Source organism: Camellia sinensis, chromosome 10 (genome assembly GCF_055761805.1).
Source record: "Camellia sinensis isolate YWXY chromosome 10, ASM5576180v1, whole genome shotgun sequence".
NCBI classification, from domain to species: Eukaryota; Viridiplantae; Streptophyta; class Magnoliopsida; order Ericales; family Theaceae; genus Camellia; species Camellia sinensis.
In genome coordinates, this window is record NC_138970.1 from 51,240,999 (window position 1) to 51,313,087 (window position 72,089).

The following is a 72,089-nucleotide window of genomic DNA, read 5'->3' on the forward strand; positions in this document are numbered from 1 at the left end:
GAACACTTCGATGTTAGAGGTTAAGAACTCCAAGACCTCTAATCTCTCAGTGCTGGACAATGACGAACCGAGCAAAAAGAACTTATCCGGGTTCCTTTCATCTATTTTTATCTCTACCAAGTCCTCCACTGCTTTTTGATCTGCCGCCTTGCCGACATCTGCAAATAGCTCATTACTCTCAGGTTCTTCCACTGAATGAACGTATCCTTTGGCAGCGCGGCTGCCATTCACCGTGACGAAGCATTGTTTCGACATGATCTGATCTCCATAAACTTCTTCAATTACTCCGGTGTCGTTGGGAAACCGCATCACTTGGTGGTAGGATGACGCCACCGATCACATGGCATGCAGCCATGTTCTGCCCAAGATGATGTTGTAAGTGGAGGGGACCTTCAATACCCAGAACTCCACTTGTTTCGTCACGCTTCCTGCTCTAACTGGAAGAATTATTTTTCCGACGGGCCATTCTGGCATAGAGTTGAATCCAATTAGGGGTGATACAGCAGACGCCAAGTCTTTGTCTTGTAGCTTTAGTTGTTTAAATGTTTCGTAGTACATGATTTCACATGAACTACCCTGGTCAATCAGAATCCGCTTGACGTCAAAATCCTTGACTCGGAGAGTGACGACCAGGGCATCATTGTGAGGGCAATATATCCGTTCTAAGTCTTTGTCTGAAAAAGACATGACGTTTGTTGCTTCTGTCTTCCCCTTCTTGGTGGCAGGTTGGGCACTTAGCACCTCTCTTAAGTGTTCAGCCTTTTTGATTGATCCTCTGAGCTCGCATACACGCTCAGGTTCAAAGACTCCATGTATCACATTGATAACGCCTTGGGGTGGGGCGTCGACTGGCATCCCGTTGGGGTTATTGTGATCCTGGGGGGCTGGTTGCGTCCCTCCTTCAATGTACTTATCCAAGTGGCCTGCTGCCACCAACTCCTCCAGGTGTTGTTTCAATGGTGTACAATTCTCAGTGCGGTGTCCCTTTTCTTTATGGAAGGTGCACCGTGATCTTTCGTCATAGTCCTTCTGTGCTTCCTCTAGTTTGGCTGGCCACTTGATGAAAGGTTCATCTCTTATTTCGCTCAGAATCCGGTATATCGGTTTTTTGAACGACGTGGTTATGGCAGTGCGGATTCTCAACCATCTTTTATCCGGGTCTTCTCCATTATCTCGTCTGCCACGTCCGTTTCTGTTACTTCGATCTACTGTGTTGACCTTTGCTGAGGTCTTCTTTTCTGGTACTGTGGTTGCCCCAAATTTTGCTTTGGCACGTGCGCCATCCTCTTCTACCCTGATGTGCTGATGCACTCTTTCCATCAGGGCTTCCAGGGTGAGGGGTGGCGTCATGGTGATTGAGTCCCTTAGTCTGTTTCCGACTAGAAGGCCTCTTTTATATTGCGCAATGGCGAGATTAGTGGGGCTGTCCCCAATCTGATTGAATGTCTCCCAGTAGCGACTATTGTAAGATCTTAGGGTCTCTTTATCGCCCATGTCGATGGAGAGTAGCTGGTCGATCTCCACTGGGGTTTTAGTGTTTGTTCGGAACCTTGTTACGAACGCTTCTGCTAATTACGCCCAGGAGGCTATGCTGCCCTCAGGAAGTTTCTCGAACCAAGTCAGGCGTAGGTCGTCAAGGCTAGACGGGAAGAGTATGCACATTAAGGCCTTGTTTCACCTGTAAACGGCCATGACTTGGCGAAAGTGGCTTAAGTGTGAGTACGGGTCCATCTTTCCTTCATATGTAGTGAATTTCGGCTGAAGGAAGCCTGATGGTAGGGGTGCGTTTTTAATCGCCGGAATAAACGGCGAAGTCTGCAGCTTTGCTAGTGCTTTGTCCGTTGGTTCGTAGGCAGGGCGCGACATTGGCATTCCAACCTCGACGCTTCCATGCGTCCGAGGAGCCAACCGCTGTAAGGCAGAAATTCTGTGTGGATCCCGTGCCCTAGCATCCTCCTTGCATCGTGCTTTTTCTTCGAGCACGGTTCGTAAGTCGGATGATCTGGGTAACTCTATTTGTCTGGATCTGGTTTGATGCGAATGTGAGGGCCAATATGTGCTTCCTTCAGTGTATGACCTTTCAGATCTCGTCCTCTCAGACCTGGAGTGACGAGTTCTGGAAGACCAGGATTGAGTATCGCCTGTCCTGAGGCTTCTGCTCTCTCCTTGCGAGGGTGTGGTATTTCTGCTACGATTTTCTGAGTGGCGAGGGGGCGTCTTGTTTTTGCGCCCTTCTCCTGTCGCCACTTCTTTTTTCTTCATCTGGCGTTTCAAGGCCTCCATGTCCGCCGCCATCTTTCTTATCAATTCGTCTTGCTCTTTCACGCGATCTTCCAGAGCTTGAGGATCAACCCTCCGCCTTTGCCTGTCAGGACTTTGAGAATGGGAGTGACGGGGGCTGTTAGTCCGCCTCCCCCTAGCATCTCTCCTGGAGTTATGTCATTGGGGCTCCAAGTCTGCCATGAGAGGGATAGAAGGTAATCCTTCTTGCCTTGTGCCTCCATCTGGAGTTAGCCCGTCGATGGCGGACTGCGGCAATTCTTCAATGTGTGCCATTGATTGTAAAGGGGAGAAGCTCTAATCAAGAGGTTTTGTTCTGTCTGTTATTCCCACAGACGACGCCAATTGTACGGGAAAGAAATATACCTTCTCGTATAATCCTGTTGACTAAGTCTGTGCTCCTCCGTACGACGTCGCTTTGTCACCTGAAAACACAAACGTGAGCTAGCCGGCGGGTGTGTGCCGGAAACCCCTCTGATGCCTAAGTCAGCAAACTTGGCAAATAGACAAAGCTCTGTCTATTCAGAAAGCAAAGTTGTGTGTTACCTCTCCAAAGATATTATTTGTGAGCTTTTATAGGTTTCGTGTGGCACAATCCTAGTAGGACTTCTACTCCTCCATGTAGAGTCCTCCTAGGATTCATACTCCAGTAGGATAATGCTTATCCTTTAATACCCCCCACTGCTTAAACCAAGTGGGATGGTTTTTACTATGGCCGAACTACCATACGACCGGAATAACACTACCATACTATACAGGCAGGTATGGCCGATCTGACTACTAGTTCGGCTCTTCCCTTCCTTGCTTCTATCCCGGCTGCGAATGCTAAGACCGAGCTATCCATAGAAGTGTCAAGCCGAACTAACTCAAACTTCCCTGAAGTTCTCTTACTCTGGTTAGAGGAGATGACCGGGCTAATCCGTAATATGCTGCAACCGAGCTACCCCCAAGCCAAATCTGACAACCGAACTAACCGTAGTACTTCTTTTGACCGGTGTATCCACTGTCTTTCGTATTTGGACCTATCTCGGCCCAACACCCAACTCGGCCCAATTTATATACATAAATTACCCTCTCATTATTCATAAAAGAATTATATCAATTTGATAATTAATAACGAGATTTCATTTTATTTGCCTCAGAAAAATAAAATAGTAAGTAAAAATTTTAAAAATAGACTTATTTTTTTGAATACAAAAATGGTAAATTTATGTAGCTTTGTTTGTTTGTTTTTTTTTTTTTTTTTTGATACATCGAAAATTTATAGCAAGAACTATCGATTCATCTCATTTTGGTGTGTATGAATGTTTTATACATATAGGGGTAGAGGCATGTTGGACCAAGAGGGTCGCGTCACGGCCCCTCTCAATTTTTAAAAATTACACTTTTACTTTTATTTGAAAAATAATTAATTTCTAAAATTCAAAATATGTCACAATTCTTTGTATCTCATCTACTATTTTTGTTTTATTTATTTATTATTTTTGACAAAATCTTTGCAAAACCAATAGGGTTAATCTATTAGTGAGAATTTTTGCATTTTCATTATAAGGTTATGAGAGGGTAATTTTTGGGAAAAATTGGGCCGAGCTGCGAGTTGGGCATTGAGGCCCAAAACGCGAAGGACTAAGTAAGAAGGCCGCAATAGATACTCCGGCCCAGAAGGGCAAAGTTACTCCGGCCTTGGGAAGACAAGGTTACTTCGGCCCAAGGAGGTAAAATTACTTCGGCTCACGAAGGGTAGAGTTACTTCGGTTAGAAGATTGTAAATGAACTTCGGTTTGGGAGCAACTTGAAGTTATACCGGCCTTAGAGGCATACCGGTTTGAGAGTTATACCGGTCGAGTCGTTGGTTCGGTCCGAACACACCACGGTTCGTGTATGAGAGAACCGAGATATGGTGTAGCATGAAGAAGAACCGAACAACTGTTAGTACGGCCTACTTTGTGGCTCGGCATGGCCATTTTTACTTCGGTCAAATGGAAGTTCGGCCATAAAGAGAACCATCCCACTTGGTTTAAGCAGTGGGGGAGGGTGTGAAAGGATAAGCATTATCCTTAAGAGTATGAATCCTAGGAGGACTCTGCATGAAGAAATACAAGTCCTACTAGGATTGAGCCATATGAAACTTATAAAAGCTCACAAGCATCACCTTGGAGGAGGTAATTGAACACAATCTTTCTGAGAATTTAGAGCTTTGTCTATTTGTCAAGTTTTCTGACTTAGGCATCGGAGAGGTTTCCGGCACACACCCGCCGGCTAGCTCACGTTTGTGTTTTCAGGTGACAAAGCGACGTCGTACGGAGGAGCGTGGACTTGGTCAACAGGATTATACGAGGAGAATTATTTCCTCCCCGTACAATTGGCGCCGTCTGTGGGAAGAACAGACAAGAACAAAAACCTCTTGACTAAGCTTCTCCTTTTTTCACAAACCAATGGCACACATTGAAGACCTACCGCAGTCCGCCGTCGACGGGCTAACTCCAGACGGGGGCGCAAGGCGAGAAGGATTACCCTCTGTCCCTCCTATGGCAGATCTGGAGTCCCAACAACATAACTCCAGGAGGAGTGGCAGGGGAAGGCGGAATAGCAGCCCTCGTCACTCTCAAAGTCCTGACAGGCAAAGGAGGAGGATTGATCCTCAAGCCCTGGAAGATCGCGTGAAAGAACAAGATGAACTAATCCGGAAGATGGCGGCGGACATGGAGGCTTTGAAACGCCAGATGAAGACTAAAGAGGTGGCGACAGGAGAGGGGCGCAAGCACAAGACGCCCCCTCGCCACTCAGAGAATCGTAGTAGGAATACGACACCCTCCCAAGGAGAGAGCAGAAGCCTCAGGACGGGCGACACTCACTCCTTGACCTCCAGGACTCGTCACTCCAGGTCTGAGAGGACGAGATCCGAAAAATCATATACTGAAGGAAGCACGTATTGGCCTTCCCATTCACACCAAACCAGATCTAGACAAACAGAACTGCCCAGGTCATCCGACTTACGAACCGTGCTCGAAGAAAAAGCACGATGCAAGGAGGATGCCAGGGCAAGGGATCCACACCGAGTTTCGGCCTTACAACGGTTGGCTCCTCGGACGCATGGAAGCGTCGAGGTTGGAATGCCAATACCGCGACCGGCCTACGAACCAACGGACAAGGCATTGGCGAGATTACAGACTTCGCCGTTTATCCCAGCAATCGAAAACGCGCCCCTACCATCAGGCTTCCTTCAGCCGAAATTCACCACATATGAAGGGAAGACGGACCCATATTCACACTTGAGCCACTTTCGCCAAGTCATGGCTGTGTACAGACGAAACGAGGCCTTGATGTGCATACTCTTCCCGTCAAGTCTTGGCGACCTAGGCTTGACTTGGTTCGAAAAACTCCCAGAGGGCAGCATAGCCTCCTGGGCCCAATTGGCAGAAGCGTTCGTAACAAGGTTTCGAACAAACACTAAAACACCGGTGGAGATAGACCAGTTACTCTCTATCGACATGGGTGAAAAAGAGACCCTCAGATCTTACAACAGTCGCTACTGGGAGACTTTCAACCAGATTGGAGACTGCCCCACCAATCTAGCCATTGCGCAATACAAAAGAGGCCTACCAGTAGGGAACAGACTAAGGGATTCGATTACCATGACGCCACCCCTCACCATGGAGGCCCTGATGGAAAGAGTGCATCAGCACATCAGGGTAGAAGAGGATGGCGCACGGGCAAAAGCAAAATCCAGTGCAAACACGGTACCAGAAAAGAAGGCCTCAGCAAAGGTCAATACAGTAGATAGGCAGAATAAGAACGGGCGTGGCAAACGAGATAACGGAGAAGACCCAGACAAAAGATGGTTGAGAATCCGCACTGCCATAACAACGGTGTTAAAAAAACCAATATATCGGATTCTGAGCGAAATAAAAGACGAGCCATTTGTCAAGTGGCCAGCCAAGCTAGGGGAGGCTCAGAAGAATTACGACGACAGATCACGGTGCACCTTCCACAAAGAAAAGGGGCACCGAACTGAGAATTGCACGCCACTGAGACAGCACTTGGAAGAATTGGTGGCAGCAGGCCACTTGGACAAATACATTGAAGGAGGAGCGCAACCGGCCCCCCAAGATCATAATGACCATCCCAATAGAATGCCAATCGATGCACCACCTCAAGGCATTATCAATGTAATTCATGGAGTCTTTGAACCTGAGCGCGTATGCGAGCTCAGAGGTTCAATCAAGAAGGCTGAGCACTTTAGGGAAGTATTAAGTGCCCAACCTGCCATCAAGAAGGGGAGGACAGAGGCAACAAACGTCATGTCCTTTTCGGATAAGGACTTGGAACGAATTTACTGTCCCCATAATGATGCCCTGGTTGTCACTCTCCGAGTCAAGGATTTTGACGTCAAGCGGATTCTGATTGACCAGGGTAGTTCATGTGAGATCATGTATTACAACACATTCAAGCAACTAAAGCTGCAAGACAAAGACTTGGCACCTGCAGTTTCTCCCCTGATTGGATTCAACTCCATGCCAGAGTGGCCTGTCGGCAAAATAATCCTTCCAGTCAGAGCAGGAAGTGTAACAAAACAAGTGGAGTTCTGGGTATTGAAGGTCCCCTCCACCTACAACATCATCCTGGGCAGAACATGGCTGCATGCCATGCGTTCGGTAGCGTCATCATACCATCAGGTAATGCGGTTCCCCAATGACGCCGGTATAATTGAAGAAGTCTATGGCGATCAGATCATGTCGAAACAGTGCTTCGCCACAGCGAATGGAAGCCGAGCTGCCAAAGGATACGTTCATTCGGTGGAAGAGCCAGAAAGTAATGAACTATTCGCGGACGTCGGCAAAGAGGCTGATCAGAAAGCGGTGGAGGACTTGGTGGAGGTAAAAATATATGAGAAGAACCCGGATAAGTTCTTCTTGCTTGGCTCATCGTTGTCCAGTGCTGAGAGATTAGAGGTCTTGGAATTCCTGACCTCTAATATCGAAGTGTTTGCCTGGACACCTTACGACATGCCAGGCATTGATCCAAACTTCATCAGTCACCAACTCAATGTCCACCCATCCGCCAGACCAGTCATTCAACGCACACGCAGATCGGCACTCCACCACGCCGAAATAGTGGCAGAAGAGGTAGGCAACCTGCTGGAGGCAGGAGCAATAAGGGAAGTGCACTACCCAAGATGGATCTCCAACACAGTCGTAGTGCCGAAAAAAAATGGTAAATGGCGTGTCTGCGTCGACTACAAAACAGTCAACAAGGCGTGCCCAAAAGATAGCTTTCCTCTACCAAGGATAGATCAACTGGTGGACCTGACGGCAGGGCATAACCGACTTAGCTTTCTGGATGCATACAGAGGCTACCACCAGATCGCCATGCATGAACCAGACCAAGAGGTCACATCCTTCACAACACCAAGGGGGTTATATTGCTACAAGGTCATGCCCTTTGGCCTAAAAAACGCTGGGGCGACATTCCAGAGGATGGTCACCAAGATGTTCGAACCATTGTTAGGAAGAACAATGGAGGCTTACATCGATGACATGGTGGTCAAAAGCAAGGATGAGAATGACCATCTTAAAGACCTAGGCGAGATGTTCCAGATCCTGAAGAAACACAAGCTACGCCTCAATGCGTCCAAATGCGCATTCGGAGTTGGATCTGGCAAATTCTTGGGCTTCCTGGTGACCAACCGAGGTATAGAAGCAGACCCCTCTCAGATCAAAGCAATCCAGGAGTTGGAGAGACCAAACTCAGTCAAAGAAGTGCAGCATCTCACTGGTATGGCGGCTGCACTCAACCGGTTCATAAGCAGATCGTCGGACAGACTACGACCGTTCTTCCAAGCTCTAAAAGCCAAGTTTGAGTGGGATGAAGAATGCGACCGAGCTCTGGAAAGCTTGAAGGAGTACATGTCTTCCCCACCACTACTTGTTACTCCAGTACCTGGTGAAGAACTCTTTTTGTACCTGGCAGTTTCTCAGCACGCAGTTAGCGCAGTGTTGGTTCGTGCAGAAGGAATACAACACCTGCCCATCTTTTATGTCAGCAAGACATTGTTGCGAGCCGAAACAAGGTACTTGCCCTTGGAGAAACTAGCATTAGCGTTAATGATGGCATCCAGAAAATTGGCGCACTACTTTCATGCCCACACCATAGTCGTCCTCACAGCCTTTCCATTAAAAGCTCTGTTTGAAAGGGCGAACTTTAGTGGGCGAATTTTGAAGTGGGTAGTAGAATTGGGACAATTCGACATCAAGTTCCAACCCAAGACCGCAGTAAAAGCCCAATCCTTGGCAGACTTCATCGCAGAGTTTACTCCTGGAAGTCATCATATCTGCCCAGTCGACCTAACTGACACAACCGATCTAGGGACGGAAGTTGACGCCGGAATAGCGCAACCCCTAGTAGAAGGTAGTCAATCAAGCACCAAGGCAGACCATACTAAGGACAAGGAAAAGGCAAACAAAGGCTCACCAACAGTTCAAACAAAGGACGAAGGACAGACAGCCAACATGGACTTTGAAGAAAACACCATCCTTGACCCCATGGCATCATCTGATCATTCCACTTGCTGGAAACTATTCGTTGGAGAGATGTGGAAGCTCTTTGTGGATGGAGCATCCAACCGACATGGTGCAGGGCTTGGCATAGTCCTCATATCTCCAGACGGCCTGGTTATAGAACAAGCAATCAACCTTGGCTTCCCAGCATCCAACAATGAAGCGGAATATGAGGCGCTTCTCGCAGGACTCAAGTCAGCACACTTCATGAAAGCAACCGAAATAATGGTATACAGTGACTCTCTGCTGGTGGTAAACCAAATTTCTGGCGAATACGAAGCAAAGGACGACAGAATGGCCAAGTACCAAGAGTTAGTCAGAACGGAGATCAAGAAGTTTGATGCGGTAAGGATAGAACAAATTGGCAGGGAGGAAAACAGCCGAGCGGACGAGCTAGCAGGCCTTGCCTCAATGGCAGATACATCAATCCCTCATCCATTACTCATCGACTTCTTACCAAGACCAAGCATAGAAGACCCCGAAGCAGAAGAAGTATGTTGCACAGAATTAGGCCCTTCTTGGATGGATCCCATCATCTTGTTCCTCAAAGACGGCATCCTACCAGAAGAGAAAAAAGAAGCCAACAAAATAAGGGCAAAGTCGCAGCGATTTTGGCTATCTCCATCTTTGGCATTATACAAGAAGTCATTCTCTGGGCCTTACCTCAAATGCGTTCATCCCAGCAAAGTAGAAGCATTCTTGTTCGAAATACACGAAGGGGTATGTGGAAGTCATCAAGGGGGAAGGTCGCTCGCTTACAGGGCTATTTCGCAAGGATATTGGTGGCCATATATGCAAGCAGACTCAGAGAAATATGTGAAAAAGTGTGAAAAATGCCAGAAATTCGCACACCAAATACATCAGCCAGCAAGAGAACTCCTACCCTTAACTAGCCCATGGCCTTTCGCAATGTGGGGCTTGGACATAGTAGGACCACTTCCAACAGCACCCGGGGGCAGAAAATTCTTTCTCGCAGCAACAGACTACTTCACAAAGTGGGTGGAAGCAGAAGCATTGGCGTCAATCAAAAAAAAAGATGTGAAGAAGTTTGTCTGGCAGAATATTATCACCCGGTTTGGCATACCAAAAGCACTGATCTCAGACAATGGAACTCAGTTCGACGGCAGAATCTTTAGAAGCTTTTGTGAAGAATACAAGATAGAGTTCTACAATTCCACACCGGCATATCCTCAAGCAAATGGGCAGGCTGAAGCATCAAATAAAGTCGTCTTGGATGGACTAAAGAAAAGGCTAGAGAAGGCAAAAGGCAAGTGGGCGGATGAACTCCCTCATGTTTTATGGGCTTACCGCACCACACCTCGGCGATCAACAGGAGAAACACCATTCTCCTTAGCCTACGGAATGGAAGCAGTAATCCCACTAGAAGTCGGCCTCCCCACAATCCGAAGCGAAAATTTTGATCCAGACCTAAATGGAGAAGCCATAGCCTTAGAACTCAACCTTGCAGAAGAAAGAAGAGAAAGAGCGCTAGTCCACATCGCCCCATACCAACGAGAGTTAATCAGAAAATACAGCAAAAAGGTGCATCCAAGACAATTCAAGATTGGGGATTGGGTACTACGCAAAGTAATGGGAAACACCTTGGTCCCAGGAGACGGCAAGTTAGGCCCAAATTGGGAAGGTCCTTACAAGGTGGTTGGGTTAGCTGGCAAAGGGGCATACCACCTAGAAGACAAGGATGGCAAGGCAATCCCTAGGCCATGGAATACGGCCAATCTCAAGTTATTTTACTTTTAGCTTATCTTTTTTCAAGCATATGTACTTTTCTCTTCCTTCAATAAAATGAGAAATTCTTTTCAACACAAATTATTCTTTGTAAAAGTTAAGCTTTAAAGACTAAGTATATTGTAAGCATTCTATTCTAAGTTAGCCGTAAAAACTAACTCAGAGGTTGGCTGGATTAAACCAACACCCTTCCTAAGCCCAGGATAAGGATCCAGGCTGCAGGACATTTGGTCGGAATAACCAAATACTATAAGTTAGCTGGAAAAACTAACTTCAATGGTTGGCTGGAATAAACCAACTCTTGTTACTCTTCAGCCGAAGTAAGTGTATGGCTGAAGAGTGGTTGGCTGGAATAAACCAACTCTTGTTACTCTTCAGCCGAAGTAAGGGTATGGCTGAAGAATGGTTGGCTGGAATAAACCAACTCTTGTTACTCTTCAGCCGAAGTAAGGGTAAGGCTGAAGAGTGGTTGGCTGGAATAAACCAACACTTTGTACTCCTTAGCCGAAGTAAGTGCATGACTAAGGAGTGGTTGGCTGGAATAAACCAACTCTTGTTACTCTTCAGCCGAAGTAAGTGTATGGCTGAAGAGTGGTTGGCTGGAATAAACCAACTCTTGTTACTCTTCAGTCGAAGTAAGGGTATGGCTGAAGAATGGTTGGCTGGAATAAACCAACTTTTGTTACTCTTCAGCCGAAGTAAGTGTATGGCTGAAGAGTGGTTGGCTGGAATAAACCAACTCTTGTTACTCTTCAGCCGAAGTAAGTGTAAGGCTGAAGAGTGGTTGGCTGGAATAAAACAACACTTTGTACTCCTTAGCCGAAGTAAGTGCATGACTAAGGAGTGGTTGGCTGGAATAAACCAACTCTTGTTACTCTTCAGCCGAAGTAAGTGTATGGCTGAAGAGTGGTTGGCTGGAATAAACCAACTCTTGTTACTCTTCAGCTGAAGTAAGGGTATGGCTGAAGAATGGTTGGCTGGAATAAACCAACTCTTGTTACTCTTCAGCCGAAGTAAGTGTATGGCTGAAGAGTGGTTGGCTGGACTAAACCAACTCTTGTTACTCTTCAGCCGAAGTAAGTGTAAGGCTGAAGAGTGGTTGGCTGGATTAAACCAACACTTAGTACTCCTCAGCCGAAGTAATTATGTCGGCTAAGGAGTGGTTGGCTGGTAAGTATAGTTTAACCAACCAAAACCGAAATAACAGTTGGAGTAATAGAAGACATTACAAAATACAGGCATACATACCACAACCGGAATAAAAGTTAGCGTAAAATTTTCATTCAAAGAAAAAGTCATTACAAACGAGTGTAGTTCGGTTACAAAGAAAAAGAATACAAAGTCAAGCGAAAAGATCTTCAATCTCGGCATCAAAGGCAGCATCAGTGTCAGCTGGAAGATCGGTCTCTGGCGGCAGGACTCCTTCAGTCACAATAGTGGTATCGACCGGAGCCACAGTTTCATTTGGCTGTTCAATAGTCAGATCTTCCACTCTGGACTCCGGCCGATCTATCTGATCCACGTTTTCAACCGGAGTATCCTCAGAAGCAGAATCTTCGTCAGTATTTGAACCTTCAAGGAATTGCTGCTGCATGGCATCCGCATACTCCGCAAGGGACTTCGGTATAAAGTACTCTGGAGGGTTGAAGACCTCGGTCTGTTGATCATGACCGAGCTTCTCCACAGCCGCCCTCCAGCCGCACTTGAAGAAAAGCTCCTTGGCGGCGTCGCATTGTTTGACATAGGCATCTTCAGCCTCCTTGTAACCTCGCTTGTACCACTCCTTTTCGGCCGCCTCCACGCCCTGTTTTAGTTCGCGTATTTCGGCGTCTTTTCTCTTCTCAAGCTTCAACAACTCCCGCAGATACTTGTCCTTCATAACAATGGCGGCTTTTTGCTTCTCCGCTTCCGCTGAACTAACCGCGTCGGCAAGACGGCCGTTCTCCGCTTGTAGCTTGGCCAATCTCTTCTCGGCTTCTACTAGTTCGGCCGCCTTTGCTTCGGCTTCCGCCATCGCCTGCCTTGTGGTTTTGCGGAGTTCTTGGACTTTCTTGTAGGTGATTTTGTTCTTCTGCAAGGCCTGACAAGAAGAAGATTTCTTTTCAGCCGAAGTAAAAGTTGGAAAAATTTAGACAGAAAAAACAGACAAAGCTACTTACCAAGATCATGGACTTAGAAGCAGACCGAATTGACTTCATTTCGGTGTTCAGCTGCTTCAAGTGGTGCTCCATATCCTTAGGGAGGCACACACTTTTTGCCAGGTTAAAAGCCAATAGGTGGTCTTTTTCAGCCACGACCGAGTCAGTAGCTTTGATGTCTCGGTCGTTGAAGGTCAGCGGCGGAGCCCACTTCGGAGATCCAGGACGGTCAGTTTGCTCCGGTTGGGGGGAAGGTTGAGGACTTCGTGGGATGGATTCGACCTCTTCAACAAGTTGCTGTTCGGCCGGTGTAGTTCGGGCGCGTTTGGAGGGCCGAGATGAAGAAGGCTGCTGAGAAGGAAGGGCCACTACGGCAGGCTGCGCTTCGATGGATGGCTGTACTTCGGCTCTGGTTGTTGAAGTTAGAAGGGCCCTGACTCTGCTCTTCTTTGCCATTTCTTCCTCAGCAGTCAATGGAACAAGTCTTATTTCGGGCAAAGTTGGGTCCGGTTCCGGTGCTTCCTCAAGAAGAAAATCGGTTACTTTTGCTTTTCGACGACCGCTATACCTGTAGGTCGGCTCAAAGTTCAGAAGCTTAGCCCAACTCCTTTCCTGACACCGTAGTGCGGCTCGCAAAATCGCAAGGTTGGGATAGCTATATAGAGAACGGAGGTGGGCAAAATCTGCAAAAAAGAGAAGTGTTAGTTCGGTCAATGGACTGAAGAACCGAAATAAAATGCAAGGAAGAAGACCGAAGTTAAATTACCAGGCTCTCCCATTTTCCAATTTATAGGTCGGCCAGGAATTTGAGCTTGAAAATCCTCAAAGTTCCCAGAGACCCAAAAGAAATCATCATCATTAAGATCTTTGTCCGGAGTGTGTTTAATTATCTTCTCTCGGCGGCGGCGAATTCTAAGGTAATAGACCCACCCAGCATTCTTTGAGCCAAGAGAGTATTGATGAAAGATCTCGGCCAGACCAAGATTTAGTCCGGTTTGGTGGTTTAATGCGGCTATTCCCATTATAATACGATATGTATTGGTGGACAGTTGGGTGGGGCACAACCTAGTCTGTCTAAGAAATTCGCAGATTAGCGGTTGGACAGGAAACCGTAGTCCGGTTTCTATTATGGATTGAAGGGTAAAAGGGACGAAGCCTTCATTGTCCCAGGGAGTAGCATCTTTCTTGGCCAACACCAGTTGGACATCATCAGGAATCTGGTAATCTTGCCTAAATTCGGCCATGCCACCAGGGGTTTCGACTAAATATCTATACTTGCCCATTTGTTGTATAATTTATGAATAAATTATTTCGGTACAAAAATTAGGCTCAGTAGCTCGGTTGAGCACACGCAGGAATGCCTGGGCAACCTAAGTCTGCAAGGTAGAAAACAAAGGGGTTAAGCACAGATCGTTGGACCGCGCTACAAATTATAAGCAAGATATGCAAATCCTACTTCGGCTTAGTGGGCTGGTTCTACCTCGGTTTATCAAAAGGTTTGTTACCTCGGTCTTGAGCAGATTAGACCGGTTTATCGTCTAGGGGCAGCTTTCTGAGTTCGGTCTAAAAAACTAAGAAAGCTGGTCTAGTCCCAAGGCCTAAATCAGTTGTGGAATGAATAAAGTTACTTCGGTTAAGCTTCTAGGGACGGCTTTCTGAGTTCGGTTTAGGAACCAAGAAGACCGGCTTGGCCCCGAAAGCTTAGTTCGGTTGACAACCGAAGTTCCTAGCTTCCTATATTCAAAATGTGGTGGTCTTATTTCGGCTAAAGTGAGTCAGGCTCTGGTAACCCATTGAAGCTTTTAAGTTCTAGTTCGGTTCTTCGTAAAAGTACAAAAGCAAAGCAGACAAATGGAGAAAAATGTTTGCAAAAAGCATACAAAACAAAAACAGATGAAAAAACAGGCAAAACAAGAGGGATAGGCGTGTTTACCCGTATAAGAGAGAAGCTAGAGATGGAGACGACAGCAGCAATGGAGACACGAGCACAGCAAGAACACAGAAAGGAAATGAAGAATGGAAGGTGAAGTGATTCAAGGAAAAGAGAGGTTGTTTTGTGAAAGAAGAGAGAGAAAAAGGCGGAAAGAAAAGGCGGGAACTGTTTCAAAATCACGAAACACGAAGACGGCGTGACAGCCGTCCTTAACCAATCAAAACATGCCACGTGTCATAAGAATGGGAAGCGTTACAGACACTATGATTGAAGAGACGTTTTTGACCGGACAAAACAGGGCCCGGAGTAAAATTAGCTTGGCTGAAAAATTCGAGGGTTTTTAGCTCGGCTGGAATAGCTTAAAACGACGTCAGCTCGGCTGATGGACTGGTAATCCCAATCATGCTATGCAGATGGAATTAAGGGGCAATTGAGAGGGTAATTTTTGGAAAAAATTGGGCCGAGCTGCGAGTTGGGCATTGAGGCCCAAAACGCGAAGGACTAAGTAAGAAGGCCGCAATAGATACTCTGGCCCAGAAGGGCAAAGTTACTCCGGCCTTGGGAAGACAAGGTTACTTCGGCCCAAGGAGGTAAAATTACTTCGGCTCACGAAGGGTAGAGTTACTTCGGTTAGAAGATTGTAAATGAACTTCGGTTTGGGAGCAACTTGAAGTTATACCGGCCTTAGAGGCATACCGGTTTGAGAGTTATACCGGTCGAGTCGTTGGTTCGGTCCGAACACACCACGGTTCGTGTATGAGAGAACCGAGATATGGTGTAGCATGAAGAAGAACCGAGCAACTGTTAGTACGGCCTACTTTGTGGCTCGGCATGGCCATTTTTACTTCGGTCAAATGGAAGTTCGGCCATAAAGAGAACCATCCCACTTGGTTTAAGCAGTGGGGGAGGGTGTGAAAGGATAAGCATTATCCTTAAGAGTATGAATCCTAGGAGGACTCTGCATGAAGAAATACAAGTCCTACTAGGATTGAGCCATATGAAACTTATAAAAGCTCACAAGCATCACCTTAGAGGAGGTAATTGAACACAATCTTTCTGAGAATTTAGAGCTTTGTCTATTTGTCAAGTTTTCTGACTTAGGCATCGGAGAGGTTTCCGGCACACACCCGCCGGCTAGCTCACGTTTGTGTTTTCAGGTGACAAAGCGACGTCGTACGGAGGAGCGTGGACTTGGTCAACAGGATTATACGAGGAGAATTATTTCCTCCCTGTACAGGTTAGAGGTTCAAATATCTCAATCTGGTTATTGATTATATTTTTCATGTTATTTATTTATGATTTTTTCTCTCTTATTTTGAAAATATTCAATTATATTAGTTATATAGTGTATTGATTTTCGTTATGATTATAATTCATTAGTTTCATTATAACATGATTCATTAATTAAAAATAAAATATAAATTCCTGTAATTTGTTACTCTAAATATTTAATTTTGCTAAAATATTTTCTTTTAAATTCAATATTATTTCTATCTTTTCTCTCATGTCTTTCTCTTCCACTCTCTTTTTTTTTTTGGGTGTAATTTTGTCATTCTCATTTTTAATAATGGTATCTGATACCATTTTAAATTACAATGTTATCACGTTCACAAAATTAAAATAGCAAATCATATTAATAATAAATAAACAATCAAAAATGAAAAAAATAAAGCAAAAAACCTACTAACTAATTTGAGTATTACTTTAAAATTTTAATTTGAAACTATGTTTTTTTTAAGTTGTTTTACTCTCAATTAAAGTCAAAATTATTTATAATACGGTAGATCGCTATGATCTTAATTTAATATTGTAATTGCATGGCCCAATATATTTTATTGTATTCCAACAATCCTTAAAATAAAAAATAAAAAAAAACTGCCCCAGACGTCGTCTTTACTTACGTGCACTACTTCTCTATAATTGGTCTTTGTATATGTAGACTTGGGAAATAAAAGAGCTCAATTGTGGATCTCAAATTTTAAAAGATAAATATGTAAGAAAAAGTTAGGGACCTTGTAAAATTTGGCGGCATTTATTTATAAATTTCTCTTCAGCTATTTATATTTTATTTAATTTGAATTACTTTTTTACATTTTAATAAATTTTATGAGTGATATAATTATCAAAATATTCCTAATAATAATATGGTAAAACGCGCATTAATATTCACAGTGAATGTTCTGTTATGTGAACATTCACACTATCATTGTGAATATTCACACATCAATGTGAAAGTTTACATTGTCAAATATGAATGTTCACATCACCAAATTGTTAAGGGTTCAAAAAATATTTGTAAGGGTAAAATTATCCATAAAATACCTTAATTATAAGAATTAGGATTTTGTGGATCAAAAATTCAAATAATAGGACTTATTCAAATATAAGAATATGTTATGGACTAATTGAGGCGAGCGGATCCTCTAGAGTTAATTCTCTAGAGTGATCTCCTAAAGTGGTTGATCGAACGGCTCAGAATCAAACTCACCAAAACGACGTCGTTTTGGTGAGTATTTTGAAAAAAAAAAAAAAAAATCCAGATTTTTTGAAGCTTTTTTTTGCAGATCAACAATGGAATGCGGAAGTTTCGAGCTCCACCAATCTCTCACCGGGAACGGCCACACTCTCACGGATAACCCCCACAACTTCTCCCTCTCAAAACCATGGCCAATCCTTCCGTCGTACCTCCCATGGTCTCTCAACCCCAACGTCCCCTTCAGATCCTGCGAATCCTACTTCGGCAACGGCTTCACTCGCCGGATCGATCTCCTCAAATCCTCGCTCTCCCATCACCGGACTGGAGGCTGGTTTCGGTGCTTCTACAGTGAGACGTTGCGGAGCTCGATTTGTGAAGGCGGGAGGGTTCGGATGCATCCGGACAAGATTAGGATGTCGATTGGGGAAGAGAGGTTGGAGGCGGTGATGGGGAGGGGAGAGGATGAGGAGTTGCCGGTGTTTGAATCGGGAGCTTTTGATGTTGAGGTTGTGGATCGATCGAGTCATGGAAGGAAGCTTGTGGATGATGAGTTTCTTAATCAGTATGTGCAGTTTGGTGCGGATTCGCAGCACACGAGGCGTGGTTTGGTCGATTCGGTCAAGTTAGTTGGTGCTAGTGACTTCCAATGCTCTGAGGTTAGTAATTTATCAACAAGTTTTAGATGTGTTGTCATAAATTCCACTACTCTGAATTGCTAACTACTTCTTTTACATGTTGATGATGATTTATTTAGCTTTGATTTAATTTTGTCTTGTGATTTGGGACTTGAGTTAATCTGATTTGGGTTGTTGGGTTGTGATGATGATGATAAATGGAAGCCATTGTTGATCTGCAGAAAAAACTTCAAAAAATCTGAATTTTTTTTTTTTTTTCAAAATACTCACCAAAACGACGTCGTTTTGGTAAGTTTGATTCTGAGCCGTTCGATCAACCACTTTAGGAGATCACTCTAGAGAATTAACTCTAGAGGATCCGCTCGCCTAATTGAGATACAAGTACTTGAAAAAGAATTTCCTAATAAATTTCTTGAAAATGTATTTGAAAATTGTCCAAAAATAAAATAAAAATAAGAGTAAAGAGTATTAGTGTAAATTTAAATTTTTAACATGATTGAATCATATTTATAATGAATTTGATTTCTAGCAACCAAGGTTCTGTATTGTTTGGTTTTCAAAATCTGTTTGCAGAAAGTTTTTCTAAAATATTAAAAATTAGTTTGATAAAAAAGTTAAAAAAAATTAAAAAACACTTATCATTTTTATATAGTTTTATTCTTTGGAAGAGTATAAATAATTTTTAAATTTTTATTTTTGTCAAATTAATTTTTATTTTATAATAAAAAATTAATAATAGTTTCAGAAAAACAAACCAAACATGACGTAACTATTTTGATAACTTTTATCGAACTTCATAACAATACAGTAAACAAACATTCGAAAGCTCAAAAAAAAAAAAAAAAAAAAAATGCGAGTGTTTGAGAAGGATAGAAAATTATTGAATAATAAGTATTTAACATATTGAGGCATCTTATTGTTGGAGAAGGATACACAAAAATTCTGAAAATATACATATAAGAGTAATGTTTGTGACTCTTAAAATATCAGTTCTAAGGGATTTTAATTGGTTAATTCTTAAATTAATCAATATGTAATAATTTATGTCATTAAGAATAAATTTAAAAACAAAGTTTTAAATATTTTAAGTTTGAGAGAAGAGGGAATGATTGTGAGTGTTTTTCTCTTCAATTCTAACTTTTGGTGGTGTCTAAAATTTGACAACGGTAATGGTGACGGAGTTAGATTGTAATGATGGGGACGACGTCGACAATGATGACAGATGTTGATACAGATCTTGCTTTCCAAATCACATTTATGAGCAGATTGATAATTTTTTCTGGATCGTAACTCTTTTTTTTTTTTTTGACGGATTTATTTTTGTTGTCTGTAATTTATTGTTTGATTGTTTGTTTGGCCTTTAGAATTGTGTTGTTTTTATTGTAATCTTTTATATTATTTGTTTTGTTTTAATATAACTATTTTTTCTATTTCTTAAAAAAAAAATAAGTATGTGGTTATTAAAGCAGAACATATATTTTCATTTCTGAATTTTTAAAATTTTTTGATTTTTTTTAAAATTTTATTTGATTGGTATTTTTAAATAGATAAAGAAAAGCATATTTGAGTTGGAATGGATCAAGATTCACAATGAGATTTTTGAAAAGCAAAAAAAAATCACCTTTTAATTTTTTATTCATTTTGAATTATATTACTTTTTATATTTTTTACTTAAAAAAAATAAAATAAAATTAAAAAATTAACTTTTTATTAACTTCTTAAAATAACACAATGTATATAACATTTGGTGGTGGTCAAACCAAGAAAGGGAATGAGAGAGAGAGAGAGAGATAAATGGTGGGATTAGATAAAGTGACGAGGGATTAGATAAATGCTGACAAGGACTCCATTCCTCTTTCAAGCCTTTCCATCCTAGCCCCTTCTTTCAGTTGCGAAGATAAATGGTGGGATTAGATACAGTGACGAGGGATACATATTATATTTATTTTGAAAATTTATTATGAGATTAATAATTTTATTGGATTATGAAACTTGTCTAACAAGCGGACTATCAATCTTACAAGGAGATAGTATTCAAATCTAATTAGTTAATTCTACTTATGCCACAAATCTACCTCATTATATTTATTTCTATTTACACCCTATTTAAAAAATTTAGGTTGAGTTCGATAGAGTTTTATAAATATAATTTCAGAGTATGAATTGTATTTTGAGTTTGTGAGTTTTAGAATTATGATTTGAGTGTGAAAAATTTGTTTGGTAAAAGAGTTTTGAAAATAGTTTTGAATTGAGTAGAGAATTTTTGATGTGTCATATGATATTTGAAACAAAAACTTACAACTCATAACTAAACATACAACTCGAAATTCTATTAAAACACATAAAAAAATTTAAAAATTCAGAAGATATTTTTTTCAAATATATAAAAATTAAAATATGTCAATTGCAAAAAAAAAAAAAAAAATTGTACTGTTTCGGTCAACTGGCCGGACAACCGGTGGAACGTTCGGTGGGACGACCGGTTAGGCCAAATTAAATTTTTTTTTTTTTAAAATTCGCTCCTCAGACAGAATTTTGTGCAGAGTTTTGTAAATGTTATGAAAATATGATTTGAATGTAATATCCAAACATCATGTTGGAATGTAAGGGTAGACATATAGTTTGGAAATCATTCCAAACAAAGCCTTATTCTCTTTTTACATCCTTTATAATTCCACATTTACCCTTATCCCTAACCACCTCCTTCTCCTTATCTTTATACTTAACTTTTCCACCTTCAACTCTACCTTCGATCACCGCTGCCACCTCCACTCCACTATCATCCCCGCGACCACTAGCTATAGTTGCCGTCGTGACCTCTTGCCACAACCACTGCCTGTACCTTCGACCACAATCGGCGTCACAACCCCATCTATAGTCGTGATCTCTTCCCTAATCCTTGCCGGCAACATGATCTTCTCCCGCCAGCGTGATCTCTTTCCCAACCACGATCTCCACTCTCGCGACCCTCCATTCAAACCTCATCTACTGTGATCCTTCTTGCTTCGACACCTCATCTTCTTTGTTTCGAACCAAAGACAGGCAATTGCTCTACCTAAGGGAGAGAGATAGAGAGAGAGAGAGATGGGTTTCAGATCTAGGGCTTAGAGGATGAGGATGTAAGATAAATTGATAGAGAGAGAAGGAGAGAATAAATTGTATTGATGAATATTGTATTGATATGATTTACAACACTCTCATTTATAGAGAGGAAAGGTGATACACATAGGATACTAATTAACACACACCGAAAGAAGAAAACATAATTATTAAACACTTTACATATTATATTCTAACAGCCCCCCTCAAACTCAAGGAGGATAGGAACGAACCAACTTGAGTTTGGAGAGAGTAACAAAACAGGAAAATAAAATAGGATAGGAGACACTGTATGGTCGTGTCAGACCGTTGTAACAAATAATGTCTGGACAATTTACGAGGTCATGCTGGACCGTTGTAGAAGCTGACCGGAATCAATGTCGGGACAGTTTACGGGGTCATGCCGGACCGATGTAGAAGCTGACCGGAATCAATGTCGGGACAGTTTACGGGGTCATGCCGGACCGATGTAGAAGGACAGTTGATGGGGTCATGTCGGACCGATGTAGAAGCTGACCGGAATCAATGTCGGGACAGTTTACGGGGTCATGTCAGACCGATGTAGAAGGACAGTTTACGGGGTCATGTCGGACCGATGTAGAAGACAGTTTATGGGGTCATGTCGGACCGTTGTAGCAGACACTGTGTGGTCGTGTCAGACCGATGTAGAAGACAGTTTATGGGGTCATGTCGGACCGATGTAGAAGACAGTTTATGGGGTCATGTCGGACCGTTGTAGCAGAGGTTGTGGTGGTGCACCAAGGGGGCGACTTAGGGAGTGCGCCATGAGCGACTTATACATGATACTGTGTATAACCCCCCCTCAAACTCAAATAGATGTAAAGATAGAAACCTATTTGAGGTTGAAATAAAGGGATTGATAAAGCTGACCGGTGTAGAAGACACTGTATGAGTGTGTATATAGGCTGCCCAAAAAATATACATGGATGTAGATATCGAGCCCTCAAAAGTCGTGCCCGCAAAAGGTGTGCCCGCACCCTCAAAAGGCGTGTCATCAAAAGGCGTGCCCGAGGCATGAAAAGGCGTGCCATGAAAAGGCGTGCCAGTTTGTCGGCGAGAAGAGGCGCGCGATGCGCGTGGCTGCCTCGGCTATTTAACCAAGACAGAGCTGAGGCAGAGGCGAAGACAAACAATTGGCGAAAATCCTCTGAAAAACTCTTCGTTTTGCTGAGAAGGTTTTGCTGAGAAGATACTCTGTAACACTCTCTATAACACTCTGTTGCCCAGAAAAAATGGCTTCGTCTTCCCGCGGGCTGCTTACCCTCTTTCCCGACCTCAACGAGTCCACAGGAGAGAGAACTGGTGCGGTGGCCAGTGAACCTCAACCAAACACTGCGGGGTTTGCTCCGCTGAACTTTCCGATGCGGTCTGTGGAGCAAAAAATGGCGGTGCAGTCGGATGTGGAAGCCAATCAGTATACGTTGAAGGCATGTGTGGAGTCCATGACGGCGGTCACAAATCTGTCGCACCGGCTGCAGAGTAGGACAAATGAGGTGCAGCAATTAAACTCCCAGCTGGCTCTGCTCCAACGCATGTATAAGGATGCGCGAGCAGAGATAAGCGTGCTAAGGGCAGAAAACAAGGAGCTGAAGCGGAAGGCCACCGTGATGTTCCGATTTGGAGGTCCTCCATATGCTGCAGTGGAGGAGTATGGGGGAGTGATCATGCCCAGTGGAGTGGGAAACACGGAGGCAACACCGGCAAGGGCCGCCCAGGACGGAGGCAAGAAGAAGAGACCGGCGGCAGAGTAGAGAAGAAAAATCCCACCTGTGGATGTGGGTGGTTTGTGTGTTGGTTGTTTTTTTTTTTTTTTTTTTTTTTTTTTTTTTTTTATATTTATGTTTTGTGTAAAATGGTGATCGCGGTGGATCCCTAGCATGAATAAAAGGAGTTTAGTGTGCAGTTCGGCTTCTGCCTTTCTTTTTTTTTTTTTTTTTTTTTGTTTTAAAGAAATAAATAAAATAAAGAAAGAAATAAAATAAAAAAAAAAAAAAGAAAGGGAAATTGGAGTCGTAGACAAAGGAGGAGAATACCCATGTAGTGGGAGAGAGAATGAGTGGGGTGAAATATTTAAGAAAAAACAAGTGGTTGGGTGGAAAGGAGAAAAGGAGAGAGAGAGAGTGACAGTGTGAGGTGTGCAGATCTTGTGCAGATCATGTGTATCGGTTCCTGCTCTTTGTTTTTTTTTTTTTTTTTTTTTTTTTTATTTTAAATAAAGTGAGACCAGCTAAGCTTGATAAGAAGGAAAATAAAGGTTGGGCCGTGGAGCGGTGTGATTATGGTTTAGGGTGAAGAATATTTTAAAAGGAAAAAGTGGATATAATAATAATAAGAAAAGGGTAGTGGGTGCTGTGTGTTTCAAGGAGTTTCACGCTTGGGCGGTTGATTAAAAAACGGATTTTTGGGTTAAAGTGGAAAGATGAGAGACAGAAGAGTGGTTGTATTTTTTTTTTTTTTTTTTATGGGAGTGAGAGAGAACTGTGGGGTTCTTCATTTTGAGAGAGCTGTGTGTGTTCTTGCAGTGTGAGAGAACTGGGTTTGGTCATTGGTTTGGGTAGAGAGCAACACCCCAAAACCGAGAGAGAGAATGTTAGCGGGGGAGACGAAGCCGCAGGTGGTGGTGGAGAAGTGGATGGCGGCAGCGAGGTGGTGTTGGTTGCGGCTTGAATCAGCCGCAGTGATGGGCGAGGTCGCCGTCGGTGACGCCGGTTTGTGATGTGTCAGCGAGGCCGATCTCGTCGGAGGGAAGGCAGCATCGCTGGAGGAGCGACGTGATGAGGACAGTCAGCGGCCAGGGTTGAAATTGGGGGCGATTCGGCGTCGGAGATCCTGGTGGTCCTGGCCGAACATGTAGATGAGATTATGGTGAAGATGGATGAACTTGAAGATGCTTTATCAAATATTGTGGGTCTGCACGAGCTTAAGTTACAACTTAGGAAATGGGCAAAGGGGATGCTTTTGGATGAGAGACGAAGGGCTCTTGGGCTAAGAGTCGGCCCTAGAAGACCGCCTCATATGGCCTTCCTTGGCAATCCTGGAACAGGTAAAACTATGGTAGCTTGGATCCTTGGAAGATTACTCTACATGGTAGGAATTTTACCAACCGACAAGGTAACTGAAGTACAAAGAGCAGATTTGATTGGCCTCTTGCAAGGATCCAGGAACAAAGTGATGTAATAATATTGATTGCATCCTTACTAGCAGATGGCATCACTCACCGGCGGCGGAAGCGGCGGCGGAGGACCGAAGCTGGGAGGTATGGCAGACATGTTATGTGCTTAGTTTTCTCATCGTCCGGCGGGCGGCCAAGGCGAGGCTGCCGCCCGCCGGTGAAGCGAAATTACTAGGGTGTTAACCTTGCTCTGATACCATGTAAGATAAATTGATAGAGAGAGAAGGAGAGAATAAATTGTATTGATGAATATTGTATTGATATGATTTACAACACTCTCATTTATAGAGAGGAAAGGTGATACACATAGGATACTAATTAACACACACCGAAAGAAGAAAACATAATTATTAAACACTTTACATATTATATTCTAACAGAGGAGAATAATAGAAAGTGGTTGTGGTAGTTAAGAGGGAAAAAGGGGTTGGGGCAGCGTAGATGGGTGGTGACGACTGGCAATGGCGATGGCATAAGTGGGCAATGACGGACGACAGTGGTGGTGGTCCAGTGAAGGAAGTTGAAAAGATGGTGGGCGAAATGAGAAATTAGGATTTGAAATTGTTAAAGCTTGAGGGTTTTTTTAGGAACTCTGATTAGGGTTAAAATTGTAATAATTTTTTTTTGAGTGTAATGAATTAGAATAGTTGTCTAAGTAGAATTTCTATTTTCACGCATCTAGTTACCTTAGAGCATCTCCAACCCATCCATCATATCTTCAAATATGGAGGATCATCTCCCAAAAATAACTCCAACCCATCCTCTATACCCTTCTCCCAAATGGAGGAGGATGAATTGATCCTCAAAATATAGAGGGAGGATGAAAAAATGGAAGAGACTCTAAAATACTATTCACTCTATATTTCTTAATTATATTCGAAATAACTTTTAATGTGTAAATTTAATTTTTATAAAAATGACATCAATAAAAAGTATAAAATCATACCTTTAAAATGAGTATAATATTAAATATGTTTTACAAAAATTTTAAAATTAAATATTTATTAATGAACAAAAATTACTTTTTGATTGGAGTTTGAATGAAGGAAATGAAGGTTTGTGGTTGGAGTTTGAATGAATAGTAACCTCCTCTATATTTACTTTTTGAATAAAAAATATTATTTCCATCCTCTTGAGAAGAGGATGTGATTGGAGATGCTAGTCCACACATTTAATGAAATATTATTTTAATAACAATTATACCCTAAATTAAAATGATCATAATGACATCTACTAACACTCATAATATTATATCAAAATATTCTCTATACACATCTTTTAGGTTGAAGATTTGTTTTATTTCATTAGCCCTCGTTTGACTTAAGCTAAATGGGAGCTTTTTGGCTAAAATAGCCACAAAAAGACAAAATAGGCTTTTTAACCTAATAAGACAAAATGTAACATCCAAATCATAATCATTTTATTTTTTCTTTCACAAAAGCCAAAAATGCCAAAAAGCCTATCCCAAACAAAACTTTTTAACCCCAGGTTAAAAAAGTTAAAAAGTCAAAAAGCCAAATGCTTCCATGCACATTTCAGCAATTGGTCTAACACCTTTTATTTTCTTTAATTTTTTAAAATTTTTTATCTACAGAAAAAACCTTGCAAACTGTACAATTACATTATAATATCGATTCAGCTAAAACTATTCCAGATCTTTTAAAGAAGAATTAGCGTAATGATGCTATCAAGATGAGAAGAAGCAGAAGCATTGCAATTTCACATGTTTATCGAAACTATGAGAAGACAGTGATTCTTCTTGTCTCCGGCATCTTTTGTTCATAGTATATCTCCAACTCATAATAAAAAATATAGTGCATTTGAATTTTGAAAATGCGTATATCTTATTATGCAACCCACTCCCACGACTAGTTAATGCATATGTCTATTTCTTTTCGATAGGATGGAGTAATGCACTATGGGGACTCAATACAATGAAAGTTGGGTTATGATAGTTATTCAATTGTGACATCCTTAGCTTTGTCCCTTATGATGGTTATTCAATTGTAACAACCTCACCATCGTCCCTTATGATCTTTGTTGACATCAAATAATGAAGCATGTTGTTGTTTTTGTCTTCACTGTGAATCGAAATAGGGCATATCCTTGCTCTTTATTTTGAATAGGTGTGTGGGAAGAGGGTTGAGATGGTGTATGTACAAGATATGAGTTAAAGATATAAATAGAATAATTGGTGTGTGAAATGAAAATAAAAATTAATAATCAAATTACTAAATGTGTGTACTGAGAAAATATGTGCATTGAGGTAATTAGGTGTATGGAAATAAAATTTCCCAATTTCTCAATCTAAGTCCATGGGATTAGAGATAAAATGATTGTTTTGTCCCTCATTTTATAAAAATAATTTAATATTAAAATAAAATAGGATAATAATATATTTATACATACATATATATATATATATATATATATATATCAACATAAAATAATTTAATACCACAATATAATTTTTAATATTAAAATATATAAAAACACTAAGAGTATTTATGAAATTTCATACAATTAATCCCGTCATAGAATGACCAAATAAACATGAATTCTTGCTAGTCTAATAGTCATCAAACAAGTATAATTTTTCTTAATCCCTTCACTAACAATTCTTATATTGACAATCTCTTTACTAAAATTCTTATCATACCTAACTTTAAAAACAAACGGACCCTATAAAAAAGAATGGCAGGAAGATTACGTGGCCATGTGGTCATTTAATAGTATTGTATTATTTTTATCATTATTTTTTTAATTTTTACCCTCATGTAATTATCAAGCCTCTGTTATTGGACACATTATTAACATGAAAAATTTTAAAACACATGATAATTACTTGTAAAGAGAGAACATTATTCGCTAAATACACGGCTTGTAATCAATGAGTAATTATTGAGATTAGGCAAAAGGAAGTGGATGGATCAATTTTGTGACACCATCTATCAACTTCGTACATTCTTTAGTTTGTCAGGGTTTTAAATGAAAAAAAGATCATATACAAAATTATAGAGATTAAATTAAATTTTAAAAAAAAAATTATAAGCACAATATAATTTATTCATTATACCGATAATTCGTATATTTTCTTTTAAATTCTACTTTAGCCCCTTTAGTTGCACATAATCTTTTTCCATTCAAAATGTTAATGGCGCATAAAGAAGAAATTACATTGTAACAAAATTAAAAAAATAAAATTCAATTGTTTAAATTAAAATTACGATGACTAAAGTGATGCTATTTCGATTAAACTATAAAGAACTAATAGCAGAATTCACCTTTTATTTATTGCTCAGCTTATTAAGTCAGTATTTTGATATTACTGAGTAATTAATTGTTTGATTCACATCACAATATCTAATTCATGTAAATCGATTCAATTTGAACCGTCGGATCATGATCACATGGTCCAGCACAACCATAGAGAGAATTAGCTAATTTGTGTGTAGACATTAAAAAAAAAAATAAAAAAAATAAAAAAAAATTTGTATCCCATTGATGACGTGGAGTTTCAACCCACTAACAAGTAAGAGTAAACCAAAATAAATTTTTTTATAAAAATTTTTTAGGCTAAAATAGTACTAAAAAACAAAATAGACTAGCTAATAAGACAAAATGTTACATCAAATTCATAATCATTTCATTTTTTATCACATCCAACTACAAAAAATCTAACATTCTTTCTAAATACAATTATTTTAGCCAACTAAAACACATATTTTGCATGGTGTGCCAACCAATTGGATCAATCCAGAAATGGAGCCTAAAAAACAGAATTTTCAATCTAACAAAATTCGCAATTTTTGCTGCATTTTCAATCCTCAAATCATTGGACTGTGAAATTTATCTGTACATTGTGATGTTAATCATAGTTGTCAACTTCCCAAAAACTCAAGACTCTTTTGATTTTTCTTCTTTCCATAAGATCTAATAAAAATATGAAAGTTTATACAAAGAAAAATATTGTCACATAACAAATATAACAAACTGTACAAAACAAAAAACTACTCTTTGATATAGATCATATACTTACCCGAAAGAATGACTCAAATTTTTATCCTTCAATAAATATATATTTGCATATCCCTCCTCTTTCTTTCGCGTATTCTCAGATATATCCTAATATAGTTGGAAGAAGTTTCTAGAAGACTCGGTCGCCGGTAGCGTAGAGGTTCCAGAAGATGGTAGTGACAAAATAGAGAGCAGCAGTGAGGGAAAGAAATGCTTGAAAAGATCCAAGCCATTGCACAAAGTAACCTGTCCCTATTGTGCTCACTATTGCTGCCAGTGTCCCTACTGAATTTGAAATGCCTGCACAAATGATAAGTATTGCCAATGGAGAAATATATGTTAGCATTTTTTAGCAAAAAAATAAAAATAAAAATAAAATTAAAGAAATGTCTCGGTGGATTTGAGAGCATACCGTGGAGGAATCCTGCAGACTGTGGAGCGATATCCTGATCAAACAAGGACGAATGTTAGAAGGGGTTGTATTTAATGTTTTTGTTTTATGTTTTTATTTAAAACTGGTAATAAAAACTTATTTGGTATATTGTTTTTGTTTTTCACAGTGGAATCAATTCTAAGATTTTCGAAACATTTAAAAACAAAAAATGTGTTTTCTTTTGTTTTCAAAACAAATTTTCACCCCTTCCTCCCCTTCCCATCACCTCCGGCCACCACCCACTGCCAGCCACCTCCACCATCCAACACCTCGGCTACTGCCGGCCTCCAGTGAGCTCCAGCAACCCTCCAGTGACTTCTAGCAACCCTCAGCGACACTCACGCCACCACCTCCAGCAACCAAGCATGGTTTTTTCTTTTGTTTTTTATTTGTGTACAAAACATTTATGTACACCAAAGTCATTGAAGAACTACAATTAATTGTTTTAAGAAAGCATAAATTGCTCTAGTTTTGCAAATAAAAAAATTGTGCAATAATGAAAAATGTTGATGAACTTACTTGCATATTGAGGAGAAATCCAGCTTGGCTGAAAGAGCTCAAGCTCAGGGCTGCTGTGATGAACATGGATGCAACTACTGGTGTCTTTGCATAGTTCAACAACAGCAATGACACCCCTGGCCCCATGAATCCGATTGACTGTTGTATTCATTATCACGATAACCAATGGTTAGTATAACAAATTAAAGAAATTATGATTCTATCCAGAAGGTAATTAAAAAATTACCTGCATGATTTTCCGGACTAATGTTATAGAATACCCTTTTTTGATTAAGAAATCCGATGCTACTCCTGCAACGTAGCCTGAAACCGCCATTGTTCCCCATGGGACCGCACTAAACCAAGCTGCTTGTTTTAAATTCACATTAAATACCTATTACCACAACCCATAATTATCATTAGTACTCATAAATAGTACTATTATAATTGTGCATCATTTTTGGTTTTTGGGGGATCCTAGAACATTCACATAGTTTAGTTGAAACAATGTGTAATTAAATGAGACAAAATAGTTAAATTAATTATTATTGTGTGCTTGAAAATAATAGAGAATTTATGCTATATGCTCTTGGTAAGTGGCAAACGATTCCGAACAAAAATAAAGAGCTAAAAGAAAGAAAATGCCAATGAAATTGTTACTCACAGTTTTAAAATAAACCGGCATCCATGAGAGAAGAATGAAGTAACCCTGCATTAAAAAACAAGGCCCAAATTCTCAATGCAAAAATATTAATATTTACATTAATTTCACTATAAACAAAAACAACTTACCCAATTGTTAGTAACATTAGCAAAGATAATTGCCCATGTGGGTAATTTTGACAGTAAGAGGCGCAGAGATGGAAGCTTGGCCTTGTCTATTGAAGCATCAGACTTCCCAGATTGGATCAACCGTAGCTCTGATTTGCTGATAAATTGGCTTTCTCGCGGATCATTTGCAACCCCATATGCCCATGTTGTTAGCCAGAGGAATCCGAAAGACGAGAATAAAATGAAAGGGCCAGCTATTCCAATCGATGACATGGCCATGGGAGTTAGTACTAAGCCCACAACATTTCCAAGATGAAATCCTCCCATAGATATCCCCACTGCAGTAGCTCTTTCATGGCTTGGAAACCACCTGATTGATATAAGGTTGACACATTACTAATAAATCTAGTGAAATTTTGAGCACAAGTTCTTGTATTTGGTTGGTTGTGTTTGGCTTTTGAAGGTGTTTCCTCCTTGCTTGTTGAACCAAGATAGTGGGCTCTTGGTTGTGTCAGTGTGTCCTTTGGACGAGTGTCTTAAAGTAGGAGTGTAATCGGTTCAGTTCAGGTTGAGAAAAAAAAAATAGTACCAAATCAAATCTTCTGGTTTTGTTAATTGAGGAACCGAAATAAACCACATAGAATGTTTCGATTTGTTGATTTTTTGATCTAGTGTAAATGATGGATTAGCGGAGACTTTAAGATTTAATTTAATAAAAATCTATTGAATCTCAGGAATAAATGAAGAGAAAGGATTAGAACTGCTCTATAAATATTTCTCTCCCCTATTTAATGCAAAAGGCATAGCATTGATAGTTTATTGTCTAATAATATTCAAATATATATATAGTATTTAAATATATATTTTGATTGGTTCCACTGGTATTGGTGTAAACTGTTTCAAAACCAAAACACATCGTACATTATAGAAAATTGACTGAAAATGAAAATTTCAATAGTCTTAGGCAATCAATTAGATTCTACTAATTTTTCTTACGGCCCTAGTCATGAGTCTTGTCGTTCATTTCTTTCTTCTGGTATGAAATGCTTACTTACCCACAAAAAAAAGTAAAATGTATATATATATATATATATATATGTACGGGGAGCAAATATTCAGGCAAGCCCGCATTTCTTTCTTCCAAACTCCTGTCTGTCCAATCGACCTGCGAGCACAACGACGGTGAGCTACCCGGCAGTGTGTGGCCGGAAAACCCCTCCGACGATCAAGTTAGAACACACACACAAGGGATAGATAGAGAGAAGGGAGAGTGTTGAGTGTTTAGTGTATGTCTTACCAAATGTTCATCTGCCACCGTATGGGGGGCGCATATGTGCTTATATACCTTCTGTGCCCCAAATCTACTCCCAGTGACCTCTCAGTACGTGGCACTGCTACCCCATCTGTCAGCATAAACCTTGCTGAGCACGACCTAACCCAACTGCCTGCCCATTCTCCTGGGAGCTCGGTAGCTGGGCAGTACCATCTCGGCCATCGTCTGCCATGCTGCGCTTCATGCCCAAGTACTCCAACAGCTAAGCTCAGATGAGGACCGGACTCGGCAGCATCTCTGCAAAGCCGAGCTCGGGACAACTCACACTTGTCTGCGGTCGACCTACCTGCCGAGCAAACAGGTACCTCGGTCAAACCTTGCCTTTCCTGGCGCTGGACTTTTCACCTGACCGGCTTCGTAACCACGGATCCTTGCAGCTCGGTCAATCCACGCGCTGCCTTAACCGAGCAGCTTCCTTCAGGGCCGGGCCACACAACTTGGCCCAACACCTGTTCGGCCCAAATCTGTCTGGCACAACTCTGTCCGGCCCAATTCCATATCATTAATCTCCCTTTCAATTGCCCCTTAATTCCGTCCGCTGAAGCGTGACTGGGATTACCTATCCTGACCGAGGTAATACTTCCTCGGTCCTTAGTATGCAAAATGGCGACCGAGCTAGTTGACATTCCTGTCTTCAAAACTTGCCTGGTTCAACTCCTTGGTTGACATTCCTGTCTCCAAAAATCGCCCGGTTGACCCCTCGACTCTTTATCCTATCTCTTCAGTTCTGATGCTGCCATAAATGGGGACACGTGTCAATCCTCTATTGGTCCTCGAGCAGCCAACCCAGCCGTCCCCTCAATTTTGAATTTGGGCGGCCTCACCACTCCTATAAACATGCATCTTCCTTCTTCCTTTGATTCTTACTGACTCTCTGGCATTCCAAGCACTTCGAAGTTGCTATGCCCTCGCCAAGCTTCCATTCTCGTTCTTACTCTGTGTTTGCGTTGGAAGGAACTGCATTTGCACCAAATCTTGGTAAGTCTCTTCGAGCTTTTGCTATTCTACACTTTAGGGCACCTATTACATTTGTTATTCTACACTTTAGGGCACCTATTCCTTAGGTTTTAGAATTTAGGCATACAGAATCGTCCCAAACCCTTTACTGTTCATGGTGTTCTTCATTTTCCTTGATGAACTTTGAAGATCTGGGGACGACCGGGCTCCAGGTCCTCCTTAGGTCCAAAAAACTGCTTAGACCGAGCAAAGAACCTGTTCGCCCCAACCTTAGTAAAAATCGGGATAGCCAAAGGACTTGGTCGCTCGACCGGGCTAACATCTGGTCTGCTTGGGCGACCGAGCTCCTTGGTTAGCCTTTACGACCGAGGTGGTTTGGCACTCTTCATGACCGAGCTAAAGTCAAGCTCGCTTTGGGCGACCGCGCTTCCTCTTACACTTGCCATCCTTTTCCTGCAGAGTCCAAGTGGACCACCGACCATTACCGAGGTTAACAAGGACCGGTCAGCCTCCAATCACCACTGTGCCAAACCTTCTAAGCCGAGCTAACTTAGGCCGGCCGTACATGGGGAAATTTTGGTTCCTGGTAGATACTCCGGCTGCTCTGGCTGCGTTCAGGGAGGAGTACGGCATCCTGGCCGACGTCCACCTTGAGCTTGTAGAAATTGAGACAACGCCTTGGGGAAGAGAGCAGTGCCTCTTTACCGTGCTGTCAATCATCGAAGGAGGCCTTCGTTTCCTCCTTAACCCATTGATTACAGAGTTCCTGCGCCGCACTGGGCTAGCACCCACTCAAGTGTCCACCAACACATACCGAATAATAAACGGTGTGCACGAGCTTAACAACCGGCTAGGCACTAACTTAGGTTTAGCCGAGATACTGCGGCAGTACACCCTGGGGCACACCGGCGACGGCCTCGCCTATTACGTTAAGATTAGGCCGGGCAAAGAAAAAATCGTGACCGGAACACCAGACAAGGACTTGCACAATGACGATTTCTTCTGGGTAACCAGCAATTATGAAACAGCCGAGATACCGGGCTGGTTCATAAGCAAGAACTTCGGTTCCACATGTAAGCCGTGCTGTCTTGTTTGGTCAATTCACTTTATTATTCTGCACTTAACCATTCTTCCTGTTCCTCTTGCAGCAATTCAAGCCTTGCAAGCAAACTACCAATACCCCAACGTAGAAGCAATCCGGACTGTGCTCCGCTACAGCCACCGAGATTGCAACGAATTGCTCGGCTACATTCCAACTTACAGATACTCAGCACCATGCCGGAGTAAAGTTACAGACTTTCTCCGTGCTCCAACTCCTCCTCGAGACCCAACTCTGCCAGACGTCCCGCTTATCCGGTTAACTGAAGCCGAGGAGATGGCGAAAAGAAGCCGCATCAAAAATTTGCTCACAGCCACCTCAGCCGAGATACCGAGCATCGCCACACGTTTCACAGCTGCCGGCCAGTCAAGCGGCCCCGTGGTCGCCCTGGAATCTTCAGCCACCAGGCAAACCAGACAGGAAACCCGTCGGGCTGGCAAAAGGCCTCGCACAGACCCATCTGCCGAGCTGACAACCGAGCAACCTGCCGACACGGTCGACCCCGTTCTAGCGTGGCGGCCGCAATTGAAACACCAGGGCAAAGAGATCCCGGCAAATGCTTCGGTCAAAGGCGACAGTGAGCACTTGCACTTGCTTGCCTTCGACCTTTCAAAGGCGCTACTACTGCCGAGTGACGTGGTTGGCAGCGACCACGTTCCTGACACCCGACTGGTGAAATCAGCTGTGAAATCTATGACCAGGGTAAGAATCTCAATCTTCTGCTCCAATTTTCAAAAGTGTTTGCACGGTTTCTTCTCTGATCGCATTCTGTTTTTGCAGGCCATCCAGAAGCAGCACTTGGTCATGGAACGTATCCACCGACTCCGGCATAAGGCCAGTGATACCGCCAGCCAAGTCCAGAGCCTCCAGACCGAGCTAGGCCGAGCAAAATCATCACTCCAAGTTGCCAGCGCTGACAACAACAAGTTGCTCGGCCAGCTTAGCGAAGCCGAGCAAAAGAGAGACGCGCTCCAGGCCGAGCTGGACGAGCTCGAAAAGTCCAGGGAGAAAGAACATGAAGACGCCAATAACGCCGGTTTCAAAGAGGCAGAAGACAGCTATAAAAAACAAGTATTTGCCACCCAGGACATCTATTTCAAAGTTGGATGGAAGGCTGCCTGTCAACAGCTCGGTCAAGGTCCTAACACCGACGTGTTTGCCTCTCCACCGGCTGTCTTCTTACCGACCTACCTCATACCATATGCCAATGACGTCTTCAGCGCGTTGCAGGCTAAGGCCGAGGAAGGACTTGAGGGAGAAGTCGAGGCAGATGTTGAGGGAGAAGACCGAGAAGAGCAACCGCAGCTCGGCGAGACTCCAACCGTTGCGCAAGACCATTCTCCCACAGTTGACTTGGAGACGACCGGGAATGAATTCACCAATCTCTCCCCCTTGGCTTAGTTTTTTTTTTTTTTTTTTTTGTGGCTTTGCTTATGTAACTGGGCTGTCAGCCCTCCTTTTGTACTTGCTTTCAATCAATGAAACACTAAATCTATCACAAGTGTTTGCACGATCTTGAGTCTTCATCACTTCAGCCGAGCAAAATACATCCCAGTTTTCATAATAATTGGACAAAACCTCAACATTTCTAACCGGAATAAACAGCTCGGTTGGAATCTGAGTTGAACAAAACACCAACTCCTTCAACTCTTGCAACCGGAACAAACATCTCGGTTTAATTCTGAGGGTTGAACCAGATATGACCAGCTTCAAGCCGAGTAAATCATCTCGGTTGGATATACCCGGGTGGACAAAACATCGACTCTTGCAACCGAAATAAACATCTTGGTTTAATTCTGAGAGTTGAGCAAATCATCAACACCTTCAACCGGAGTAAATCATCTCGGTTGGATACACCTAAGTTGAACAAAACATCAACTCTTGCGACCGGAGTAAACATCTCGATTTAATTCTGAGTTGAGCAAATCATCAACACCTTCAACCGGAGTAAATCATCTCGGTTGGATACATCTAAGTTGAACAAAACATCAACTCTTGCGACCGGAGTAAACATCTCGGTTTAATTCTGAGAGTTGATCAAATCATCAACACCTTCAACCGGAGTAAATCATTTCGGTTGGATACACCTAAGTTGAACAAAACATCAACTCTTGCGACTGGAGTAAACATCTCGGTTTAATTCTGAGAGTTGAACAAATCATCAACACCTTCAACCAGAGTAAATCATCTCGGTTGGATACACCTAAGTTGAACAAAACATCAACTCTTGCGACTGGAGTAAACATCTTGGTTTAATGTCCCAATTTTAAAAGCAGCAACCAAAATGCTAAGCCAAAGATGAGACACTTCTATAAATTGACAAAAAGAATTACATTTTGAAGTGTAAGGCAAAAAATTTCTTTGCACAAAAAGAAAACAAAAGCTAGAAATAGTACAGTTTGAGGTTAGCCGCATTCCACGGTCGGGGTATTGCTCTACCATCCAGATCTTCCAAGTGGTATGCCTCCTTGCCCGCCAGACCGGTGATTTTGTAAGGTCCTTCCCAATTTGCCCTTAGTTTGCCTTCACCTGGCACCAGGGTGTTGCCCAAGACTTTCCTCAAGACGCAATCACCCACTTTGAACGGTCTGGGGTGCACCGTTTTATTGTACTTCCTTGAAAGCTCTTGTTGGTAGGCAGCGACGTAGATGAGAGTCTTTTCCCGGCGCTCTTCTACTAGATCCAATTCCAAAGCAATGGCCTCGACGTTTAGCTCGGGCTCAAAACTTTCACTTCTGAGAGTGGGCATGCCTACTTCCAAAGGCATGACCACCTCCATGCCATAAACCAAAGCGAATGGAGTTTCCCCGGTAGAACGCCGCGGGGTAGTTCGGTATGCCCAAAGGACGCTGGGAAGTTCCTCGGCCCACTTTCCCTTGGCTTTCTCAAGCCTCTTCTTCAGTCCGTCAAGAATAGTCTTGTTTGACACCTCGACTTGACCGTTGGACTGTGGGTAAGCCGGAGTGGAGTTGTAGAATTTAATCTTCAAATCTTTACAAAACCCTCTGAATAGGCGACCGTCAAACTAGGTGCCGTTATCAGAGATCAAAATTTTAGGGACGCCGAACCGTGTTACCACATTCTGCCAGACAAACCGCTTCACGTCTTTCTCCTTGATTGTTTCCAAAGGCTCGGCTTCAACCCACTTGGTGAAGTAGTCTGTTGCCGCGATGAAGAACTTCCGGTTGCCTGGTGCTGTTGGGAGCGGCCCCACTATGTCTAATCCCCACATTACAAAAGGCCAAGGGCTGGTTAGGGGAAGAAGTTCTCTGCCCGGCTGATGGATCTGGTGTGCAAACTTCTGGCACTTCTCGTACTTGCGAACATATTTCTGTGCGTCGGCTTGCATGCACGGCCACTAATAGCCTTGTGAAATAGTGCGGTAGGCCAAGGACCTGCCCCCTATGTGACTGCCACAGATGCCTTCGTAAACTTCGTACAAGAAGGCCTCCACGCTGCTCGGGTGCACACATTTCAGGTAAGGACCGGTGAAAGACTTCTTGTACAAAGCACTTGAAGGAGAGAGCCAAAACCGCTCTGACTTTACTCGCACCTTGTGTGCCTCCTTCTTATCGGCTGGAATGGTCCGTTCTCTGAGAAAGATGATGATAGGGTCCATCTAAGAAGGACCTAACTCGGCGCAGTGTACATCTGTCTGTCCGGTTTCCTCAATGTTGGGCCTTGGAAGGAATTCGATCAACAGAGGGTTGGGAGATGTGCGGTCAACCATAGAAGCATGGCCGGCCAACTCATCGGACCGGTCATTCTCTTCTCGGCTAATCTGTTGGACCCTGATCGCCTGGAATCGCTTGATATGGTCCCTGACCAGAGCTTGGTACTTTACCATTCTATCGTCCTTCGCCTCGTAAACCCCAGAAACTTGGTTAACCACAAGTTGGGAATTACTGTAAACCATTAGCTCAGATGCTTGCATCTGAAGCGCGCTCTTGAGACCGGCCAAAAGCGCTTCGTACTCGGCTTCATTGTTGGATGCTGGGAAGCCAAGGGTGATTGAATGTTCAATTGTCAGACCGTCTGGCGAAATCAAAACAATACCTAGCCCGACACCGTGACGGTTCGAGGCTCCATCAACAAAAAGTTTCCACATCTCCCCCATAAAGAGCTTCCAACATTCTGAGGGGTCCTGGGAGGCTTGAAGATTGACGGGATCACGGTTGCTCGGCAGTGCGGCTTCAGGTTCTGTGCTGATTGGTTCCACTTCAGCTTCCCTTGGTGATTCGGCACTGGACTCAGCAGGTTGAACTACGATGCCCAAGTCCGTAGGCGAATCACCAGGTTGCGGTATTATACCGGCTGTAGACTCTGCACTGAGTAGTTCCATGCCTTCCCTCCTTGGTGATGCGCTACCGAACAGAGCAGGTTGGGCGGTGATATCCAACTCCGTCATCGCATCACCGGGAGGTGTCGTTGTATTAACTAAAGGTGTGTCGGTGGGACACGCAAATTCCGCATTGCCAACTCCAGCAAGTTGTTGTATTTCGGTCGTGCTTGCGTTCACCTCTTGATCTGCTTCGGCAATATCGACCGGGTAGATCGGGTGAGTTCCAGGTGAGAATTCGGCAACGAAATCGGCCAAAATTTGTGCTTTTATAGCAGTGCATGGCTGGAACTTAACATCAAATTGACCCAATTCGACCGCCCACTTGAGAATTCGGGCAGAGAAGTCTGCCTGTTCAAACAAGGCCTTAAGGGGAAACTCCGTCAGTACGATGATGGTATGGGCGTGGAAATAGTGCGCCAACTTCCTTGAAGCCATCATCAATGCCAACGCAAGCTTTTCCAACGGCAAGTATCTCGACTCTGCCGGCAGCAAGGTTTTACTAACGTAGAAGATTGGGAGGTGCTTAATTCCTTCAACTTGGACTAGCACCGCACTGACTGCATGCTGTGAGACGGCAAGGTAAAGATAGAGTTCCTCGCCTGGCTTCGATGTAACCAATATTGGCGGAGAAGACAGATATTCCTTGAGCTCGGCCAAAACCCGGTCACACTCTTCATCCCATGAGAACTTTGATTTCAATGCCTGAAAGAAAGGGCGGCAGCGATTTGATGACCGGCTTAAAAATCGATTAAGCGCGGCGGCCATTCCGGCCAGACGCTGCACGTCCTTAGCCGATCTGGGCTGTTTCAACTACTGCACGGCTCTGATCTGAGAGGGGTCTGCTTCTATGCCTCGGTTCGTGACTAGGAATTCCAAAAATTTTTCGGACCCCACACCAAAGGCGCACTTAGATGCATTCAAGCGTAGCTTGTGCTTTTTGAGAATGGCGAACATCTCGGCCAAGTCAGACAAGTGGTCTGCTTGATGCCGGCTTTTAACCACCATATCATCAATGTAAGCCTCCATTTTCCGACCAAGCAACGGAGCAAACATCTTAGTCACCATCCTCTGAAAGGTTGCCCCGGCGTTCTTCAAACCAAAAGGCATAACTCGGTAGCAGAAGAGTCCCCTTGGAGTCGTGAAGGAGGTGATCTCTCGGTCGGGCCCATGCATGGCAATCTGATGGTAGCCGCGATAGGCATCCAAAAAGCTGAGCCTATTATGTCCAGCCGTCAAGCCCACGAGCTGGTTAATGCGGGGCAAAGGGAAGCTATCTTTCGGACAAGCTCGGTTGACTGTCTTGTAACCGACACAAACTCGCCACTTCCCATTCTTTTTGAGCACCACTACGGTGTTGGAAATCCACCGAGGGTAGTGCACTTCCTGAATTGCTCGTGCCTTGAGCAAGTTTTTCACTTCCTCCGCAACTACCTCGGCGTGATGCAGCACTGACCTCCTTGTTCGCTGAATGACCGGCTTTGCTCTGGGGAAGACATTGAGGTGATGACAGATAAAACTTGGATCAAGGCCGGACATGTCGTAAGGCGACCATGCGAAGACCTCGATGTTGGCCATCAAAAACTCCATCATTTCAGTCCTTTCTCGGGTAGTAAGGCTGGAGCCGAGCAGGAAGAACTTGTCTGGATGCTTTGAATCAATTTGCACTTCCACTAATTCCTCAACGGCTTTGTCCTCTGCCCTGGTGCCCACATCGTCGAGGACTCCGTGATCTCCTGGTCCTTCTATCATTTGAACAAAGCCTTTGGCAGCCCGGCTCCCGTTGACCGCCGCGAAGCACTGCTTTGACATGACTTGATCTCCCCAAATTTCTTCGATTGCCCCCACAACCGAGGGGAATCTCATTACCTGATGGTAGGTCGACGCCACGGCTTGCATCGCGTGAAGTCATCCCCTTCCAAGGATCAAGTTATAAGTGGATGGTACTTGCAGCACCCAAAACTCCACTTGCTTGACTACGGATCCCGCTTTGACCGGCAGGATAATCTTTCCCCAAGGCCACTTCGGTTGTGAGTTGAAACCGACCAGGGGCGAAGTTGCCGGAGCCAAGTCTGTATCACAGAACTTGAGCTGCTTGAATGCATCGTAGTACATGATCTCGATTGAGCTTCCCTGATCGATCAAGATCCGTTTGACATCAAACTCCTTGACGCGGAGCGTCATTACTAAGGCGTCGTTGTGCGGTGTCTGAATGCGCTCTAGATCCCTCGAGGAGAAACTGAGCACATCTCTTTCTTCGGCCTTCCCACTCTTGATTGCTGGCTGAACCGACAAGACTTCCCTTATGTGTTCTGCCTTCTTTATCATACCCCGGAGCTGGCATACCCGCGCTGGTTCCACTATGCCGTGAATGACATTAACAACTCCTTGTGGGGGTGCATCACGGTCATCCGGTCCCCGCGGATCAACCGGAGCTTGATTCGCCTTAACACCTCTATCGATGTAATGGTCCAGGTGTCCGGCTGCGACTAACTCTTCCAAGTGTTGCCTCAAAGGCAAACAATCCTCTGTCCGGTGGCCACGCTCCCGGTGAAACGTGCAGCGGTACTGCGGATTGAAGCCCTTCTGACTGTCGCCCAACTTAGCAGGAAATCGGACGTACTCCTCGTCACGGATTTCACTAAGTATGCGATAGATCGGAATTTTGAAGACCGTGGTAATGCCCGTCCTGGCCTTCAACCTTCTGTTTGCGTCAGCGACATCATCCCGGGGGTAGTCATCCCGGTCATTCCGACGTCCCCTACCCCAGTTTTTGCGATTTGAGCCACGGTCCGATTCCTCAGCGCGGTCACTTGTTCGACTGGACTCTTGTCCAACTGCGTGCACTTTGCCAGCTGACCTCTTGTCTGTTGCCACCGGAGTCACCTTTGCGGTAGATGTTGACACATCATCCTCTACTCGGATGTGCTCATTGATACGCTGCATTAGCTGGCCCATGGACGTCGGCTGATGCATGTTAAGTGAGTCCCGCAGTCTATGTCTGACCGGGAGGCCCCGCTTGTACTGAGTGATTGCAAGGTTGACCGGGCAATCCAAGATCTCGTTGAAAGTCTCCCAATATCTGGAGTTGTATGCCTTCAATGTATCGCTCAGCTCCATCTTGACACTCAGCAGGTGATCAACTTTTTTAGGTGTTTTAGTGTTGGTTTTGAAGTGCGTCACAAAAGCTTCGGCCAACTGATGCCACCTCTCAATACTCCTCTCCGGCAGCCGCTCGAACCATTTTAAGCCCAGCTCGCCCAAACTTGACGGAAAGATGAGGCACATAAGAGCATCATTCCGCCTATGTCTGGCCATGACCTGTCGGAAGTGGCTTACATGCATGTAAGGATCAGTCTTTCCGTCGTAAAGCGTGAACTTTGGCTGGTGGAAGCCTGTTGGAAACGGTGTTGTTTCTATTTCCAGAAAGAAAGGGGTGGCGCTCAACCTTGCCAAGTCGGAATCCACAAGGAGTGGCGCCGTTAGGCAGGGTGGAGGCATTCCGACCTCCTCGCTGGCGTGAACCCCGTAGGATAACCGCTGAAAAGCCAGTATCCTCTGTGCCTCTCGCCGGCGAGCCCATTCCTCCAAGACTACCCGCAAATCTTCTGATCGAGCGGAATAGGTGTACCTCGACGTCGTCGCCGGACGTGAGGGCTGGTAAGTGCTATCTTGCGCGCTGGACTTCTCTGCGTGCACATCGGAATCACCAACCTTGTAACTTCTGGTAATAGAGATGGACGGTGTATGCTGCTGACTCTGACTACCTGAACGGCGGGGTTGGGTGCGCTCACTGTGGTCTCCCACTCCAGCTGCACCCTTCCCTTTGACATGCCGCTTCAGCTCCTCCATCTCTGCCGCCATTCGCCAGATGACGGCGTCCTAGTCCTTCAGCTTATTTTCTAGACGTCTGGCGTGTGAGTCTCTCCTCCGCCGGTGACCGTCTGGACTCCGTGAATGACCATGACTTCTTCCGCGCTTATCCCGCGCGTCTCCCGACTGTCCTCCTGGGAATGTCTCCAAGTCCCGCATCGGAGTAATGGTGGGGTGTCCCTCTCTCCGTCTGCCTGACTCCGGAGTGGCTCCATTGATGGCGAACAGCGGAATCTCTTCATTGTTCGCCATAGAAAGCGATCGGATGAGCTTGGAAGACAAGGTTTTATCTGCAAAGAATTCCACAGACAGCGCCAATTGTACGGGGAGCAAATATTCAGGCAAGCCCGCACTCCTTTCTTCCAAACTCCTGTCTGTCCAATCGACCTGCGAGCACAACGGCGGTGAGCTATCCAGCGGTGTGTGGCCGGAAAACCCCTCCGACGATCAAGTTAGAACACACACACAGGGGATAGATAGAGAGAAGGAAGAGTGCTGAGTGTTTAGCGTATGTCTCACCAAATGTTCATCTGCCACTGTATGGGGGGTGTAGACGTGCTTATATACCTTCTGCGCCCCAAATCTACTCCCAGTGACCTCTCAACACGTGGCACTACTACCCCATCTGTCAGCATAAACCTTGCTGAGCACGACCTAACCCAACTGCCTGCCCATTCTCCTGGGAGCTCGACAGCCTGGCAGTACCATCTCAGCCATCGTCTGCCATGCTGCGCTTCATGCCCAAGTACTCCAACAACAAAGCTCAGATGAGGACCGGACTCGGCGGTATCTCGGTAAAGCCGAGCTCGGGATAACTCACGCTTGTCTGCGGTCGACCTACCTGCCGAGCAAACAGGTACCTCGGTCCAACCTTGCCTTTCCTGGCGCTGGACTTTTCACCTGACCGGCTTCGTAACCACGGATCCTTGCAGCTCGGTCAATCCACGCGCTGCCTTAACCGAGCAGCTTCCTTCAGGGCCGGGCCACACAACTTGGCCCAACACCTGTTCGGCCCAAATCTGTCCGACCCAATTCCATATCATTAATCTTGATTTTTTGATCTAGTGTAAATGATGGATTAGCGGAGACTTTAAGATTTAATTTAATAAAAATCTATTGAATCTCAGGAATAAATGAAGAGAAAGGATTAGAACTGCTTTATAAATATTTCTCTCCCATATTTAATGCAAAAGGCATAGCATTGATAGTTTATTGTCTAATAATATTCAAATATATATATAGTATTTAAATATATATTTTGATTGGTTCCACTGGTATTGGTGTAACCTGTTTCAAAACCAAAACAGATCGTACATTATAGAAAATTGACTGAAAATGAAAATTTCAATAGTCTTAGGCAATCAATTAGATTCTACTAATTTTTCTTACGGCCCTAGTCATGAGTCTTGTCGTATATTTCTTTCTTTCTGGTATGAAATGCTTACTTACCCACAAAAAAAGTAAAATGTATATATATATATACTAAAAAGAATTAATTTACATGTTGAATGACTGTGCAACAAGGAAATGAGGATTACCTTGATAAAAGGGTATTCATGGAAGGTAAAGCTACACCTTCGGCAAGGCCAAAGAACGCTCGAGCGGCCAAGAGGCTGGTTGTGGAGTGGTTTGCAGCCCATGGCGTGAGGAGAGTGGCTACAGACCACAAGGCCACACCCCAAGCGATCACTCTTTTTCCTCCATATTTGTCTACCAAAACTCCACCAACAACTGATGAAAATATGTATCCCCATAGAAATGAGGACTATCCCACATCAAAGTAAACATCATGTTTGTTAGCACATCAACTAATCACAATGAAGAGGAAGTAATTCAAGGTTATTGAAGCGAGTACGTAATATAGAAATAATAAAAAATATACAAAATGGTATGATTTGACATAGGTGGGCCTATAGGAGCTTTTGGCCCATTACTCAGAACCTAATACATAATTCAAACACTAAAGCCCAACGCTGTTGAAGCTCAACGTGACATTAAGAACCAATGACATCTAAACATGTGGCAAGCGAAGAACCAACCACATCAGCAGGCAAAAATCTTGCAAAGTTATTGCATCACAGATCAACCATTAATGAGTTTTCCTGCGGCATTTATTGTGATAACCATTCACGTCAGAACAGAACATCCTCACCATGAACAAGGCAAACTAGGACATAGACTTTCGGCCAACATGATGGCTCGGAGTGGACAAGGAAATGATGAGCAATGGATATAAGCAGGCCCCTAAGACACAGAAAAGGTTAAGCTTCTCTATGACCAATCTATCCCTACATTCAACCATCCTCTCCCTTCTCTAACTTGATCGTCGGAGGGTTCGCTGGGGAACTACCCGTTCCCCATTGGACTATTTTGCAAGTTTCACGATGGGTCCTACAACCGGGCAATGACTTGAGAAGTGTGGACAGTCTTGACCCGCTCCATCGGTGGCAGAACCATCAGTTGGCGCCGTCTGTGGAAAGCTTTTCGCTCTGTGCGCCAGTTGTGCTCATTGTCACCGGAGACCTTGATAACCCCTACCTGCCACCCACTAAGGTGGATGGTCACAACTAAATCCATGGCTTCTCACCACAATGTTGCCGACCACCAAGCCGACCCCCCTAACTTAAACAACCCACCGCAGTACTTCACCGAGCTCACCAGCAGCATTAACCGCCTAGCCGAACAAAACCATGCCCTGATCAATGCTCTACTTCAAAGAAACCTTCTTATACTTCCTCCACCACCTCAAGATATCCCACCCAACCAAGAACGAGCCCCAAGCCATCCTATTCAACAGTCCCACCTATCCAACTTAGAAGGCTTGCAACCCCTTCTCCTAGATATGAACCCACCACCTCAGGCCCCACATCCATCGGTCCAGTCACCCACCCCTGAGGGAAAGACCTGCAGTGTCCAGCCTCTACTGCATTCCGGTGGTGACAATGTTCCTCTCTAGGACGCGGAACTCCGCGCCATGAAACTCCAGCTTCAAGGAGTCATGCAGAACATACAGAATAAGCCATCTACCACAGCCAACTCACCGTTCGTTGCCTCCATTAGGGATAAACCCTTACCTCCTAAGTTCAAAATGCCCTCGCTCGACTCTTTCGACGGCACAACGAACCCGGTCGACCATTTGGAAACTTACAGAACCCTCATGGCCCTCTATGCATTCCCTGACGAGATTATGTGTCGGGCATTCCCCGTAACACTTAAGGGGTCGGCTCGACTCTAGTTTAGTCAACTGCCAACAGACTCTGTCTCTACTTTCCAACACCTAAGCGACTCATTTCTCATCCATTTCATTGGTGCCCAGCGCCAGCGGCGTCCGGCAACCCAACTCCTTAATGTCCGTCAGACCGATGGGGAGTCGTTGCACAGCTTCGTCACCCGTTTCAACACTGAAGCCCTGCAGGTAGCGAAAAATGACGACAAGGTCATTCTCACGGCTTTCATGGCCGGTCTACGACCATCTGATTTCCTTTTCTCCCTCTCCAAAAACCCCGCGACCTCCATGACAACCCTATTTTCCAAAACCCAAAAATACATGAACGCCGAAGACTCCCTAGCTGCCCGACAAGACCCTACAACCAAAAACCCGACCCCTAAAGAGAAGAGAGAAGACTCTGAAACCAGAAACACCCCGTACACTCACCAAACACCTTAGTATACCGACCGACCTGCCCGAGCCAACTGGCCAGCACCTACCCGACCGCCTGGCCGATTCGAACGATACACAACCCTCAATTCCCCGATGGAACAAGTCCTGAACCAGATCCAATGAGATTATCCTCTAAAATGGCCCCAACCGTCATGGTCTCCTTCCAACCGGTGAGACCAGTCCAAATACTGCCGCTTTCATCAGGACCACGACCATAATACCGAGGAGTGTGTTAACCTCAAAGACCAGGTCGAGGGCTTGATACGCCAGGGGCATCTCAGTCGGTTCACGGAAACCCGCTATCAACAAAGGCAAATGACTGACCCTACCAAAAATAACCATCGGCGTACCCCTCCTCGACCGCTCGCTCGCACAACCTAACCAAGGTCATGATAGGCCCCCGCAGCAACCCCGGGCACAAGGCAACTCTGCCCCTCCAGTTGAAGAGATCAAAGTTCTTGCTGGCGGGCTTGCTTGTGGAGGACCATCCTTCTCGGCTCAACGGGCAGAACTTAGAAAGATAAAGCAGGGCTCAGATAAAGAAGTTGTCACATTGGACCGCCCTTTCAAACACCCCAAGCAATGGATGGAGCCCATCACCTTTACGGAGGCCGACTGCGCAGGCATCCGTTACCCCCATAACGACCCCCTCGTCATCTCTGCCCTCCTCTCCAATTACAAAGTCAGACGGGTTCTTGTCGACAACGGCAGCTCTTCAGACATTATCTTCCTAAGCGCCTACTGCCAGCTCAAGGTCGGGGAAGAAAGTTTGTCCCCTCTCCAAACCCAACTGGTTGGCTTTACTGGGGACCGGGTGACCTCCATAGGCTCCATCGATCTTCCCATCACCATTGGAGAATACCCGCGGTAGACCACAAAGTTGCTCACTTTCCTCGTCGTCGACTGCCCCTCTGCTTACAACATTATCCTCGGCCGCAACGCCCTAAATGCTTTTCAAGCTGTCACATCCACTTTCCACCTAGCCATAAAATTCCCTATCGACCTTGGGGTCGACACTATGAGGGGAGAACAGACTGTAGCCAGAGAATGTTACGTCGCTTCACTTAAAGAGGTTAAGTTGAAGGAAACAATGATCATTGAAGGACTCGACGTCAGAGACGAAGACGAGCTGGTCAGAGGGGAACAAGTGGAAGAGCTTGTCGAGGTCCTCATCGACCCTATAAACCTGACAAAAACTGCCAAGATCGGCAGCCAACTATCCTCCCAGGCCAAGGCCGACCTTACAGCCCTCCTGATTGAGCACAACGATGTATTTGCCTGGACCCACTTTGACATGCTGGGTATTGACCCTTTCTTCATCACTCATCGTCTCAGCATTGAGCCCCATTTCCGACCGTTCCGCCAGAAGCATCGCATCTTTCGCCTGGAACGCAACACTCTCATTGCTTCTGAAGTAGATAAGCTCCTTGAGGCACAGTTTATCAAAAACGTGGACTACCCTAGATGGCTGTCAAATGTGGTCTTGGTCCGAAAAAACAACGGTAAATGGCGACTTTGCGTCGATTACTCTGACCTCAACCGAGCTTGCCCCAAAGATAGCTATGCCCTTCCCCGCATAGATCTACTTGTCGATGCCACCGCCGGTCATCAAATGTTCAACTTTATGGATGCTTTCTCTGGCTACAATCAAATTCTGATGCACCTATCGGATTAGGAACACACCTCCTTTATAACTGACCGAGGGACCTACCACTATCGTGTCATGCCATTCGGGTTAAAAAACGCTGGAGTGACTTACCAACGGTTAGTCAATGCTGTTTTTCATCACCAGATAGGTCGGAACATGGAAGTATACGTTGATGACATGCTTGTCAAGAGCAAACTATCCTCTGATCATCTGGCAGACTTGCGAGAGACCTTCGACACTCTGCGTAAGTATCAAATGAAGTTGAATATGGAGAAATGCGCCTTCAGCGTCGGATTTGGGAAATTCTTGGGTTTCATGGTCAGTCAATGGGGTATCGAGGCTAACCCCAAAAAGATCAAGGCTCTGATAGAGATGCAGTCACCCAGAACAGTTAGAGAAGTTCAAAGACTTACGGGCAGAGTTGCCGCCCTCAACTGCTTTATTTCCCGTGCAATAGACAAGTGTCTCCCCTTTTTCAAAGTCCTTCGGCAGTCTTTTGAGTGGACGATAGAATCCGAAGAAGCCTTTTAGCAGTTGAAGCAGTACATGCCCAACCCCCCCTACTTTCTCAGGCGATCACGGGTGAGCCCTTTTTTCTCTACTTAGCCGTATCGAACACTACAGTCAGTGTAGCCCTCATTAGGGAGGACAACTCTGTCTAGCGTCTGGTTTACTACATTAGTCGGGCTCTCAGGGGAGCAGAACAGAACTACCCACTGCTTAAAAAGATGGCCCTAGCCTTGGTCATAGCCTCAAGACGGCTCCGACCTTACTTCCAGGCCCACCCCATTATCGTCATCACTGACCAACCTTTGAAAAAGCTAATGCAACAACTAGAGTTGTTCGGCCGACTTATGCAATGGTCAGTCGAGCTCAGCCAATTTGACATCTCCTACCGACCTCGAACAGCGATCAAATGGCAGGCTGTCCCTGATTTTATCTTGAAATTCACTAATCCCATTCCAACCACGGCCCACCCGCCCAAGCAATCCAGTACTGAGGCAGAAGAACCCCACTCTTGGACCCTTAATGTCGATGGATCATCCCGCAAAGAAGACAGTGGGGCTGGCCTCATCCTCACCGCCCCCGAGGGTGGTTATTTCAAGTGCGCTCTCCGTTTCTTGTTCGACGCAAGCAATAACAAGGCCGAATATGAGGCATCAATCGTAGGTCTCCGCTTAGCCAAAGACATTGGCATAAGCCATATCCAGGTGTTTAGTGATTCCCAGCTCATCGTCGGCCAAATTACAGGAGAATTCGAGGCCAAGGAAGACACAATGCGGGCTTACAAAGATATTGCACTCCCCCTTGTTCACCTCTTCAACACTTTCCATATCAAGCACATCCCTCGATGAAAAACTCCAAGGCAGGTGAAATGACTCAATTAGTTTCTACCGACCAATCAGACCTCAGCCATGGCGTCCGCCTTGAATACCTGACCCATCCGGTCATTTCCCCAAACCAGCAGCTAGTCCACTTCCTCCAAAATGAACCTATTCCATGGGTGGCAGACATCCTTTTGTTTTGGACCAATGAGGAGTTACCAGAAGACAAACAGCAGGCCGCCAAAGTCAGAGCCCGGTCGTCCAATTACGTCCTCGTCAGCGGCCTCATATACAAACGGGGATTTTCACGCCCATACCTCAGGTGCCTCTGCCCAGCCCAAGCGACCTATGTGATGAGGGAAGTCCACGAGGGTGTATGTGGTAACCATTCGGGTGCCAGGTCACTAGCTCATAAATACTCCGCACCGGTTACTTCTGGCCTACTCTCAACCAAGATACCACTGAGTTCGTGCTTAAGTGCGACAAGTGCTAGCGCTTTGCCAACATCCTTCATCCTCCGTCAACAGAATTGATCACGCTCAATAGTCCATACCCCTTCGCCAAGTGGGGCATAGACTTAGTCGATCCATTGCCCACTGGTAGGGGCCAAACCAAGTTCGCTGTGGTCACCATTGATTACTTCACCAAATGGGTAGAGGCGGAACCCCTCGCCACAATCACCGAATGCAACACGACCAGATTCATCTGACAGTCGATTGTGTGCCGATTCGGAGTCCCCCAAGCCATCGTCTCAGACAACGGCAAGCAATTCGACAATGCCAAGTTCAGAAAATTTTGTGTAGAGCTCTACATCTAGCCGTGCTTCTTTTCCTCAGGCCATCCTCAAGCCAATGGGCAAGTCGAGGTCACCGACCATTCTCTCTTAAAGATCATCAAAACCAAGTTAGAAGCCGCTAAAAGACTTTGGGCTGAGGAACTTCTAAATGTACTCTTGGCCTATCGCACTACCGCTCGAACCCCTACTGGGGAGACCCCCTTTCGCTTAACATACGGCGCTAAGGCGGTCATTCCAGTTGAAATTGGCATGCCAACCCCGAGGGGCGAACTCACCAAGGACTTGCGTCGGGCTGACTTAGACTTGATTGACGAGCTCCGAGAGACAGCTACTGTCAGACGAGCCTCATATCAACAAAAAATGAGAACACACTACAACCGCAAGGTTCGACCGAGAGAGTTTGCAGTCGGGGACCTATTCTTGCGCGAGGCAACTCTCGCCACCAAAAATCCAGCTGAGGGCAAGCTCGCCGCCAAATGGGAAGGGCCTTACGTCGTTAAAGCCAGACCTCGCCCAGGCACTTATCAACTCCAGGACATGGAAGGTCGAGACCTCCCTCACCCGTGGAACGCCGAGCACTTGAAGCGTTATTTTCAATAAAGTGTCATGTCTTATTTTTGTATTGATCATTTGTTGTATGTCCTTTTTGACCATCTACATATGTGGTTATTTTTGTCCTCTTTATACATGGTGTAAAACTTGTGATTAATAGGCTATGCCTTAAAATACAATGGTTTCATGGCTCCGTTATTAGTGTTGTGCTTCAATAACGACTTGTTAAACTGAGTTAATTCAAGCCTCAGCTAGACTGAGTACGAAGGGTTCAGCCAAACTGAGTTAATTACAACCTCAGCCGGACTGAGCACAAATAAAGAATTCGACTGGTCTATCTTCGTAATTTCATGCCCATTTTTAATTCATTATTTACGACGCCTTTTAACATTCTTTACAGCATTAACTTTACATTTTTAATTTATTTAAAAATCCAAGCTCATAGTCGTCCAAGCCCATTTTTAATTTCTAACATTCTTAACATATTCGTGCATGCCTATTTTTAACGTTCTTTGCATCATGGTTCTCTCACAAGTTAGACTGGCTGCCCATTTCTAAAAATTCTTTACATCACAACCTGCTAGCAAGTTTCATGATTCATGCACAAGTCTTACTTTTCCAACCTTTCTTCAGAAAATTCTGCTCTGTCATTGCCATTATTTTCAAATGAAGAAACGACAACAGTATAAGGGAAAACATGTTGTTTTATTTACAAACTTACAGTTACATACAACTTGTTGTAGACATTAAAAAAAAAAAAAAAACAAACAAAACACAACAAAAGCAAAATTTTTACATAGATGATTCCCCATCACTCGAAGTCAGATCCTCCTCCTCAACCCCTTCGTCGAGGGGGGTCTGGGCGACGTCGTCTACTCCTATTTTCACGAGGCTGATGTCGATATCCGGAAACAACTCTTGCGCCTTGCACATGAATGTCTTTCAACCACTGTCCCAGAACTCACTCATTTCGTGCTTATAGAAGTCCGACCGCTAAAAGCTCTGGATCACCTCCTCTTTACTCTTTCCTCCAGCGGCCGCCCTCGACGGCCCAGCCCCCCCTTAACTTCCTTTGTAAAGTTGCTAGAGACAGCGGCGTCAATGGCCATTTGGAAGTCGGCGAACCCCTTGAACTGCTCTACAGCCGCAATGCACAAGTCGGGGTACACCTCCCTCTCAAACGCGGACTTGGCCCTCTCCTCTGCCAAGGCCTTCTCTAACTCGGCCCTCTCTGACGCCGACTTGCCCGTCTCTTCCTCCCAGGCTCTCTCCAATTTTGCAATCCGACCGTCGATTTCTTCTTTCTCCTTGACTGCCTGGTGTGCAGCACTTCGAAGTTGGCCATGGCCTCTTTCCACCTCTCGTTAGCCGTGGCGCAGTCCTTCTGGGCCAGCTCTAGTGCTCACCTCTCGCTCGCCAACTGGAACTCCAGCGATACCATCCTGCGGTGTTCCGTTTCCAACTCCGACTTGGCAGCGAGGAGCTCAGCAACAACACGGTCTGCTGCATGGCCCTGCACCATCGCCAAAACTTTCATTTTCTTCGCTCTTTGCGCACGTACTAGTGCCTTCGTGCCCGCGCTCTGAGCGACTTTCTTCCAGCTCGCTGTCTCCTCCAATAATTTTTTGAATTGCCCCTTCACCCCTTCCAGTTGAACCCTTAACAGCTCTATTTCCATCTTTGCTCGAGCTGCTTTATTCAACAGGGTTGCCGCCAAGGTCATTGCCTCAATCTGGGCCGAGCATAACCCTCTCAGGAGATCAGCCTCCTCCAACCGGGCCATTGACCGCCCGCCAGCACCTGTGCGTGATACAACGCGGTTGTCAATGCGGGTCTTCCCCACCTTGGGACTGGGGTTTACCTCTATTACAGGAATCGTCAACGCCGTTTGGTCACTTGGGCCTTGGCCATTGGGTCCCAAGTGTTGTATTAGCACTTCAACACTTGGACCCTTGTCCTCCCTCGCCACATGGGTGGTCTCCACATGTTCTTTCAACGCTCGAGCGGTCTTCCCCTTTGGAGCTACCTCTACCTTTCCATCCTCCATCTTCTCCGCCATGGGGGCACCCTCGCTCTCGACCTTCTTTTTTTTCGAAACGGGGGCGTCTTTCCCCCCATCTGCACCCCTCATCTTCTTCCTTGGCTTTTTCACCACCGCCTGTACCTCCTGTTTGCTTCTCACCTTTAGGGGATCTACTGGGGGCGGCAGAGGGGAGAAGCCAGTTAGGTCCTTCTCGCCCACCGGCTTAGGACGCGGTCGCATCTACTCCTTTATCACCAGCTTCGGGGCGGGCCCCAATTGTGGCTCCTTGTATTTTTCCGCTCTGGCGAACAACCTCCTTTCCTCCTCCTCCTCCTCCGTCCTCCTCTACGCTTGCATTTCCTCCCTTGCTGGATCCTCTTCCAACGGTTTTGGTCCCAAGTTCAGGGCAAACAACGTTGAAGGAAGGACCAGCTCGTCCCATCTCACTCCCTTCCCCTCCCTTACTTTCTTTACTCTATTTTCGGCCTCCGCGCCTAACTTTGGCTCCACCGATTTCGTGGGAACTTTCCATATCGTACGAATTTCTGCCCCACCATTCGCCGTCACAAAGAACCATTTCGGCCTCTACCATTTTACCGAAGATGGAAGATCCACCACCAGACCTCACCCTGCCACTGCTTGCAGCGTCACCTAAGTCTCCTACTGACCGGATGAGGCCTTGTAGCAGGAGAAGAACTCCTCCACTATCATTGTCGTCCCTCCGGTCGCCTGCTGCCAGGCACTCGCGCAGGCCACTACTATCTTCCAGGCGTTCGGCATCAGCTGCCCTAGCGCCGTTTCTAACTTATTTAGCACATCCACCACTATTTGGATGAGAGGTAGCCTCAAACCCCCTCGCAACGCTTCCACGTACGGGTTGAATTCATCTGGCCGTACATCCAACGCCCTTTCCTTGGATGTAGGCAATCTCAACCCTATTTCCGAGGGAATTTGATACTTCCTCCTTATTACCTTCAACTCCTCCGCCGTCAATGTGGATCTGTCTGGCTTGGTGTGCCAATGGTCTGGCTCCGCTTGACAAATGGGCCTCGCGGTCGCGATCATTGGCATAGGGCGAGCCCGCACCGCCTGACTAACTATCCGCCCCTTCCTTCGCTCCGCCCAGTATTGTTTCGTCAATTCCACCGCATCGTCATCCCCTAGCGACTCAAGCCTTGCCACTGGCACTTCCTCTTGGGCCATTTCTCTCACGCATTTATGTATTGATTCATACGCGAGCACGAGAAAGTTCGCGAAGTGTCGCAAAGGTGTATCACTGGGAACGAATGAGTTTATTTCTAGGACGTGTTGGCTTTTTGCGAACAAGTAAATAAAATGGATAACCCCAAAGGCCCACAGCTTACTCATATTCCAAGGGTCAAGGTTCAATTTCACCAGTTTGAAAATTTTCAAAAATTTTTCCAAACCCGCCTTTTCAACATCCTATATTACCCTATCCCTTCGTTTCTTGTTAAAATGCACTCGGTCACCCCTCCTCTCAGTCAACCTTCTCACTCGGCCAACCCTGGTGGTCGGCCCTCCTCTCAGTCGACCTTCTCACTCGGCCACCCCTCGCGGTCAACCCTCCTCTCAGTCGACCTTCTCACTCGGTCACCCCTTGTAGTCAACCCTCCTCTCAGTCGACCTTCTCACTCGGCCACCATTCGCGGTCGACCTTTCAGTCGACCTTCTCACTCGGTCACCCCTCGCGGTCAGCCCTCCTCTCAGTTGACCTTCTCACTTGGCCATCCCTCGCGGTCGGCCCTCCTCTCAGTCGACCTTCTCACTCGGTCACCCCTCGCGGTCGGCCCTCCTCTCAGTCGACCTTCTCACTGGGTCACCCCTTGCGGTCAGCCCTCCTTTCAATCGACCTTCTCACTCGGCCACCCCTCGCGATCGGTCCTTCTCTCAGTCGACCTTCTCACTCGGTCACCCCTCACGGTCAGTCCTCCTCGCAGTCAATCCTCTCGCTCGGTCCCCCTTCGTGGTCGGCCCGTTTCCCCGACAATCTTCTCTCCGACGACCTCTCACAACCCCTGTTTTCTTCCTCATTCTCTTTGTTGGACTAAAGCTGCACTTAGGAATGGGAGACTACTGACATAGGTGGGCCTATAGGAGCTTTTGGCCCATTACTCAGAACCCAATACATAATTCAAACACTAAAGCCCAACGCTGCTGAAGCTCAACGTGACATTAAGGACCAATGACATCTAAACATATGGCAAGCGAAGAACTAGCCACATCAGCAGATAAAGATCCTGCAAAGTTATTGCACCACACATCAGCCATTAATGAGTTTTCCTGCGGCATTTATTGCGATAACCCTTTATGTCGAAACAGAACAACCTCACCTCACCATGAACAAGGCAAGGTAGGACATAGACTTTCGACCAACATAACGGCTCAGAGTGGACAAGGAAATGATAAGCAATGGATACAAGCAGGCCCCTAAGACAAAGAAAATGTTAAGCTTCTCTATCACCAATCTATCCCTACATTCAACCATCATCTCCCTTCTCTAACTTGATCGTCGAAGGGTTCGCTGGGGGACTACCTGTTCCCCATTGGACTATTTTGCAGGTTTCACGGTAGGTCCTACAACCGGGCAACGACTTGAGAAGTGTGGACAATCTTGACCCGCTCCATCGATGGTTGGCAGAACCATCATGATTGTATTTGAACTTGTATCATTTTAAAACGAAGAGTCTATTTAAATCAAATTTAGTCCATATGAATTAAAACACAATATGTAAACATGTACATTCGGCTTAAGGTTCGTAGGCAGGCAAAGCCTGGCCAGGTTGGGCCCAAACAGCCTATATACACAACTCGCTAGGACTAAACTTGGCTGGGGATTTTGAAAATTGGGCAGAATCGGGATTTGTTCTGATCCATTCAAACAAAAATTGGGCCTAATTGAGTTAGTCCATTTTTCATGTATTAATTTCATTAACTCAAATAGTTGGTAATAATGTCATAATAAAACAATCATTAGAGGAGTTCTATAGAGGGTGGGACTACAAGTGAAAAGAGGGAAAAGGAAGAGACTTTCGAGTGATTATGTAACTTTATGAATGTAATTACATATTAATCATTAAGTTGTTTTAAACAAAACTTATCACACAAATAAAAATGGTAGAGGGCCACAATTTTTGTGGCTCAAATGGCTCAAAACTGTCAAAACGACGTCATTTTAAGCACAAAACATGCCAAAACGACGTCGTTTTGGCAGTTTTAAGTCATTTGAGCCACAAAAATTGTGACCCTAAAATATTATTCAAATTAATTATTTTTTTTTGGACTTGCTTTGGGTATCAAAAATAAATAAATAAAATTGGAACTCTTTTTAAAAATCAAAGTGTGACACTACTTCCAAAAAAAAAAAAAAAAAAAGTTAATTTCCAAACGAGCCAAGTCTTGACTACATGGCTTATGGACTTTTTATAATAATAAATTTTATTTAGATTAAAATTAATCAAAAACCAAGACGGTTGAGTGCTGCACTTTTGGGAGTTGCCTCTATTTTGAGGACTTATCTGGTGATTGGTGTTTTGTGTTTGGTTGGATACTCAAGGAAAATTATGTGTTTGGTTGTGAAGATATGAAAGTTTGGTACGAGCCTCCCTTTCAACTCTGGACGTGAGTCAGCGCAGCGGTAAGCGTAGGTGGTGTCCACCAAAATTAAACCGTTCGGCATTTAATCGTTCTAATGCACCAGACACTGTGGGCCCAGCCCAATTAATTTATCTGCTGCTCTTAATAATAAAGAACATGCCCCTATTTTCCATAAAAATAAAAAAAGGGAGAGATTTAATAGAAAATTTTTATTTCAAGTGTTTGTATCTTAATTAGTTTATAAAATATTCTTATATTTTAATAAGTCTTATTATTTGAATATTTGATCTATCGAATCTTAATTTTCATATTTAAAATATTTTGTAGACATTTCTATCCTTATAAATATTTTTTAAACGGTTAGTAATTTGGTAATGTGAACATTCATATTTTACAATGTTAATATTCATATTGACATGTAAATGTTTACATTGATAGTATGAACATTCACATTGACGATATGAATATTCACATTGACATGTTAACATTCACATTGATGGTATGAACATTCACATTGACGATAAGAACATTCATATCACGGAACATTCACACTGTAAATGTGAACATTATTAGGGGTATTTTGATAACTATGTCATTTATAGGACTTATTAGAATATTAAAAAATAATATGAACTAAATGAAACATAAATAGATAAAAAAGGATTTATAAAAAAGTTCTCCCAAAAAAAAAACCTTTTTTTTCAGAAAAAAAAATTAAGCCCAATAGATTAAATGTTAGTTTTTTAGACTTTTTTAAAAAAAAAATTATGAAAAAATATAAAAAAATAATATGACCCAAAAAATTAAAAATTAAAAAACTAACTTATAACTAACTTGTCCAAATAACCTTAAGAACAAATCAACATTTTAACACTTGTAACTAGGCGGTAGTCATCCCGTCTAGCCCACCAGCGGTAGTCATCCCGTCTAGCCCACCAGAATCACATATATATTTTTTAAGAGGTTAGAAATATTGTTTTAGCCTATAGGATTAGGCTGAGTCAATATTTTTAATTTGATATATGAAAATATTTGGGATCCCCGTAAAGGAGGATCCTTACGACCTCCATTAATGTATTGATTATTGATGTGTTTGAATTTTTTTTTCTCTCTACAGTAAAATGAGTGGTTCAGATCATTTTAAGGGTTATGGAGGTTGTGTTTTATAAGAGTCTCTATTATTATTGTTGATATATTAATGGATTGGACTTGAAATTTATACTTTCAAATCAGTTCGGCCCGCTATTAAATAAATAAATAAATTATAATATATTAAAAATATATATATTTTTGGAATTTAGATTTTATCTTTATTGATTTTATTAAAATTTACATTTGTAGTTGTGTGTGGTTGGATTTATTTAGGAAATCCTTCAATTTATACACAAAATCTTTTACTTTATAATCATGTCAGTTCATTAATTTAAGAAATATAATGTGTGATTGAATTTAATTATGAAATGTTTTAATTTTTTTTTAACATGTAACCCGATGATTGGACTTGGGATTATTATTTTTTAGGCGGACTTGAGTAGATGTAGAGGCCCGATGTTAGGGTGGGACCGGACTTAGACAAATACAAAATCTCTTATTATATAGTGTGCCCAGCCCAAACCCGGCTCGACGAATATCCACCCCTACTTGTAACTGAATTTGATATTCCTAACCTTGAAAATTCTATGTATCATATGCCCCGCTTATTATGGCCTTTTATTTTTTTGTTATAACCTATTGTGTTGTTAGTATTTTTTGGTACATCGGAAATGGTTATCACCCTTCCTAACCCACCTCATAATTTATACTCAAGTGTGATATTCGTTTTTTTATTTTTTTTTAGCAAGAAATCTCCCAAGATAATTGACGTTATGTATTTATACTCAAGTACAAATAACGTGTATCAATCAAAAATGAACATAATATTAGAATGAGTCCAAACTAAAACAAAAAATTATGTATTTCAAGAAAAATATATCTCGAAAAATACTGTAAAAATGATGTGTCATGTAAATTCAAACTCTATGTAATATGGACCGTACTTTTAAAAAAAATTATCTTCATATTCCATTTTTTAGCACTTTATTAAGTATGTAATATTACTATTTTACTATTTACCCCAAGACAAGTCTTTAACTAAGGTAGGCACCTCCCTGTTAGCCGATTTAACTTAACTAATCCAACTCACTTTGCATTTTATAAAACTTAGGATAAACAAAACTTTAAGTTTATTAAAGAGATCAGGTTTGAAAATATTTCATTATTAATATAATAAACATATGTAATTTATTTAGCCTTATTTTGTTTTAATAAAAGAAAATATATTTAAAGGGGAAAATTAAACAAAATGTTGCCAACTTATAAGCGGGGCATATGAATACAAATGTATTAGACGAATTTGAGAATAGAATATAATTTTAAGATCTAATCGGACGCGAGGCAACACCAAGCTTGAGGACAAAAATTTCTTTGTTTTTAGCTTAAGCTCAACTCGACCCATTGATGTCTCCCTCACATTTGACATTCAAAAACTATTAGATAATAGCTCTGTTTAAGAAGAGGGTTAGATTAAAATAACTCATTAAAAGATAAAATAGTCAATAAGATATCAAACTCATAATTATATCATTTTTTCTCTTATAACTATCAAATTAACTACAAAAAGAAAAAAAGAAATTGTTTTTTCAAACACAATTATTTTAGTCCAGTTAAAATAGCTAAAAAGCTAAATAACTAACTAAAATAATCAACTTTTCATACAAAGCCAATATTATGTGATACTATTTCCATGATACTTAGATCAATAAACAATTATTGTTATGTATTGTATGAGTTATTCTTTACTATCTAATGAATATAAATCCGTACGTTTTACTATAAAAATTCTATATTACATGATTAATTTATAACATTAATTAAATAATATGAGGTAATATTTTAAAATTACTGAATAATTTTGCCGTGAGCCCCACGACTTAGGGTTTCTCCTCTTTCTACTGTCACACTACAATGTGCGCCGAACGCGAACGAACATCTCTCATTTCTCAACCACCACCACACACATCATAGTACTTAGGTTGCTACATCTTTCTTCTCTGTTTTCCCACTTAACAAGATCCAACTTGACTTGACACTATCACCACCGCACACAGTTTCAACAACACACGATTCTTTTTTAACTTTCCAGGAAAAATATGAGAGAAAAAGAGTGTCGAGTTTGGCGTTACCTGAACGATGCCCAAGAAAGAGCTGTTCCAGCCATGTTTGGCAGCGAGAGGGACTATAGCCACGGACATGACAACTCTATCCGCATTACAAAGACACATCACGCACGCCATTAACGCCACCACCTTGAACCTCTCCGGTACGGCGAATTTAGCTTCTTGCCCTCTCCCTCCCACCAGCAACCCCCTCTCCAATCCCTCTGCCGTACACGTCACCACCAATCCTCCGCTCTGTTTTCTATTCACATACTCTGTTGTTCTTCTGATTCTCTCTCTACCTAATGATGATATGTTACCCCATTTGGTACTGATTTTTGGTTCATTTCCCAAATGGGTTTTCTTAAAACTAATCGAATTGAAATGGGTTTTGGAGAAATGTGAATAATTTGTTGGGATGGAAGAGGAATGTTGCAGAGATTTGGTTAATGAAACGACCGCCATGAGAGAGAAACTTTTAGAGAGAGAGACAGAGGGCGTGGGGGAGAGAGGGAGAGAGTTATTGAAGGTATTAATTGAAAATGGAGTTTCGCTGGGTGAGAATGAGTGGAAAGTAAGTGTTGTTTCGGGGTTCGTTAGCGAGAAAGTGTTGTTTCGGAGTTGGTTAAGAGTTTTTTTCATTTTTTTTTAATTTTTTGGTAAATTACAATGATGCCTCCTAAGTTTGATCCAATTACATTAAATTACACATCCACTTTTATGGTTAATAGTCTCATTTTACAAACCCCTATTATATAAAATGTAACAATTTTTAATAGAAAATCAGAAAAAATTACATTGAAAAAAATAATAATAAAGTAAAGAAAAAGAAAAAAAATAAAAGAAATAAAACAAGTAAGAAAAAAGAGAGTACATGAGTTTCATATTTTTATTTCTTTTAAATAATTAAATGATAAGGGGTTAGTATAATTTTTAAAACGTGAAATAATAATATCAAATCTCAGGGTGTAAGTGCAATTTATCGTCAGGGAGGAGTTGGTACCTTAGTAGAAAGGATAATAAGGTTTTGAGTCCGGATCGTCCGTCGCTTTCTCTTGCCGCCCATCTTGCGGCGCCCCAAAAGGACGTCGTTTTGGGGCCAAATTTCAATTAAAAAAGAAAAGAAAAGAAAAGAGACATAACAGAAGAGGGAGAAGAAAAAAGAATGGAGAAGAATGAAGACAGAGAAAGAGAGGAGGAGCAAGAAGAAGAAGAAGGAGGAGAAGAAGAAGGGGAAGAGGAGAGGAGGACGATCGATCAATTAAAAAAAAAAAAAACAAACAAACAAACAAACCCAAAAGAAAAAAAGAAGAGACAGTGTCTTCTATCATCATCATCTACTCCTACTACAAGCTAAATCAACCAACACTTCATAGTTCAAAAGTGAAATTCATTATACACATACACATATATAGGCATAAGGTTATTATTATCATAAACATACAATCAATCATGGAAAATTGTAAATCCTGTATCTCTGTAGAGCCCCAAACCGGAGCGATCCTCATCGACGCTTCTGGAATTCTCAAACAAATCAAACTCCCAATCACAGAGAAACATTTGACTTGGTTGGCTCCACATCTTGAGCGTCTTAATTTTGAGAGACCAAAATAAGAAACATTTACTACAAAGTTTCCCTTTCATTTGACATAGTTTGCTCTATATTCAAACACAGTGAACGGAAACATAAAACAGGGTTTTCAAATTCAAAAGGAGAGCGAGAGAGAGAGAGAGAGAGAGAGAGAGAGAGAGAGAGAGAGAGAGAGAGAAAGAATGTGACAAACCTGTAGCCCGCAACCACCACACACCAAAATCTGCGAACTCCATTGAGATCGATAGAGTTGGAAGGGCCTCGTTGAGATCGATTTCGAAGGACCTGGGTCGAAAATTGGTACCGGGTTTGGGTAAATCTGCGAACTCCATTGTTAAAGGGAAAAAAAAGTTCCGATCCTCCTCCTCTCCTCTTCTTCTTCTTCCTCCTCTCTTTCTCTGCCTTCCTTCTTCTCCATTCTTTCTTCTTCTCCCACTTCTATTCTGTCTTTTTTTTTTAATTGAAATTTGGCCCCAAAACGACATCGTTTTGGGGCGCCACAGGAAGGGCGGCAGGAGAAGGCGACCGACGATCCGGACTCCTAAGGTTTTGGGGTTGGTGGGAGTTGTTATATGTTTTTTTTGTTTTTTGTTTTTTTGGGAAGTGGGGGTTGTTGACGTTGAGAGTTGGCACCGTAGTAAAAAAAGAAGTATTGTGGTGCATAATTTTTTAAAGGTAAAATTTTAAAAAAAGGTAATATGATTAAATTTGTTGAGTTACAATTAAACAAAATGTCATTACTAAGCGTAATGCGAGTCATAATTAAATAAAAAAATTAGTTATAATTAAAGAAAAAATGACATAATTAGGATGCATATATTACACCCTTTTTAAAAGAATGTATATTAAAATTTCTCTAGTAAAAAAAATAATGCATAACTAAAGAATTCATGAGTTATAATTAAAATAATATCATAACTAAATACGAAAATTGGTCATAATTAAAAAAATATATATAACTAAAAATGAATATGATACATATTTTTTAAAAGAGTATATATTAAAATTTCCCTAATAGAAATTATCGAATGAATTTGAAATATCACATTGCTTTATGCTTGACTAATGGTATTTCGCAATTTACTCATTATTATTTTTATTTTTTAAATCATATAAATATATAATTCTCATTATTGGGTGCATGCACAATTAACAATGCAGCGTTTCATAAAGACATAACAATTATTTATATATCTTATTATTATTAAATCGACATTTAATCACTTGATATTTTTGAAGAGTAATGTTAGGGGTATTAAATTTTTTACCATATAAATGATCAAATGTCTCACATGGGTGTTATTGGAGACCCCACACACATTTGGTCATTTATTTGATAAAAAATTTAGAACTTATAAGCATTTTCCATTTTTGAATGCTTGTTATTTTTTCTGCAGCCATCCTTTTATTAAACACAATTAAATATTAGTAATTAATCAGTGTGTTTGATTTGAGTTTTTTGATTAAATTTTTTGAAAATTGAATTTTTTGTTTTTCGTATTTTTTTATTTTTAGTAAATATTTTTAAAATTTTAAGTATTTTTTTTATTTTTTTAGATGAACCTTACTTAGATATATCTAAAAAGTAAGAAATTTATAAAAAAAATATTTTAAAAAATTAACAAATACATAAAAATATGATAAATATACCAAATTTTCGTTTTTTTTGTATTTTTTGTATTTATTGAATTTTTAAAAGATTTTTTCACAAAAATTATACTTTTTATGTGTATTTATGTTAAGTGTGTCTAAAAATTAAAAAAAAATACTTAAAATATTAAAAAAATTTAGTAAAAATAAAAAAATATGAAAAATAAGAAAGTAGAATTTTTTGAAAACTATTTTAAGAAACAAAAATGTTTGAGACCCCCTTTCTCTCCCACCCTCTTTGACCACCTTTCTCTTTCATTGGCCAGTTTTTTTTTCTTTTTTTCTTTCTTTTCCTTCTCCTCCATTCACCACTCGTCACGTGTGTTTGAGATGGTGAGAATAATGATTAGAGGAAATCTCTATCAATGCTCTTTAAAAAAACGAAACCAAACAATGTGAATAGTGTTAAATTATTACATTAACCCCTCCATTAAATTGAATCTAAAATCTTGGGATTCCTAAACTACTATCTAGGTTCTGCTTTCAACCTCCAGGAGGGCATTTTGATCACATAAATACAAAGCAGGGAGCTGCTGCAGAGCTCTAATTAGAGCTTCTGTAGTACAGCTATAATAAGCTGTCCAGCAACAATAATAATAATAATAAATAAAATAAAATAAAATAAATAAACAAACAAACAAATAGTGAAGTAAAAGACATAAAAGAGAGAAGAAAAAGACAAATTAAAGCTCCATTAGAAGTCTTTTTTTAGAGGTCTAAATTATTTTTCATACACAGCACAATTGTCGTTCACGACTAACCACTCTTAGGCCCTATTTGTTTTCAGAGATAGAATAGAGGGGATTCATAGTGAGAGGATTAATAGTGAGGGGATTGTTAGTGAGGGGATTAATAGTGAGAAATTGTTAAATTATTTTTATACAAAATAATAAAACAAATAAAAAAATATAAAAAATTAAACATTATATTTTAAAAAAAATTCCCAATATATAAAAAATAAAAAAAATAAAAAAATTTCTAATCCCCTCACTATTTTTCTAATACCATCTCTACCTCCTCCTTACCAATCCCTCTTCCTCCTCCTTACTAATACCAAGGGATTACTAATCCACTCACTATCTCTCAAAACAAACACCCCATTCTCAATTCCCTCCTCACTACCAAACCTAATCCCCTCCCTATAACTCCAAACAAATGGGGCTTTACGTGGCAACACGTCTCACTGGTCGTTTTAGCCACTAACCGCTGTGGGTCCCTTAAATGCCAAACAAAAATACTAATCATCATAAAAATAAAAAATTTATAATTTTTTTTAATTTAATTTGTGATATTTTATTATATATTATACCATATTAGTTTTATAATTTTTTTTTATAATATTTATTTCATAATATATAGGATTACTCAATGTGAATGGCTAAAGTGCCAACTACCATCCAAGCCGTTTTGAACGGATTTTACCGGGGGAACCGGAAAGATCGTGATAAATGGTTCACATTGTTGACGATGTGGATCTAAGTTAGGCCGATGCCATCGCAAGCGTGGATCACTTGAAGAATGCCTACCGTGTTCTACGGCGTAAAAATGGTCTTGGGAACCGTTTGAAGGTGGATCTAGTTATGCGGCGAAACAGATGAGAGGTTTTTTAATGACTTGCAATTAAGTAGGGAATTGGAATCTCTCATGTGCATCCAACTCCTGTGATCTCGATTGTGTATTTTAATCATTTGAATGGTTGATAATGTAAAATTTGTTAAATAGAGTATCTACCTAGAAAATTAAAATAATCAAGTGATCATTTTTGGAAAGGCGTTGGCCTTTTACACATGTGAGTAGGATTTGATTATTGGGGGTATGATTAGTCACCCATTAAGAGATTTTTTGATATATGTTAAAATAATACAAGCTATTTTAGCGTATTATATTTGAGTCACAATTATCATATCACATTTGTTTAGGTCACATCACATATCTACCACATTATTTGAACCTCAATCCACATTTTATATTTTTTTGTAAAAAGTCAAAATTTTCCAAACAACTCCTAATTTGGTGAAAGCTGACAATGTTATACTCCACTTGTGACTCTGCCTCCTATGTTAGGGTTGGTGCATTCTCCACTTTCCTTAGTGATAGGTTCCTTTCTTTGGGTTGGATTTTGACCGTCAACCGGTTATCCTGAGATCGGGACCCATGGATGCTATGATGTCTTCACGGAGCATCCTTTTTTTAGTGTTAAAAAATGATGATTTTGTCTTTCGGATTAAATTTGGTGAAATTATGAGTATGATTAAATTGAGTAAGAGATTGCTAATGTGGTGATATTTGGTTAGAGTTGCCAAATAAATCATGTTTATTTATATATTAATTTAGCAATATTATTAATTGAGATTAAATATATAAAATTACTCAAAAAATATCATTATATAAAATGCTACTTTATTAGTTTTGTAAATGGAGGGTTTATGGTATTTTCACCCATTATACCATGGTATTAAATTAGCAATCTCACCTCTCTATGAATTTGATAATCTCCCTTATCAGAAGGTATTCATAATCCCATAAAACTTTCAATTTTATAACATTTTTTTCCAAACAAACATGAATCTTAATTTATTTTCTTAGTTGGATAGTTCTATTACGTTTAGTCACCTAACTGAGGGTCTATTTTATTTTTATTTTTTCAGAGGATTTAAATACAGAATAAATATTTGGCCTACTCCAAAAGGGAGAAAAAGAAGAGCGGCTAATGGGTGATTAATTGTACAAATAGAAGCTAAAGGAACGTTTTATCAATGCCACCAACCTCTCACGTTTCACTTGGCTATATGTGAGAGGCGAGTCATACCGTTGGGGTAGGTCGATTACAGGTATACGTTAGTGACTTTCAATGTTAGTTGCAGATAAAAATTAGAGATTCTGTTAATGAGTATTTTAGGACATTTACGAAATGATTTATTTCCTTAGAACAATTTTAAGTTTTTTTAATCAATATTTTTAACAATCGATAACAAAATTTAAATTCCATTGAATAAATTTATTTTAAATATAAAAAATAAAAATTGCACTTACAATATAATTTGAGTCATATATATTAATTTTTTAATTTTTCAGATTGGATAAGCCCCGGAGGGACTCGATGTCGGGTAGTCGACGTAATATTATAATAAGCTAGCGCACGGCTATTTGCCGTTGGATTAATAAGCAAGAGATGCTGATTCTCGTGGCTAGTGGGCAGGTTATTCTGGGGTGTTTGTTTGGGTTGTTTTGAATCAATTTATAAGTTGAGCATTGATAAAGACCCTTTCTAATCACCATCCTCACCACTCTCATACACACGTCGCAGGTGGTAATTGGAGGAGAAAGAAAAAAAAAAAAAAAAAAAAAAAAAAGCAAAAGAAAAAGTAGCCAATTAAAAAAGAGAGGGGGTCGAAGGGGGTGGGGGAAAGGGGGTCTCAAACATTTTTGTTATAATTTTTAGTTTTCGAAAAGTTATTTTGAACTGTTGGGTTAAACTTATTTTAAATAATTTCTGATTCTAACAACTTATTTTAACTCAAAAAAATTGATTTTAAGAAGCTGCTCACCCCTTACTTCTGATTATCAATTTCTGCTAGGGCTGAGCAAGGAATCCGAATAATTCGTAATCCGATCCGGTCCAGTCCAATCCTGTAGGATTGGATTGGTTTTTTGAATCCGTAGTTTGGTTCTGGATTAGAAATTTAAAAATTCGCAGGTCACGGATCGGTTCTGGATTGAATCTCACGGTTCCGGATTGGAACCGATCCGAACCGTATATATTTAGTCTTTACTTATACCATATACCCTCCCACATTATAACATTTCTTGTTTCATATAAAAGGAAAACACTAACCCTAACGCCGCTCAACTCACTCAGCCTCACACTTTCATCTCTCACTCTCGATACTCTTTCTCTCTGTCTCTTCTCTTTCTCAGACACTCTCCGATCATCATGCATCTCCGATCATCCATCTTAGATCTTCAACCTCACACGCCGCTCACTCACTCACTGCCTCTCACACTCACATCTCTCTCTCTCGGTACTCTCTATCTTTTCTCTTTCTCAGTCACTCTTAGATCCTCCATCTCCGATCATCATCCATCTCCAATCATCCACCTCAGATCTTCAACCTCACACGCCGTTCATTCACTGCCTCTCACACCCTCATCTCTCTCTCTCTCTTCTTTCTCAGACACTCTTAGATCTTCCATCTCCGATCATCATCCTTCTTAGATCATCCATCTCAGATCGGTAACTATAGCTCTCTCTCTCTCTCTCTCTCTCTATATATATATATATATGTGTGTGTGTATATATTATATTTTGTTTTTGGGGGAATCATGTTCTGTTTTCTGATTTTTCCAGCCTCAAATTTGTCACATTTGATGAATAAATCTGTTTGAGCTCTCTCTTTCTCTCGGTGAGCTCTCTCTCTCTCACACTCTCTCTCTTTCTGTTGATCTGTAAAAAATCTTTGTTGATTGTTGATCATTGTGTGTGTATCTCAGATTATTATTCATCTCTGTTGATCATTGTTCATCTCAGATTATTTTTCTGTTTTTATATGGGTGTGTGTATAGATCTGTGAAAAAATCTCTGTTGATTGTTGATCATTGTGTTTGTATCTCAGATTATTGTTCATCTCTGTTGATCATTGTTTATCTCAGATTATTTTTCTGTTTTTATATGGGTGTGTGTATAGATCTGTTTTTATCTTTCGATTTTTATCTATTTTTAAGTAAGAGATACTTGTACCATTATTTATTAATCAGTCTGTATCATTGTTAATCAATCTATTTGTAAGTAAAAAATTTTAATCAATCTATCTATAAGTAATCAATTTGCCATACTTGTATCATTGTTAATCAATCTATCTATAAGTAATTTTTTTTTTTTATATGGGACATATCTGTTTTGTTATTTAATTATGGGAATCTGTGGTCCTAATCCGATCAAATCTGTGTTTAAATGGATTGGTTCGGATTGGTTTCACAATTTAAACGGATTGGATTGGTTCTAATTTTTCAAGAACCGTAGATAACGGATTGGTCCTGGTTTTATCCAAATCCGGACCAATCCGAACCATGCTCACCCCTAGTTTCTGCTGTGGACATATTACTCTTAGATTTTTTTATTTTTTAAAAATAGAAAAAAACTCAAATGGACTATAGATTATTATTATTATTATTATTATTATTATTATTATTATTATTATTATTATTATTATTTATGAGAAATGTAGACAAGTAGTGAATAACAAAAAATAAAAGTTAATTGAATAAACTATTTCACAGCTTATTTAACAAACACTACTCAGCAACTTAAATCTATAATCTAACAGGTACACCAAACAGATTAACAAGATTAAAGTCATAATGTATAATCTGTTTTAACAGTTATACCAAACAGGACCTCTGTAAAACATTGCTACATATTATTAGCTTTATTTTTATTTTTAAATATAATATATATTTTATATTATCTATTTAGCAATCTATCTAGTCCATTATATTTAATAAAAACTTGAGAATTGGCACGGGTGCTTCTTCTGTCAGGTTTTTTTTTTTTTTTTATCTTTCGGAAATATTCTTAGTAGTTTGATAACTATCAATGAGAAAAAAATTAACGTGAAGAAACTAGTTTATATATTTCTATTCTATTGTTAAATTTATAAATAATTGAACATATATTGCGTGTGCATACCACTAGGATAATATAAAGCAAATAAAATTCTTTTTATGAATCCTTTCTGTCTAACTTTTTTTATTCCCAAATTAATCTTCTTTTGTAACTGTTAAATTGAAACTCAAGAATTCCTTGTAACTGTTGATGTGTAATTGCATACCGATATGAGTGTATACACCTAATTGAGATACAAAACTATGGTATAAAAAACTGTTTATTAGTATTGTGAGGATATAATTTTTGAATGACAACACGTGGCCGAGGTATCACCGAAGTGTCAGCCAAGGTGCCACGTGTCCTGGTTATTACGCCGAGATGATCTTAGTTAGGCCGAGGTTATCTGTGAGAATACCGGAATCTGAGATAAGCGGATAAGGGACAAGAGTCCTAGAATGATAGAGGACTTCAGTTTGGGTAAAGATAAGACTCTTAGAGAGTACATCCCAATCCTACTGGGAGTCCAAGATTAGCAGTAATCCTAAGTCCATTGAAGCTAGGTTTTCTATTGGGACTGGGTTTGTGTTGGCTATAAAAGGGAGACACCCTCATTGGTTTAAGGTATGCTTTTTATACTCTGAATAGTGAGTTAAACAGTTTTGCTATTTTTGAGAGATAACTGACTTAATCGTCAGAGTGTCCCCGGGTGAACGAACCACCGTCGGAATCTCTTCTTTTTGTGATAGATCGTTCGGGTTTAATCTATTTTGCCAGTGTTCTCCAGCTGAGTCCTTGATTGACAGTGTAATCAAAAATTGACACACACAAGTATGTATAAAGACTATGATACAAAATAATAAAAAATATGAACATATAATATTTCTCTATAGTGCCCAAGGGATCAATATATTGGTCTAAAAAATGTTTTGAAAATGAATAATGCGAACAAGTGATTTGGACACTTGTTTAACACTTAATGTTATAAAATAAGACAAATGTTAACAAGTATTTTTAGACATTGTTTAATATTGAAAAATATGTAAAAAAATATCTTGAAAATATGTAAAAATATAAAAATGTATTGAAGTTAGTAAAATATATATTGTGTTCACAAATATTTTGTCTCTTAATTGTGCCATTGGGATAGTTGTTAGTAAATATAACAAGTACAATTTTGTAAATAAATTATTAATTTTCTAAAGATAAATATTATAAAATTTTATAGTTATGAATGTGGAATCAATTTGAATTTGTTCACAGATGATTTGCACACAAAATTATACAAAAGAAATAATTCAGATTGTTATAATGAAATCAGTTATAAACTCCACATACCTCAACACAACACCCCTCCAATCCAACAGTAGGTTAGTGAGAACTTCTTCACTAATCGAAAATTCCAAATGGTTACGAGGAGCTTTGATTGGTTAAAAAAAAAAGAACTCTTGCAACTTGTAAGGGATTTAAAAAATAGTAGACAAGTATGATTGTTCATGGAAGACAAAAACACTCCAAAACAAGATCTAGCTTTACTATTTAAGGCTCATCACAGATGCGACAATTAAGTCTTCAACGGTACAGTTGTCATCCTTTCAAGCTCCCAATTGATGCTTCGCAGGTTCAGATCGAGGTGGCGCATGTGAAAATTTTGGGCAATTCGGTTGCCCACTGTTTGCCTCGCATGGCTGCTAGGGGGCATGTGCTCCTCATGTTTTGCAATTTTTTTTTTTAATATATTTTTTTTTGCATATAACGAAAATAATTAATTAATAGAAAATTTATATAAAAATAACATTTAGAATGATTTCTTTATGAAATTTTTCAAATTAAGAAAATAATGATAATTGTTTTGATTAAAAATGAAGAAACTATAATAAGTCACATTATTATGTATGAAAATTTTATTAAAAAAATCCAATGTAATAGTGATATCAAATCATTGCTTACATGTAAACATAATTAACCTCACTCTGAAAACGAGAAATTATTGAATTATTAATTATATTTGACAAATGTGATTTTATGATGTGGTATCACTATTGTACGAGGGCGAAATAATCTTCTCGTATAATTCAGTTGATCAAGTTTGCACTCATCCAAACGTTGTCGCTTTACTTTTTGAAAACACAAATGTGAGCTAACCGGCGGGTGTGTGCCGAATGCCTCTCCGATGTCTAAGTTAGCAAATAAACAATAGACAAAAAGCTCTGTGTTTTAGAGAGTAGAAATTGTGATACCTGTACATAGGTCCTATCATGAGCTTTTATAGATTCCGCCTGGCACAACCTTAATAGAATTCCAACTCTCCTTAGTAGAGTCCTATTAGGAAACACTTAAGATAATGCTTATCTTTTTACAACCTCCTTACTGCTTAACCAAGTGAGATGATCCAAACATGGTCTCGGTAGCAGCACAACCAACCTAACACTACCTTTCCTTTCACTAGTTTTAACCGCGCTCACCTAGCTCGGTGATACCTCGCACCTAGCTTGGTTCTACCGCCATCTATATCTCGGTCTACAACACCCAAACCGAGCTATTTAGCAAATATCACAAGCAGAACGGATGGGATCAAGGACCGAGCTATGCATAACACTTCCTCGCGCCATAGCTCGGCCCACCTTCTGTTTGGTATTAGCTCGGCCCACTTTTCACACAAATTACCCTCTTAATTGCCCCTTAATTCCATCTGCAACGCATGATTTGGGATTATTCTTCTCCAGCCGAGCTAAAATATCCAAGCCGACCGAACTAAAACAAGTAATACCACCGAGATTAAAATATTCAACCCCACCAAGCCGGATAAGATCAGTCTTCAGTACTGTACCTGCCACAGCCCGTCGCTTCACGTACCTGACACTATGTCCTGTCTGTGACACGTGGCACATGTCTATTGATTCTTCAAACTGCGACAGGCGTCCTACGTTTATCAAAATACATTTGAAAAGTCCCACCGTTTTTATGCCTATTCAAAACCCATTTTCTGAATCTCACCCCCACTGCTCATCTTCTTTCCTTCTTCTGCTTTGAGAACTGCTCCAGCTTCTGCCCTCCAGTCCCTTGTGCTCCAGCTCCTTCCACTATACTTGCTCCATTGTTGTTTGGATTTTTCATTCAAGCTCAAACTCGTAAATTCGTGTAATACCTTTTTTCTTATGCTCCTTTGCATTCATTTCTGTACTTTCATTTTTAATTCATCATATATATGCATGTGTATCCATAACTGAGCATTTAAGTAAATACCACCACCCAAAAAACCATTTGCCTGTGCCCAAAAAAACTCACAATCCAGATTCCGAATCAATGTCAAACACGATTTTTGATCCAAAATCGTGTTATAACCGAGCTAGTAACTTGTTTCAACCTTCAAGGTTGTATTTGACCGAACTAGGATGCACTGATCACCACCCGTGCTAAAAAACAATGAGCTTGGCCTTCGCCACATGGCCGAACTACGAAATGGTTTGCAACCATTCGCAGCAGAGCTAGGCTTTCTTTTAAATTGCCCTTTTACTTAGCCCGATCCAGTTGTCTGGGCATAACACTTCTTTATTTCCACTTTGCAGACTTGACTAGGTTGGTCAGACACACCTTTGCACCTTGCCCCTAGACAGCTTTGCTCAACCGAGCCAACCAAGGCCTCAACCGCGCCGATCCAGGCCACTGTGAACATACCAATAACTTTTATAAGTTAACATGGGTAAATACCGGCTCCTGGTGAATTCGCCTGGAGCCATGGCCGAATTTTGCCGTGACTACCAAATTCCTGATGACGTCTATCTCTCTCTAGCCGAGCTAGACACCACACCTTGAGGTAAATCGAGCTTCGTCCATTTCACCGTGATATCTATCGTAGAAGCCGGGCTTCGGTTCCCTGTTCAACCCCTTGTATGCGAATTCCTCAAGCATACAAGATTATGCCCAACCCAGCTATCCACCAACACCTATAGAATAATAAATGACATTGCCGAGCTAAACCACCGGCTCGGTCTCAACCTCGGATTGGCCGAGATATTCCACTAATATTCGCTCGGCCAAAATGACGACGGTTGGGTGTACTATTTAAGGGTAAGAAAAGGCCGAGAAAAAATTATAAAAAATAAACTGGATAAAGACTTAAATGACAATGACTTCCTTTGGGTTTCGGGAAATTTTGAAAACTAGGAAGCCCAGATACCGGGCTACAACATATACTGGAATAAAGGAACTGCTAGTAAGAATACTCCGGTTAAACTTTGCTTTGCTGTTCCAGCTTACTCACCGTGCTAACCCTCGTCTCTCTTTTGTGCAGACCTAAACTAGCTTAAATCACATTACCCATACGCCAACCAAGACGCTCTTCGTGTTGCGCTCCGCTACCGTCATCGTGGTGGGCCGAGCTTCTTAACTTCAAACCGACCTACCGGTATAGCAGAAGGAGGAAGACTAGGGTGACTAACTTTCTCCTTGAACCATCACCTGAACCAGATCCCACTCTTCCCCAAAATCAACTTGATCCCTCTAGCAGAAGAACAAGAAATGGCAAAGAAGAGAGTCGTGTGAGCGCTTATCACTGAACAGGCCCCTGGTGAAATGCAAACCGGGCTGGAGTCATCTGGCTAACACCGTGAAACCGTGGTCGCCCTTCCAACTGCCAAGGCCTCCACATCTCGGCCGAGCAAGCGTGCACGAACTGTTTTGGATGAACTGCAATGCCTGGTCGATGAGGAGAACACCGTGCTTCCTGAAACCACGCTGCCGAGCCTTGAGCTCGTGCTCTCTGACCGAGCAAGCCCTTCAGAATGGACACCAAAAATAACTTACAAGAACCGTGCTATATCTATCACAGACTTAGTGGTGGCTGAGAAAGACCACACGCTGGCCTTCAACCTTGCCAAAAGCGTGTGTCTGCCATTAGACATGGAGCACCATGACCACTTGACCGAGCTAAAGGCCATCCGCTCGGCCACTAAGTCAATGGTGCTTGTAAGTTCTTTACTCTATTTGCCTTTCCATTTTACTGATCTGTTTGCTGAGTCTTTAACACAATCACTACCTCTCTTGCAGGCCATG

At 42.0% G+C, this 72,089-nt stretch overlaps 1 protein-coding gene, 1 long non-coding RNA gene and 1 pseudogene across 3 annotated transcripts; 2 read left to right on the top strand and 1 right to left on the bottom strand.

The window, feature by feature from the left end:
- Nucleotides 1-17,225: 17,225 nt before the first annotated feature.
- On the top strand, nucleotides 17,226-17,890 carry LOC145800383 (beta-1,2-xylosyltransferase pseudogene; annotated as a pseudogene).
- A 2,333-nt stretch (nucleotides 17,891-20,223) lies between these two features.
- LOC145801104 (uncharacterized) lies at nucleotides 20,224-24,712 on the top strand. The gene is made up of 2 exons (XR_014342002.1): nucleotides 20,224-20,884; nucleotides 24,443-24,712. It is a non-coding gene; the product is annotated as an uncharacterized LOC145801104 (long non-coding RNA).
- A 3,180-nt stretch (nucleotides 24,713-27,892) lies between these two features.
- Nucleotides 27,893-58,779, bottom strand: LOC114267701 (putative anion transporter 3, chloroplastic). Of its 2 annotated transcripts, XM_028208762.2 has the most exons (8): nucleotides 58,219-58,779; nucleotides 42,916-43,142; nucleotides 29,798-30,146; nucleotides 29,670-29,714; nucleotides 29,253-29,399; nucleotides 29,027-29,164; nucleotides 28,487-28,520; nucleotides 27,893-28,374 (listed from the first exon to the last, which is right to left on the bottom strand). In XM_028208762.2, exons 1-8 carry the CDS (start codon nucleotides 58,654-58,656, stop codon nucleotides 28,205-28,207), a joined length of 1,548 nt encoding a protein of 515 aa, XP_028064563.2. In that variant the 5' UTR covers nucleotides 58,657-58,779; the 3' UTR covers nucleotides 27,893-28,204. The 2 variants fall into 2 exon arrangements, with proteins under 2 accessions (XP_028064563.2, XP_028064564.1); XM_028208763.2 differs by lacking the exon at nucleotides 42,916-43,142 and having other exon boundaries at nucleotides 27,964-28,374; nucleotides 58,219-58,392.
- Nucleotides 58,780-72,089: the final 13,310 nt, after the last annotated feature.

Coding starts and splice junctions, on each gene's coding strand:
- LOC114267701 (XM_028208762.2), bottom strand. CDS start 58,656: ATGGCGGTCGTTTCATTAACCAAATCTCTGCAACATTCCTCTTCCATC. Junction 29,165..29,252: donor TAGTCCGGAAAATCATGCAG/GTAATTTTTTAA, acceptor TGAATACAACAG/TCAATCGGATTCATGGGGCC. Junction 28,521..29,026: donor GATTTCTCCTCAATATGCAA/GTAAGTTCATCA, acceptor TTGTTTGATCAG/GATATCGCTCCACAGTCTGC.